At 39.7% G+C, this 72089-nt stretch overlaps 3 protein-coding genes and 1 pseudogene across 3 annotated transcripts; 3 read left to right on the forward strand and 1 right to left on the reverse strand.

The window, feature by feature from the left end:
• The first annotated feature begins 6472 nt into the window (after nucleotides 1-6472).
• On the forward strand, nucleotides 6473-8568 carry LOC111748950 (olfactory receptor 56A4-like; annotated as a pseudogene).
• A 13997-nt stretch (nucleotides 8569-22565) lies between these two features.
• LOC100660537 (olfactory receptor 56A4) lies at nucleotides 22566-25811 on the forward strand. Its single transcript, XM_023542051.2, has one exon. The coding sequence runs from the start codon at nucleotides 23554-23556 to the stop codon at nucleotides 24691-24693; it is 1140 nt and encodes a 379-aa protein (XP_023397819.2). The 5' UTR covers nucleotides 22566-23553; the 3' UTR covers nucleotides 24694-25811.
• A 3701-nt stretch (nucleotides 25812-29512) lies between these two features.
• Nucleotides 29513-35483, forward strand: LOC135231705 (olfactory receptor 56A4-like). The gene is made up of 2 exons (XM_064288533.1): nucleotides 29513-32681; nucleotides 33465-35483. The coding sequence occupies exons 1-2, from the start codon at nucleotides 32433-32435 to the stop codon at nucleotides 34149-34151; spliced, it is 936 nt and encodes a 311-aa protein (XP_064144603.1). The 5' UTR covers nucleotides 29513-32432; the 3' UTR covers nucleotides 34152-35483.
• A 28941-nt stretch (nucleotides 35484-64424) lies between these two features.
• Nucleotides 64425-67324, reverse strand: LOC100654847 (olfactory receptor 56A3-like). The gene has a single exon (XM_023542055.2). It carries the CDS (start codon nucleotides 67221-67223, stop codon nucleotides 66279-66281), a length of 945 nt encoding a protein of 314 aa, XP_023397823.2. The 5' UTR covers nucleotides 67224-67324; the 3' UTR covers nucleotides 64425-66278.
• Between the last annotated feature and the right edge of the window lie 4765 nt (nucleotides 67325-72089).

The following is a 72089-nucleotide window of genomic DNA, read 5'->3' on the forward strand; positions in this document are numbered from 1 at the left end:
GTGCGCAGTGGAATTGGACTGTTGTGATCCATGGGTTTTCAGTGGCTGAATTTTCAGAAGTAGATTGCCAGGCCTTTCTTCTTAGCCTATAAGCTCTGCTGAAACCTATCCAGCATCACAGCAACACGCAAGCCTCCACTGACACAGGAGGTGCCTTGGCTGGATCTTCTGCATGGAAGGAGAGAATTCTACCACTGAACCACCACTGCCCCCTGAGTAATAGTAAGGCCAAAAAAACAAAAAACAAAAAACCCAGACCAGTTGCTGTTGAGTTGATTCCAACTCGTAGCCAACCTATAGGACAGAGTAGAATTGCCCCATAGGGTTTTCAAGGAGCGGGATAACTCAAAAAGTCAGAGCTAGAATGACAGACACAACCCTGCTGAAAAGTTCCCATAGTGTGAAAAACATCCTCTCAGTAGAAATCCTTCAACACTATCTTGGTTGGGTAAAATGAAGTAGCATAAATTAAAGACATTTTAAGTTGGTGAGGTAGAGATGTTTTGTCTGTTAATTTTGACTGAGAAAATCTGTAAACAGTGACTTTGCAAATAGAATCTGACTATGCTTTGTACTGAGAGAGGGTGTATTAAGAACAGGAGGAGGTGGAGAGAAGTGTCTTACCTACAGACACTCACTTCACCCTATGATTTTCAGGTTAGTTACATTTGTATGAGGAATTTGCACGCAGAACCATTTGAGAAGAAAACCTGATGCCATTGAATATAGCTATTCAGGACCAGAGCCAGCTTAAATCAAGACCCAATGCCTAAAAGAGCAACAGGTTCCCTGGAATGAAATTATTTGGAGGAAAAAGAGCATCTATGTTGGTGGCCAATGCTCAAAACAAAGACCTGAGTATTGCTGAGGGAACAATACCACATTTTCAAAGTACAAAGTGGGGTTTCATAAACCTCATAGTACATAGCCTTCCTGATACTCTGTTGTACTTTGGGGCATATTCCGAGCATATGGGTGTTAACAATGAGAGCTGTAACCTCAGGTACCCAGTGTGGGACATCAAGGCTGCACAGCTGAGAAACCTGAACAGCAAAGGCATTATTGCAGAGAGCCTAAGAAAACTCTTCATCACTGCCCAGCCAACATTGTCTCCTTGTGGCAATCAGCAGGAATAGCATTACTGGAGTGAATTCTTAATTCTCAACCTCTGCTTGATGTGTGAAAGAAAGAGGGCCCACAAATCTATATTCAGAAAACTGGAGATCTTGAACACTCAAGGGGAAGTGTAATGGGTAGTTTCTTAACAAAAAAACTTTTAAGAAGCCAAGCTCATGTTTATTTGGCAATAAATCCCCTCAAAAACCTGACAGGCTTCTGATCTATTTGTCTCTTAATATTTTCATGTGCTCATAATCAGGCCTTAAGAATCTTCTTAGGTACAATTTCAAATTTTTCTTTCTTTTCTTTGTTCTCTGTACACTCTGTTTACTCAGCCAATCAATACCAACGAGAGCATTTCTCTGTTTCTTTTTCCTGTTGTGGGGTCAATACTGTTTGGTGCCACCAACTTCACTTTCTTCTTGCACTCAACTTTTCCTTAGTTAAAATGGATTGCACAGCTCACCAAGATAATAAACATGCTGTAATGATCACCATGTGTCATTCTTCCTAGTCTCCAGAGAGTGGTGGATTGATCAAGGGATTGAGACTAAATGTACGAAAATGCTCTTGAGAAGAAGCTTTCTGACATTCACTTTTAGCATAAAGAGTCCTAGATTTTAAGTTTGGAAGTTAAGTTTAATACCCTGGCTGTGCTATCTTTAGCTATATGAATTGGGGAAAGAATTTGAACTCTCCAAATTTCAGTTTCATAACCTCACAAATCACAAATAAGGATAAGGGCATTTCTTTTATAATTTTATTTTTTTTATTCAATTATATCTATAAAAACATCAACTATAGTTAAGAGAAAGTTCCTAGTGGCAAAAACAGCTTGTGCTCCACTGCTAACCTAAAGATTGGTGGTTCAAACCCATCCAGTGGTACCGCAGAAGAAAAGACTAGGCAATCTGTGTCCATTAAGATTACAGCCAAGGAAACCCTATGGAGCAGTCCTGCTCTGTAACACATGGAGTTGCCAGGAGTTGGAATCGACTCAATGCAACTAACAACAACAACACAGTTAAGAGAGCTGAGTTATCCTGAGCCGGTTTGGGAAGCAGACTGACTCTGGAGCATCGTCTGGAGTCAAACCACATGGATTAAAGTCCTTTTCTACCTTGGACAAGTAATTTAATAACTCTATTATTTTGATTCTTCATCAGTGAATTGTGAATTATCATCTGATATTCTCAGGAATATGTACCTCACTAGATTGTTATGAGGGTTAAGTGCAAAACAGGTTTTAATCAGTGATAATAAGACACATTAAGAACTCAATGAAGATCATTATTATTATTACTAGTATAATGCTTTGTGATTATATGTTAAATTTTGATCTATCTAGGATGGCAGAAACCATTCTTTGATGTACTATATTCCTAACATGTAGCATAGTGCCTTGTACATAACAGGGTGCAAATTAATGCTTGTTAAATGAAAAAGTAAAAATAATTCTCTCCTTGTAACAATCCTGTGTTGGACAGTTCTTTATTTCCATGTTACAGACAAAAAAATTACAGTTCTGAGAGTTTATGTAAATTGGCCAATTAAAAGCAGTCAGGAAATGGCAGAGCAAGGGTTCAAACTCAAGCCTCCAATTTACTCTTTTGAAATATCCCCACGATCTGAGGGTGGATAGAGGTTATTCATTTATAAGAAGGTCTGAGAGGAAGAATATTTTGCCCAGAGTAAACTTTGTGATCTTAACAACACAGATTTTACTGAGCAATGATTCACTCACGAAATAGTTTTCTTCATTTAGCATATTTATCAGCTCTATTTGATGATGCCAACGTCCTTGCAGCTTCACCCACGACCTCTAAGTAGCAAGGTGGAGGTAAGGGGAGAAGAGTAGTCTGTGCATGAAGGGAATGGTATTACATTCAGCCCACATTTTTACCCATATGTTTCATTTTCCAGTGATTGTAGGTAGCAAAGTATGAGACTTAGAACCAGATTCTACTTTCTGTACTATCCTTAAGCTTCCTGTGCCCAAAGCCCAGATGATCCTACATTTAGCCTGAGTATTCCTAAACTAGAAGTCCTGATGGCACAGTGTTTAACTACTCAGCCATTAACCCAAAGGCTGCCAGTTCCAACCCACCGGCCACTCTGTGGAAGAAAGGTGGTAGTCTGTTTCTGCAAAGATTTATAGACTTAGAAACCCTACGGGGCCGTTCTACTTTGACCTATATGGTTACTATGAGTCAGAATCAACTTGACATCAATAGGTTTGGATTATTCCTAACCTAAGGTCCCTGGGTGGTGCAAATGGTTTGCACTCAGCTACTGATAGAAAGGTTGGCAGTTCAAACCCACCCAGTGGCATTATGGAAGAAAATCCTGTTGATCTGCTTCCATAAAGTTTGCAGCCAAGAAAACCCTAGAGAGCTTAGTTCTGCTCTATAACACATGGGATTGCCATGACTTGGAATAGACTTGGCAGCAATGGGTTTAGTTTTTTTTGGTTTTATTCCTAACCTAACCTAAGAAGCATTTGGAGACTGCAAAGAGTATTTCCTAGGTCCTTTTTTTCCTATTGTATATCAATTCAAGATGGTGACTTTACTTAGGAAACAGAGTTTATACAAAGAACAGCCATGAAGGCAAAATCCTGGACATGAGAATGTGTGGGTCAATCAGAGTCATCTCCAGGGATTTGCTTGGGTCCAGACAACAGATGTTTTCACCTGAATGAGAAGGGCTCATAGAGAAATGCTTCTTTGTCCCCTCATTTACCCATAGTCCATGCTCCTTTGATTGCTGGAAATGTTCCTCTGTCACCTCCCTGCACAAAGTTATAGTGCTGAGGATGGTATTATTCAATTCCTTTCCAAAAATTGTATCCAAAGAAAGTTTTCCTGAGAGGTCTGCCTCCACTCAGCTTCCTTACCTTTTCCCCATAGTTTCTTTTCCTTTATTTAGACTCCCCAAGTGCCTTAGAGCTCTCCCACCCTCACTCCACTCTCAATGCTGAATTTAGCCTTTTATACTATACCCTCCTAGGAAATGGACCATAGGGTTCCAGGCTCCAGGTGGTTAATAAGGGCACTAGCTCCCATGAGCTGTGGGAAGAGAAGGAGTAGAGCGGACCCAGAACACATAAAATCAGCCTCCAGTGCCCTGGAAGGGCTCAATTTAAAGGTTTGGCATTCAACAGTCAGAAACAGTAGCAGTGCAGCCTTTGGAAGCTGGTGAGTCTTGAGTTGGGGCCAGGAAAAATACGGGGACAGAGAGAATGAGGAAGGGAGGAGTCCATGATCTTGGTGTGAAAAGAAGATGAAACTCTTTCAACATGGTCTGGTGTTGTAGATGCTAACCCTGCCAAGCGACATAGACCCTGGTATATAATCAGTAGTAGCCAGTGACCTAAGATTTCATCCAGAAATGAGGCTGAGTCATTCTGTGGCCACACAAGGCTTGCGGCCTCAAAACTTCCATAGGCTCAAAGGTCCCCACTCATATCGTGGCTAGGAGGCCTAGTACAAAGTCATCTATGAACCAAGTTGAGTTCTCCTTCTTTTAGGCAATTATAGCTGGGTTTGGACCTTACATTGTAATTTTGATTAGTTTAAGATCTATCTGGTGTTTCCAGAGTACCCATGTCTCATGGTCAGAAACCATGTTTTGTTCATTATCACCCAGAACAAGGAAGTTCCATGACCACCCCTCAGTGAATATTCACTGATGGAGTTGAAATATTGGAGATCAAAGTAATGCCCCAGTGGCTAACCATTCCTCATTTCCCAAATCAGAAGTCTTCAGTTTCACATGTTTGGGGGATGGCATAAGGTAGAAAAACAATTATTTTGGACCATTGTTCAAAGGGAACAGGAAAAATGAATCTGCAGGGTACTATCAGCAAGATTGATCCCTGTTTTGAGGCAAAACAAAAGGGGAAAATGTTTAGCTGTCTAAGAAGTAAACTATCTGGAAAGTAATCATCTTAGTTTCCTAGTGCTGTTGTAACACAAATACCACAAGTGAGTGACTTTAAAGGACATTTATTTTCTCACAGTTCTGGAAGCTAAAAGTCCAAATCGGGGTCTAGGCCATGTCAATTGTTTCCCCTGTAAGGTAATCTTGGGCAGTCTTTGGTCCTCTGGCTTGTAAACGATCCTGGCATAGCACTTGTCTTCTCCCTCATGTACGTGTGTGTGTGTGTAATCAGCCGTTATTATAACTCATAAGTGATTAGATTTAGAACCCACCTTATTCAAGTATGATCTAATGAATATTACAAAGAAAATCCTGCTTCCAAACAAGATTGCATCCACAGGTATAGGGGTTACGATTCTAAAACATATTTGGGGGGGCACAATTCAGCCCATAATTGTAACTGTGCTTTGTACAAACAGAACAGAAAGAACTATCCTCTCACCTCCAAAAGTGTCCATGAACACAGATATTTTTCTCCTACCTCAGAGGAAAAGGCATTTTTCCTCTGGGCAACTGGGCACTTGCTCTTGCCTGGCAATTTGACTAAGATATGCAGCCTGGGGCCCAGCGTGGTTATTATTTATTTACTTATTTTTTTGTTGGGAGATCCACCTTCAATTTTTTCTTCTTCAATTTTGTCCCATTACCAAAGTACCTAACGCAGGAGTCACAGTTTTTGCCATGTAGACAGTACTCACCCCTGGTTTCCAAATATGTAAGTTTTATGTGTGTATGTATGTGCATGAATAGAATAGTGGAGTAAGGAAGATACTTTGTTCATGTCCCCATTTTACCCAAAAGTCCTCACTAATAAAATTGAATTAATCCTCTACTACCTCCCCAGAACCTTATTCCATCAAATATTACTTTTTCCTCTGCAATATTCAACTGACTTTGTTCAATTCTATGGCGTAGAAGGTTGGGCTTTTCCTGATCTTCCTCCAAGGAGTTGGCTAACCTCCTGAAGGAAGGGCTTGGTTAAGTAATTGCCCTTGTCAAGGCTAAATAATGTCAGGCTGAGAGCATGGACTCTAGAGTCAGGCTCCATGGTAAACAGTCCTGGTTTCACCACTTATTGACTGTCTAAGAAACCATGGTGGCGTAGTGGTTAAAAGCTATGGCTGCTAACCAAAAGGTCAGCAGTTCAAATCCTCCAGGAGCTCCTTAGAAACTCTATGGGGACAGATCTACTCTGTCCTATAGGGTCACTATGAGTCGGAATTGACTTGACAACAATGGTTTTTTTTTTCTTTTTAATATTGATCAAACTACTTTGTTTTCCTTTGCCTCTCTTTCATAATTTGTATAATTAGGATAACAATATTAATTACACCCCTGGACGCACAATGGTTAAGTGCTCAGCTGCTAACCAAAAGGTTTTCAGTTCAAACCAATCAGCAACTCTTTGGGAGAAACGACCTGGTAATATGTTCCCATAAAGATTACAACCCAAGAAACTCTATAAGGCAGTTCTACTCTGTCATACAAGATGGCTATGAATGGGAATCAGCTCAACAGCAAAAACAAGTGTTTTTTAAAAGGATGAAGCAATATAAATGAATAGTGAATATAAAGCATTCAGTATAGTGCCTGGCACATGACAGATAGGTACTGAATTTAATGTCAGTGGTGATGATGATACTGATGATTTTAAAACTTCATTGGGACAAGCTAAATATACCAGTGGACCCCAAGTTCCAGTGTATATTTCGCACGTATTTTCTATGCTGATATACTTCTGTCCTACATTTAAAGGTTCCCTGGATTCCCAACTTGATCAAGATACTTTGCATGGCATCACCCAGCAACTCCTCCATTGCTTTAGTCTCTGAATTGCTCCTCATTTGCTTTCCTAACTACCAAAGTTGGCAGCACTGGCTGTCCCTGCCCCTTAGCCTCCTCTTCCTCCTGTTTATGGGGGCCAATGCCACCCTTCTGATCACCGTCTGGCTGGAGGCCTCCCTGCATGAGCCCATGTACTACCTGCTCAACCTCCTCTCCTTGCTAGATATTGTGCTCTGCCTCACTGTCATCCCAAAGGTCCCGGCCATCTTCTGGTTTGACCTCAAGTGTATCAGCTTTTCTGTCTGTTTCCTCCAGATCTTCATCATGAACAGTTTCTTGACCATGGAGTCCTGCACATTCATGGTCATGGCCTATGACTGCTATGTGGTCATCTGCCACCCCCTGCAGTACCCATCCATCATCACTGACCAATTTGTGTCTAGGGCTGCGATCTTTGTTGTGGCCAGGAATGCTGTCTTTTCTCTTCCTGTTCCCATCCTTTCTGCCAGACTGAGATGAGAATATCATCAAAAGCTGCATTTGCACTAACCTGTCTGTGTTCAAACTCTCTTGTGATGACATCACATTTAATCTACTTTATCAATTTTTTTTTTTTTTTTGTGGCAGGCTGGACCCTGCTGGGCTCTGACCTTATCCTTGTTATTCTCTCCTACCTTTTCATCCTGAAAGCTGTGTTAAGGATCAAGGCTGAGGGAGCTGCGGCCACGGCCCTGAGCACCTGTGGTTCCCACTTCATCCTCATGCTCTTCTTCATCACAGTCCTGGTGGTTCTGGTCATCATTAACCTGGCCAGACAGAGAGTTCCCTCAGATGTCCCCACCCGGCTCTATATCCTGCACTATCTCATACCCCCAGCTCTGAAATTAACCAAAGAGATAAAGCAAGGAATCCAGAAGGTGCTGAGGAAGTTGTAAAAGGTAAAAAGGATCAGACTCACCTTTGGAATCATTAATAAAAACAGGGAATTGTTTTTATGTTGTAAAGGAAATGTGAATTTTTAATCCTAGAATGAGTTCTGATTCTGCTTTTTCCTCAGACCTCTGGCAGTAATGAAGACATTCACTTATTGATTTTGTTTTTTATTGCTTCAAAGAAAACCTCTCCTGGATTCTGTGGTTACCTGGAAATTTTTCTTGACTTAATTCCTAATGGAGGGCCTTGACAAGCCTTAGTCAAATGGAGCTAGATTAGAGGGGGAGTGTTTGCCCATTAAAGCAACAATCTTCATATGATGCCATTAAATAGATCTGCCTGCCTCCTCTTTTGCAAAGGACATAGATGCCTCTTTTGTCTCCTGGTTCAGGCTAGCAGAGTTCTGCCTGGTTTTGTGCTATGAGGGGATTGCTTGGGCTGAAATAAGTGCAGACATTGATTCCAAAACTTTGGCTGCTGGGGCTGAATGTTTGCCCTGAGCACTCCCAACCCTCTTCTTTGGAATCCTTGGCAGGTGTGCCATCTACTGGCTCCATAGGTCCTACCCCCCTAAAGACCCCAAAACCTGTTGCTTACGAGTCAGTTCTGACTCATACTGACCTTATGGGACAGAGTAGATCTGCCTCATAGAGTTTCCGTAGAGTGGTTGGTGGATTGAAACCGCCGACCATTTGGTTAGCAGCAGAGCTCTTAACCACTGTGTCAAATCCTGTTAAAAATTTCCATCTGTGTCACCTCTCTGGATGTGCCTTTCCTATTATTTCCTTCTATTAAAGTTTTCTTTCTTAATTATTTATTTTTAAAGGAGAGCGGGTGTTTGTTTAGAGAGGTTGCCTTTTTAAACGCTATATGTTCCTTTTTTCATCATCTTTATCTTCATGGCTTTATAATCTTCACTTTGTCTTATTTTACCTGACTATAGGAGTCCCTGTTGGTGCAAACAGTTAATTCACTTGACTGCTAATGAAAAGTCGGGAATTCACGTCTACCCAGCGGTGCCTTGGAGGAAATGCCTGGTGATCTACTTCCGAAAAATTTAGCAATCGAGAACCCTATGAAGCACAGTTCTATTCTGTCACACATGGGGTCATCATGCATCAGAATTGACCTGACTGCAAGTGGTAAGTGACTCTATGGAAGCTAAAATTTTCAATCAAATGTCAGGCCCCATCCCTATCCCACCCTGACCTGCCCATCCTTAGGATAAATTAACTGTCCTGTTCATTCCCTCTATTGCCCTATTTGTCCCAGCCCCAATCCTGAGCTGTGGCTGGTAAAGCTTTCCACAGTTTTCCAGGCATGGAAGCTCTAGGGTTAGGTTTTGACAGATAAGTGTGCTTTATTATTTTTCAGTCTCCTTCCTAACCATGCTACATATTAATCCATTATCTCCAAGGAATATTTCACAGCAGCAATCTTTCTCTTTTGGGGAAGAATATTAAGACCTTCAAGTTCATAATTTTCTCAAGCATCATTTGAACAATTTTCTCAATTAAACTCTTCTACTTTCCTCTGTATTAAAGCCTATCTTTCCCAAATGACTTGTATTAAGTTTAATTTTTCTACAGTATTTAAAAAAAATTTTGGGGGTGGGGCCAATGGCTAACTAGTCAGAAGCTTCTCCTGAACCCTCTTGCAAAAAAGACCTGAAAAAACAAGTGAATTGATAACATATATAACAATCTATGAACCCTGAGCATCAAACACAGAATTAAGGAATCGATTTGAGTGATTTTGAGAGACGGTGGAGAAGCAGCGAGTTGCCGAGCCTGTGCAGCACCTCAGCTCCAATTTCTTGGTGCCATTCTTTGGTGTGAATGTGGCGGAGCTGATGGTAGAGTCCCTAGACACGGCAGCTTCAGCAAAAGCAGGCAAGCAAAGTGGCACTCCCCTGACCCTGTGGAGTGTCTACAGCAGGGCTGGCTGCAGCACTTATGAAGCGATTGCTTCAGCGAAAAAAGGCAAACCTAGTGCTGACATTCCAACCCTCTGGCGTGATGGCTGCAGGTCTGGCTGTGGAGTTTAGGGCAAAGCTGCTTCAGTGAAAGAAGGCAAGCATAGGACATAGCCCTAACCCCCTGGGACAATCTCAGTGGGGACCCAGCCAGTGCACACAGGCTACACATGCCTCTGGAATCTAAGATAAAATAGCACTCTTGACATACTGTGTGGACGTAATAGCTCCTTCTTCTGAAAGTGCTCTATCCTCTCTGTCTGATCCCTCCCCCCTCTGCCCCAGCCAGCTTCATTAACAGTTTATTTCCCTGGGCCTGAGATAGAACCTCCTGCACCCTCTTTGAGCCATTCTCCTGGCCTGGGAAAAGGAGCAAATGAACAAACGGGGGAAAAATACTTTCTTGACTCCCCTAATCTGGAAACTCAGAGTAGAAGCAGCTCCAGTCCAGGCATAAGCAATCCACAGATTTTGACTTTCACCCCTACATGGATCCAGGTGGCTCTTATAATGCAAGGGCAAATCTGTTAGAGATCTGACTGTAATTGTTTCAGTTGTGCAGTGGAGAGGCAGGTTTTGGAGGTCTGATACCACTCTGCCTATTAAACAGAGCCCTCACCTACCCACAACAGAGACCTGAGCGCTGGAGGTTCCATTCACACCAACTAGCCACCCATGAAAGTGGTCTGAGGATAGTGGTGCCTACCAGTCTTTACAGGTATAAGCATTGGATACCTAAGGTATGGCTGCATAGCACACCCACCATAGCATTCTAGAGAACAGAGACACTCCTTTCTCACTGACACTTGGAGGAAGACTGTCAGCACCCTGCCCTCCTCAGAGTGTGACCACCTACTGCTACCAGACACCAGTGCGTACAACCATCACTACTACTCCTCTAAGTTAGTAGGTGAGAGCCTACACCACACAGTAGGAGACTGACTATCAGGACACCTGAGCTGAATCTATACCAGAATAGTGAATGGACTCCGAGGCTCAAATACTTGGTAACAGTTCTAGCCATCTGGTAACAGGACATTAGTTCTTCGAAGGCTCTAATAATCAAGTTAGTACACTCTAGTAGCCTATCTGGGTATTTGGAAACAAAAGAAAGCAAGAAGCTAGGACACAGTGAGCAAACATAAAATAAATTATTACAATAACTGATAGGTAGCTCAGAGACAGCAGTTGATATCAAATCACATAAAGAAGCAGGCCACAACTGCTTCAACAAACTCCCCAAATAGAGAATCAAGGATTCTCCCAGATGAAGATTTATTCCTGGAACTGCCAGATCTAGAATGCAAGACATCCAGAATGACATCAGGAACAAGATCAGGCAATACACAAAAAAAGCCAAGGAACACACAGATAAAGCAGTTGAAGAAATTAAAATCAGGAACATAATGAAAAATTTAATAAGCTGCAAGAATCCATAGAGAGACAGCATTCAGAAATTCAAAAGATTAACCATAAAATTGCAGAATTAGAAAACTCAGCAGGAAGTCAGAGGAGCAGAATTGAAGAATTGGAATGCAGAATTGGGGAGATGGAGGATAAGGTGTTTAGCACCAATGTATTTGAAGAAAAATCAGATAAAAGAATTTAAAAAAATGAAGAAACCCTAAGAATCATGTAGGACTCCATCAAGAAGAATAACTTGTGAGATTGGAATTCCAGAACAGGGAGGAATAACAGAAAATACAGAGAGGATTGTTGATTTGTTGGCAGAGAAATTCCCTGACATCTTGAAAGTTGAAAGGATATCTATCTGAGATGCTCATTGAACCACATACAAGGTAGATCCCAGAAGAAAGTCACTAAGATGTATTATCATCAAACTTCCCAAAACAAAAGATAAAGAGAAAATTTTATGAGCAGCCAAGGATAAGTGAAAAGTCACCTACAAAGGAGAATCAATAAGAATAAGATTGGTCTACTTGGCAGAAACCATGCAGGCAAGAAGGCAATAGGATGACATATACAGAGCATTGAAGGAGAAAATTGCCAGCCAAGAATCATATATCCAGCAAAACTGCCTCTCAAATATGAAGGTGAAATTAAGAGATTTACAGATAAATGAAAGGTTAGAGAATTTGCAAAAACCAAACTGAAACTACAAGAAATACTATAGGGAATTCTCTGGCTAGAAAATCAATAATATCAGATATCAACACAACACTAGAACACAGAACAGAACATCCAGATATCAACTCAGGTAGGGAAAAAAAAAAAAAAAAAACACTCAAAACAGGGAATCAGTCACGCCATTACTCAAAAGATGACAATAATCAATAAAGAGTGACTAAATAAAGTAGGCATAGATCTTCCACATGGACAGGAAATCAAGGCAATATAGGGAGATACAAGTTAGGTTTATACTTAGAAAAATAGGGGTAAATATTAAGGTAACCACAAAGAAGACTAACAATCCGACACTTCAAAATAAAAACCAAGATAAACATAAATACTCAGCAAAAACAAATTCAATTATAAAGAAAAAGAGGAGCACACAATTTACAAAGAAAAACTCTCAGCACAAAAAAGTAAGTGGAAAAATGAAACTATCAACAACACACAAAAAAAGGCATCAAAATGACAGGACTAAACTCATACCTATCTATAACCATGCTGAAAGTAATAGACTAAATGGACAAAATAAAGAGACAGAGAGTTGCAGAATAGATTAAAAAAAAATCCAGCTATATGCTGCCTAGAAGACACACACCTTAGACTTAGAGACACAAACAAACTAAAATTCAAAGGGTGAAAAAATGTGTCAAGCAAACAACAATCAAAAGTGAGCAGGAGTGGCAATATTAATTTTTGACAAAATAGACTTTGAAGTTAAATCCGCCACAAAGGATAAGGAAGGACATTATATAATGATTCAAGGGACAATATACCAGGAGGATATAACCATATTAAATATTTATGCACCCAGTTACAGGGCTGCAAGATACATAAAACAAACTCTAACAACATTGAAATGTGAGACAGACAGCACCACATTTATAGTAGAAGACTTCAACACACCACTTTTGGTGAAGGACGGGACACCCAAAAAGAAACTCAATAAATACATGGAAGATCTAAATGCCACAATCAACCAACTTGACCTCATAGACATATACAGAACACTCCACCAAACAGCTGCAAAGTATATTTTCTTTTCTAGTGCAGATGGAACATTCTCTGGAGAGTCCACGTATTAGGTCAAAAAGCAAGCCTTTGCAAAATCCAAAACATTGAAATATGACAAAGCATCTTCACTGACCATAAGACCATAAAAGGAGAAATCAGTAACAGAAAAAGCAGGGAAAAGAAATCAAACACTTGGAAACTGAACAATACCCTGCCCCAAAAAGACAGGGTTATAGAAGACATTAAGGATGGAATAAAGAAATTCGCAGAATCTAATGAGAATGAAAACACTTCCTATCAGAACCTTTGGGACACAGCGAAAGCAGTGCTCAGAGGTCAAGTTATATCAATAAACACACACGTCCAAAAAGAAGAAAGGGCCAAAATCAAAGAATTATCCCTACAACTTGAACAAATAGAAAGAGAGTGACAAAAGAACCCTCAGGCACCAGAAGAAAGCAAATAATAAAAATTAGAGCAGAAATAAATGAATTAGATAACAGAAAAATAATTGAAAGTTAACAAGACTGAAAGATGGTTCTTTGAAAAAATTAACAAAATTAATAAACCTTTTGCCAGACTGACAAAAGAAAAACAGGATGGGGAGCAAATAATACCAATAAGAAATCAGGTGGGTGATATCACAACAGACTTAACTGAAATTAAAAGAATTATATCAGATTACTATGAAAAATTGTACTGTAACAAATTTGAAAACCTAAAAGAAATGGATGAATTTCTAGAAACACACTGCCTACCTAAACTAACACAAACAGAGGTAGAACAACTAAATACACCTGTAACAAGAGATTGAAAAGGTGATCAAAATAATTCCCAACAAAAAAAAAAAGCTCTGACCCTGATGGCTTCATTGTAGAGTTCCACCAAACATTCAGAAAAGAGTTAGCACCACTGCTACTAAAGGTATTTCAGAGCCTAGAAAAGGATGGAATACTCCCAAGCTCATTCCATGAAGCCAGCATATCCGGGATACCAAAACCAGGTAAAAACACCACACACAAAAAAAAGAGAATTACAGACCTATATCCCTCATGAATTTAGAAGCAAAAATCCTCAACAAAATTCTAGCCAATAGAATTCAACAACATATCACAAAAAAATAATTCACCATGACCAAGTGGGATTCATACCAGGTATGCAGGGATGGTTCAACATTAGAAAAACAATTAATGTAATCCACCAGATAAATAAAACAAAAGATAAGAATCACATGACTTTATCAATTGATGCAGAAAAGGCATTTGACAAAGTTCAATACCCATTCATGATAAAAACTCTCAGCAAAATAAGAATAGAAGGAAAATTCCTCAACATAATAAAGGTCATTTATACAAAACCAACAGCCAACATCACCCTAAATGGAGAGATTCTGAAAGCATACTCCTTGAGATCGGGAACCAGACAAGGATGCCCCTTATCAGCACTCTTATTCAACTTTGTGCTGGATGTCCTAGCCAGAGCAATTAGGCTAGATAAAGAAATAAAGAGCATCCAAATTGGTAAGGAAGAAGTAAAATATCTCTATTTGCAGATGACATGATCTTATACACAGAAAACCATAAAGAATCCTCAAGAAAACTACTGAAACTAATAGAAGAGTTCAACGGAGTATCAGGATATAAGATAAACATACAAAAATCAGTTGCACTCCTCTACAACAACAAAAAGAACATCAAAGAGGAAATCGCCAAATCAATACTATCTACAGTAGCCCCAAGAAGATAAAATACTTAGGAATAAATCTTACGAGAGGTGTAAAAGACCTGTACAAAGAAAACTACAAGACACTATTGCAAGAAACCAAAAGAGACCTACGTAAGTGCAAAAACATACCTTGCTCACGGATAGGAAGTCTTAACATTGTAAACATGTCTATTCTACCAAAAGTCATCTATAGATACAATGCAATTCCTATCCAAATTCCAATGACATTTTTTAATGCGACAGAGAAACAAATCACCAACTTCATATGCAAGGGAAAGAGGTCCCAGATAAGTAAAACATCACTGAAAAAGAACAGAGTGGGAGGCCTCACTCTACATGATTTTAGAACCTATTATACCACGACAGTAGTCAAAAAAGTCTGGTACTGGTACAACAACAGATACATAGACCAATGGAACAGAATGAGAATCCAGACATAAATTCATCCACATACGAGCAGCTGATATTTAACAAAGGACCAAAGTCAGTTAATTGGGGAAAAGACAGTCTTTTTAACAGATGGTGCTGGCGTAACTGGATATCCATCTGCAAAAAAATGAAACAAGACCCATATCTCACACCATGCACAAATACTAACTCAATATGGATCAAAGACCTAAATATAAAATCTAAAACAATGAGGATCAAGGAAGAAAAAACAGGGACACGGCTAGAAGCCCTAATGCATGGCATAAACAGTGCACAAAACATTACAGTAAATGCAGAAGAGAAACCAGATAACTGGTAGCTCCTAAAAATCAAACACCTGTGCTCATCCAAAGACTTCACCAAAAGAGTAAAAAGATTACCTACAGACTCGGAAAAAGTTTTTAGCTATGACATTTCCGATCAGCACCTGATCTCTAAAAACTACATGTTACTGCAAAAACTCAACTACAAAAAGATGAATAACCCAATTAAAAAATGGGCAAAAGATATGAACAGACACTTCACTAAAGAAGACATTCAGGTAGCTAAGAGATACATGAGGAAATGCTCACAATCATTAGCCATTAGAGAAATGCAAATCAAAACTACAATGAGATTCCATCTCACTCCAACATTAATCCAAAAAACACAAAATAATAAATGCTGGAGAGGTTGTGGAGAGACTGGAATACTTCTACACTGCTGGTGGGAATGTAAAATGGTACAACAACTTTGGAAATTGACTTCGCACTTCTTTAAAAAACTAGAAATAGAACTACGATACGATCCAGCAATCCCTCTCCTTGGAATCTAGCCTAGAGAAATAAGAGCCTTTATGTGAACAGATACATGTACGTCTATGTTCATTGCAGCACTGTTTACAATAGCAAAAAGATGGAAGCAACCAAAGAGCCCATCAACAGATGAATGGATAAATAAATTATGGTAGATTCACAGGATGGAACACTACCCATCGATAAATAACAATGATGAATCCATGAAACATTCCCTAACACATAGGAATCTGGAAGACATTATGCTGAGTGAAATTAGTCAGTTGCAAGAGGACAAATATTGTATTAGACCCTCATTATAAAAACTGGAGAAATAGTTTAAAAAGAGAAGAAAATATTCTTTGAAGGTTACGAGGGGGTTAGAGAGAGAGGGAGGGAGAGGTTTTCACTATTTAGATAGTAGATAAGTTTTATTTTAGGTGAAGGGAAAGACAACACGCAATACAGGAGAGGTCAACACTACTGGACTAAACCAAAAGCAAATAAAGTTTCCTGAATAAACTGAACACTTCGAAGGCCAGCGTAGCACGGGTGGGAGTTTGGGGACCACGGTTTCAGGAGACATCTAAGTCAATTGGCATAATAAAATCTATTAAGTAAATGTTCTGCATCCTACTTTGGAGAGTGGCGTCTGGGGTCTTAAACGTTGGCAAGCAGCTATCTAAGATGCATCAATTGGTCTCAATCTACCTGGAGCAAGGAAGAATGAAGAACACCAAAGATGCAAGGTAATTATAAGCCCAAGAGACAGAAAGGACCACATAAACCAGAGACTCCATCAGCCTGAGACCAGAAGAACCAGATGGTGCCCGGCCACAACCGATGACTACCCTCACAGGGAACACAACAGAGAACCCCTGAGGGAGCAGGAGAGCAGTGGGATGCAGACCCCAAATTCTCATAAAAAGACCAGACTTAATAGTCTGACTGAGACTAGAAGGACCCCGGAGGTCATGGTCCCCAGACCTTCTGTTAGGCCAGGACAGGAACCGTTACCAAAGCCAACTCTTCAGACAGGGATTAGACTGGTCAATGGGATGGAGAGGGATGCTGGTGAGGAGTAATGTTCTTGGATCAGGTGGACACTTGAAACTATGTTGGCATCTCCTGTCTGGAAGGGAGATGAGAGGGCAGAGGGGGCCAGAAGGTGGCAGAATGGACAGGAGGAGAGAGAATGGAGGGAAGGAGCATGCTATCTCATTAGGGGAGAGCAACTGGGAGTTTTGTAGCAAGGTGTACATAAGTTTTTGTGTGAGAGACTGACTTGATTTGTAAACTTTCACTTAAAGCTTAATAAAAATTAATTGAAAAAAATTTTATGTGTTACAGCATTGATCCTCTTCTCTTCTATTACAGACTTTTTATGCTCTGGCCCTAACGTCCTTTTAGACTCATCTCGCACTCTCTGTTTTCACTGCCACTGTAGGAAAACTTGATGGCGAAGTGGGTAAGTGCTACGGCTGCTAGCCAAAAGTTTAAATCCATCAGGTGCTCCTTTGAAACTCTGTGGGGCGGTTTTGCTCTGTCCTATAGTGTTGCTGTAAGTCAGAATTAGCTTGATGGCAACGGGTGTGTTTTTTTGGGGGGGTAGCCAAAATTAGGAGTTCCTGGGTGGGGCAAAAGTTTAAGTACCTGATCACTAACTAAAAGATCGACAGTTCAAACCCATGCAAAAGAACCTCAGAAGAAAAGTCTGGCAAGCTGCTTACAAAAGATCACAGCTATTAAAAACCCTATGGAGAGCAGATTTATTCTGCAACACATGGGGTTCTCATGAGATGAAATTGACCGGGTTGTAACTGTTTTTTGTTTGTTTGTTTTGGTTTGGTAGCCAAAATTGACTGCTCACTATTTCCTGAATATTCCTAGACATGCTTTGCTGTGTGTCTTTAATCATTTGATCCTTCCTACATCAAGCTCCTTTTATGAGTATCGTCATTTGCCAAATCCCATCTTTCCTCTGAGGCTTAATTCAAAATGCCACCTTCTACAAGAGGCCTTTCTTTCCTGATTCTCTCAAATGAAATTACTTTTGCACCTGGAGTAGCTATTTTATTTTGGAGAGTGTTTTATTCATCTTTTTAAATTTAGCATGGTTTCCCTTTACAGACACATTTAAAATAAAAATGTGTTGAACAAGATGGAATATTTTATCAGTGAATGTATCGTCTCTGTCTTCCTTTGAAAACTACTTGGTAACAATGATAAAATCTTATACTATTCTGTGTTCTTATAGTACCTAACACAGAGTCTTTTTTCAGCCAGAAATAAATGACATTTTATATGGTTTGAGACCAGTGGGATTGGATTAAGAATCTGGGTAACTAGAATTTCAATCTCAGATAAACACATTTGGCTAGATTTGGCTACTCGGATTTTGTAGACTTTGGCTGGACTCTTGGAGCCTTGGTTTCCTAATCTTTAAAATGATGATAATGATTCTTATTATTATGCTGAAAAGTGAATAAACTAATCATGAAGAGGTCTTTGTACACTTTCTTATATGTGCTAAATATGTGTTAAATTAGAGCTATTATTGCTACATTTATTATTATTATTTTCTAAGCACACTGCTTTTTCTTCTGCCCTCTGAGTAGGACATGGATCATTATCCCTTACTCTGTATTCCTTTGGGTGGAAGGTATCTATGCCACTTGAACCCTCCTCAGTTTCTACATTCCTTTTTTTTTTTTTCTTTACTGTTGAAAAAAAAATAGATAATACAACATTTGTTAATTCAACATTTTTCAAGTGCAGCAATTACATCAATCATGTTGTGCACCCACCAATATCTGCTGCCAAAATTTCCATCACTATAAACTCTTCTTGAAAAATTCTCTTGCTCATTTTGGAACTCAAACCTATTGGATGCCCCATAAAAATTTCAATTGAATATATTCTACTTCTGCATACAGTTCTTTCTGGGTGTGCTATCACCCCTTGTGGAGCTCCAAAGGAGAGCCATTGGTGATTTCTGTCTACAAGACCAGCCCTGTGCTCACATCTGTTGAGCTATGGACTTCCAATATCCTTTCCTCAAAACATTCTCTCCACATTCCCATCTGGTGTAGTTGAGGGAACAAAGCAGGCTCTGACACACTAGGGAGAAGCAGCAATTTGCTTTCATCAAAACCAGACAGCTGTCTTAGTATTGTCTTGATTCGTAGTCCCAATGTACAGATGCTTGGCTGCTTTGCAACCTTAGTCCTGGCAGTTCAAAGTAATATCACTAAAAAAACATGTTTTACCTGTAAAAAAGCCAAAATAATAAACAGAGACCAAAATCAATCTATATTCCTCCCCTTTTTTTTTGGCCAGGTTATCAAGTGGATTCCTTACTTCAGTATGATTTTCCTTCTTGGGGTAGAGGAAGCTCTACAACTTCTTTCAGAATCAACTGTGACTGGGCACATTATCTGAGAGAAGCTGCTAAGCTATTATTCTCTTGTTCTGAGTTGTTCTCAATAGAAAAGGAATGATAATATTTTTCCTTGATGTCAACACCTTTGTTTACCTCTCTCCTTTCTATTACAATTTCTCCTTTCTCTCATCGAGTGCCCTTCCTAATTTAGAGTCTTCCTGAGTTATAAACATGCCTTAGTTTAGACATACTAAAAAAAAAAAAATTACAGTTGTTGAGTCAATTCTGACTCATAACAATCCTGTATGATAGAGAAGAACAGCCCCACAGGGTTTCCAAGGAGTGCCTGGTGGATTCAAACTGCTGACCATTTGTTAGCAGCGAAACTCTTAACCACTACTCCACCAGGGTTTCCAACGCATATTGACAACACATAAATCTGGCAGTATAGAAAGCCTCGCTGGAGCCTTCCTTTTTGTCCATCCCCAGGAAGAGGTGACAGTGGTGGAAGGTAAAGGATGATAGGACTATATCTGTAGGCAGGGCCATTACTTACGAGTCAGTCCTAGCTTAGCCCCATGAGGTGAGGTTGATCAAGATTCCCTTAGGAATACACAGAAACAAATTTGAAGAAATAGAGATAGTATTTTACACAGCGATAAGCTCATCATTTTCAATACACAATTGCAATCTCAGGCCTGGGCACTCAGGTCTTGTGAGGGGGGGAAAGAGAGGGGGCTGTGTCTTAGCATCCTTTCCATCTCCTTTATTCCCATTGTTGGTAGCCAGGAGCTTTCTAAGGCATTTCTCCTTTACTAAGGCACATATGAGAGGCAGCTCATACTCACCCAATGAATGAATCAAATTTTCAAGCTCTTATCATGACCTACGTGGCTGGGTGCTGCAAATTGTTAAGCACTTGACAAAAGATTGGAGGTTTGGATCCATCCAGAGGTGCCTCAGAAGACAGGGATGGAGATCTGTTTCTGAAAGTTCTCAGCCTTGAAAACCCTATGGAACACAGTTCTACTCTGCACACATGGGATTGCCATGAGTTGAAATCAATGCAATAGCAGCTACCAACAACAACATCATGACCTATCTTTAATGATAAATGGTTCCCCAACCCATTCTAATTTTCTATTAAGCTGTTTTGCTGTGGCTAATAAAGAATATGATAAGTCCATACCATGTTACGTTTCATAGGCCATTTTCATACACTCACCCTCACCATGATGAAATGACCCTAATTTGTGAATAACACTAAAATCTTCACTTTAAACATAATTTTTCCCAGGAGTACACCTAATATATGAGAGGAAGCTCTTTCTTAAGTATGGAACTATATTTAAAAAATTGTATGTGCTCTTTACTTAGATTCCCCAAGTCCCTCTGATTTCAACTGTCCACCTGTTCACCACCACTTCTGTACTGAATTTTTCCTTCTGTGTATCCCTCCTCCTGAGGAATGAGCCTTAGGTCCCAGGTCCAGATGCCTAAAATGGCCTTAGCACCTTTTGGCTGTGGGGCGGGAAGGGACATAGTGGAGCTGAGGGTCATAAAAACATCCTCTGGAGGCTCAGAGGGGCTGGGCCAGATGGTACAACAAGCAGTCATAAATAGAAGTATTCCTAGTTGCCTTGATTACTTTAGCCTGGGCTTCTTGTCTCATCCTGTCTTAGCTATCATTGTCTTTTCCTGCTTCTCTGACTAGGGCAGAGTACATTTTTCTATTGCTTGAGTGACTATGCTCCCTAGAAGACTCTAGACTAGATGTAGAGTCAATTCTTTATCTTTGGTTCATTGATCCAGGAAAAAAAAAAAAGCTACAAAACACAGCAATCAACTGGAAACAAAGCAGATGACTTTGCAAAAATAGATCTTGTTAATGTAGCTGGAATCTGGCCACAGGTAAGTTTTTATGGTCTGACTAATAGGGTAAATAGGTTTTTATCTGAATTTATTTCTGAAGCTTAGCTTAGAGTTATTTAATTGTGATTCCACCTTTTGAAGCTTAGCACTTTTGCTACCTTTGGTAACAGCACCCAGTTCCAGTTTCCAATACTTTTATGTGAAAGAATGGCGTTCCTATGCCACATTTGGGCATATCTGGAAATTTTGGTGCTTTTTACTGAAGAGTGAAATTGTTTCTAAAAACAAATCAACAGCAACAAATCTTCACTGGTTTAAGGTAAGAACAGAAGGAAGCAGGATATCTACTGAGTCAAGGAGGAGGGTTTCCTGGAAAATATAGGTCTCTGGTTAAGGTTTGGGTTGACTTATGCTGAGAGCTCTAGATGTGTTGTTTCCCTCTGCTTTAATGGGGTATTCCCATATTGGAGTCAGAAAGATCAATTTACTAAGCAATCCCTGCAGGAACATTCATGAAAGAGTGTTGAAACAGAGACTAAAACCTATAATATTGAGTTCACCCAGAAAGGGAACCAAGTGAAAGAAGTTCCCATATACAACCCAAGAGCTGTCAGACGTCATGTGGCCAACACCAAGAATAAACTCATATATTAAACAAAATAAAAGGAGAAATGTTTAGTTCCTCCAAGCAACAGGCCTGTGCTGTCCAACAGAGTAGCCACCAGCCAACATGGCTATTGAGAACTTGAATTGTGAATGGTCTGAATTGCCCTGTGCTATAGGTATAAAACACACAGCTGATTTTGGAGACTTAATAGAAAAAAAAAATGTCATTAGCTCTTTAATAATGTTTAAATAAAAAGTAATAATGTTTAAATATTTACCTGTTAAAATAAGAGTATTTTGGATATATTGACTTAAAAAATATAAATTCTTTAAAATTAGTCACCTCTTTTTATTTTTTTAAATATGGCAGTTAGAAATTTAAAATTTTACATGGTCTCACTTTATACTTCTATTGAACAGTGCTGCTATAGGCTATGTGGATGGAATGTGACATATCAGGCAAAACAGGAGGGAAAATGTATTTCTTCCAACCTTCAAACATTCACGTTTACCTCTCACCATTGAGAAGTAAGCTTTTGCTCTCCCAGAATAGAGAGCGAAGCAGACTCCAGGGACATCAAACACTCATTAGATCTACCTCCATTGCTGATAAAAACTGGCTGAGCTTGAACTTCCTCAAACAAATAGGGTCTCTGGGAATGCACTCCTGTGTACCACCATCCTGATCATCATTGGGGGAACTTTCTGTGCGTGAACCCATGTGCTACCTGCTTGGCCTCCTTTCCCTGCTGGACGTGATGTCTGACTTACTGTTATACCTAATATCAACCAATGTTCTGAAATAAGTCTTAGTGTGGCAACAACAGGACAGGTTATTTCACAAGTGCCTTAAATTTATTTGTTACTAGTTTTGGTGTAGTGGGTCAGGAATGCGTGAGCACCTGTTTAGTCTGGGTTTGTGACTGGCATAGAGTTCAGGTGCAGTGAGATGAAGATGGCAGTTGCTACTATCCTTCACTCTTGGAATACTGCTGTTGAGCCAAAATTACTGACACCTGAAACTTCTTGGTCTCATCTCAACCTTCCATCTTATACAACAGAATCTTTTTTCATATTTTTTCTAAATCTCAAAGTCTGTACCTTTTTCATCTCTAAGTTCCTGTCAAGGAGCCCTGGTGGTGTAGTGGTTAAGTGCTTGGCTGCTAATCCAAAAATCGACAGTTCGAACTCACCAGCTACTCACCAGAAAGATGTGGCAGTCTGCTTCTGTAAAGATGTACAGCCTAGGGAACCCTACGGGGTGGTTGGTTCTACTCTGTCCTATAGGGTCACTATGAGTTGGAATTTACTTGATGGCAATGGGTGTGTGTGTGTGTGTAAGTTCCTATTTTGTGCATAAATGACAGTCATAACTCTAATAATGTCTTCAAATATTCTCTTGTGGCCCACTTAGGACTGATGTCTCCTTTGCCTGGGATGTCTTCTCTTGTAGGAAGGACAGACAGCTTCATCTCATACATGAGGTGAACTCATTCTCATCCTCTTCTACAGAGCAGTTCTGCTGGTTTTGGTAGAGTCTATGGTGATCTCCCTAATAGGAGGACTTGCATATGTATTTTTGTAGAAGCAGAAAAATGTAGTAGCTGAGGGCTTCAGCTATGGTTTCAGAATTCATGGTTTCAGATTATGGCTTCACTACTGTGATTTTAGTAAAACATCTTTACTTACCTTTGGATTTGTTTCCTCATCTGTATAATTTGAAATGACAATGATTATTCTCTCATAGGGAAGGTGATCTTGTAAAATATCAGCCGAATTTAGAAATTATAAAGAGTAATAAAAGGGACATAAAAAGGAAATTTTCCAAACAAATCAGTAAACAGGTCATTCTACTGGGTTTTAACAGAATGAATGGGTTTGTAACTATAAAACACTTAGAATACTGCCAGGCACTCAACTGTTATTTTTCAATGTTTTTTAGAAATAAGTTATTTCCCCATGGGTATTCATCTTGTCTGGATGGGTTTATTTCTGTTTTATCTTCCAAGGTTTCAGAAGTGGCTGCTCTGAAACGTCTGATCAGGATTCAGCACATGGCATCACCTAGCAACTTCTCCACGGTTCCAGTCTCTGAATTTATCCTCATCTGCTTCCCTAACTTCCAGAGTTGGCAGCACTGGCTATCTCTGCCCCTCAGCTTCCTCTTCCTTCTGGCCATGGGGGCCAATGCCACACTCCTGATCACCATCCAGCTCGAGGCCTCCCTGCATGAGCCCATGTACTACCTGCTCAGCTTCCTCTCCCTGCTAGACATTGTGCTCTGCCTCACTGTCATCCCCAAGGTCCTGGCCATCTTCTGGTTTGACCTCAGGTCTATCAGCTTCTCTGCCTGTTTCCTCCAGATGTTTATCATGAACAGTTTCTTGACCATGGAGTCCTGCACATTCATGGTCATGGCCTATGACCGCTACATAGCCATCTGCCATCCGCTGCAGTACCCATCCATTATCACTGATCAATTTGTGGCTAGGGCTGCCATCTTTGTTGTGGCCCGGAATGGTCTTCTTACTATGCCTATTCCCATACTTTCTTCCCAACTCAGATACTGTTCAAGAAACATCATCAAGAACTGCATCTGTACTAACATGTCTGTGTCCAAACTCTCTTGTGATGACATCACCTTCAATCAACTTTACCAGTTTGTGATAGGTTGGACCCTGCTGGGCTCTGACCTCATCCTTATTGTTCTCTCTTACTCTTTTATCTTGAAAGCTGTGCTTAGAATCAAGGCTGAGGGAGCTGCGGCTAAAGCTCTAGGCACCTGTGGTTCCCACTTCATCCTCATCCTCTTCTTCAGCACAGTCCTGCTGGTTCTGGTCATCACTAACCTTGCTAGAAAGAGAATTCCTCCAGATGTGCCCATCCTGCTCAACATCCTGCACCACCTCATACCTCCAGCTCTGAACCCCATCGTTTATGGTATGAGAACCAAGGAGATCAAGCAGGGAATCCAGAAATTGCTGAGAAGGTTGTTAGAAATGAAATGAATGAGACCTTGCCATGGGAACAGAAATTGATAATATACAATAATTCTCATGGTACATAGGAAATTTACATAGGTGCTGTACAAATAAATTTGGATTTATGTTTCCCCAATGTTTCAGTTGATTGTGGAGACAGCCATATCTTGGCTGTTGTTTGAAGAAAATTCTATTGCATTTTTTATATTCTGGAGTTACCTGCGAGTTTATCCAGAGACTTGTCTAGCCATAATTGCAGAATATTAATTAGAGTGTAATGGTTAATGAATTAAAGAACAAATGTTATTCCAATCTTTTCAAATGCCTCTCAATTTCCCGAATGGCTTAATACACAGATGTGTATTAGCTCTCTTGATTCAGCCTGATACAGCTCAACCTGGTTTTGTGCCGTGAATGGGTCTCTTGTGGAGATACAGAATTAATTCCAGAGTTTTGATTCTTATAGGTGAGTGAGTGACACATGCCATCCACTGCCTCCTCTAGTCTTGCCAGATCTTGCTAATATTTTTAGCTAACGTCACTTCTTAGAAGATGAATTACTTATAGTTCTTTCCTTCTTTCTAAAGAGTATTTTCTATTTTAAGAAGAATTATTTTTGAGTGTGTTTTAAGTGAAAGAGTGTGTCCTTTTCTTCAGATGTGCAATAGATTATCCAAGTTCTGGCTTCATCATTAGATTTCAGGCACCATCTGCATCCCTACCCTCTCCTGCCTATCTTGGGTATGCACCTAAATTGACTTTTTCATCCTACTTTCAGTCCTGTTGTGTCAGTCCTGTTATCCCGTGTTGGAACCAGCATAGCTTCCCATAGCAATCAGGCATCCAAATTAGCAGGTTTGCTGAATAAGGATGAGTGTTTTACTGCTTTTAAGTTCCCTTCCTGATCATGCCTTGAATATGGTGGGGCTTATGTATTGGTCAATATTTCCTGGGATTAATTTACATTGATAACCAGGCCTCTTTTTGGATAGTATTTGAGAGCTTCATATATGTATTACTTTATAAGCATTATTCAAGAATGTCTCTGAATATGGCTGATCAATGATAAAGCTAACCATTTTTGGGGTCTTTCAAAATAATTTTTTTATATTACTGTTTTTCTTCAAAATAATAGCTTTGATCTCCTCTCTCTTCTCTGTTTTATAACTTTAAAGAGTTATTCTAACCAAAATACAAGACATCTCAAATATTCTCCTTTTCACCCAATATTCCAGTCAGCTACAGCTCATTATTTTCAGATTATGACTTCTCTATTTTTTTTTGTTAAAGTCTCCTCTTCCATGTAGAAATGCTGACGTATCCTCTTTTACTTGGAAAGCCTAAAATCAGTGTCTTCATTTGGCAAACATACCCATGTTATAAATCTCAGTTTAAAGTCCATCTACTCCACAATGCCTTCCTTTTCTCTTCTCAGTGGAATTAGTCTGATCATCTTGAGCCCTGTGTATATCTTCCCCAATAGTAGACTACAAACTATTCTGAGTCTCGGAAAGTGTTTCATTCATCGTTTCAATTTTTTTCTTTTATAACTGATAATACAATGCTTTACGTATTTTGGTTGTTTCATTAGTATAAAACTGAATAATTCCCATACACATGTTTTGCTTCTTATTTTTATTGAAATCTTTTTAGGGCAAGAATCAGGTTGTTAATATAGTACATTCTCCAAAGTACCTAACAAAGAGCATCATATGACTCATAGTTCAATATAATTTTATATGTCATAAAGCTTAAGACTGTTGATCTTGGAATGAGACTGACTTTTATTTAAATCTCAGATACAATGTTTAACCACTAATAAGCTGTTTGACTTTGTTTCATCAGTTTGAGCCCTAGTTTTCTAATTTAAAAAGAATGATGATTGCTGATAAGCTGCTTGACTTTTGGTTTATCAATTTTAGCCCTAGTTTTCTAACTTAAAAAGAATAATTACCCCCTTACACGATTATTACGAGATTTAGATGACTTAATCCATGAGAAGCTTTTCTCGTAGAGTCTGAAACATGGAAATAACTGATACTGAGAGCTCATTTTATTATTTTACCTATGTACACTGCTTCTTCTAATGTCTGCAAGAAGGATGCTCTTTGTTATTTTATGTACTTTGGAGAGGTAATGACCCTGTCATATATGTCCCCTTCAGTCCCCAGTAGAATTTCTAAGATTATTGTGCACTGTTTTATAAAATCCTTTCCATATTCCAAGCTCAAAGTGATAAGCTGTGGCACCCTTAGTCCTTGTCCTCAGTCATCTCTTAAATTCTCCGTCCTGCTGCCTCCTTTCAGATGTTGGCACTTGGCTCACAGTCTGGCTGGATTTGTTCAGGTAGATTCACTGCTCTTCACAATGAAAGATTGTTAGATTACCCCTGAACATAGACTAGAAAGAAAAGAAAAGATCTCAAATTAGCTATTGAGAGCTGTGTGCTTATAGATTGGCTACACATATGTACACAATTTATCATTCCAATATTACTATTCCTTTTTTTTTTTAATTGGAAAGTTTCAAATTCTCTGTAATTTACCTCTTGAAACACACTGTCATGGACTGAATTGTGTTCCTCCAAAATATGTGTCAGCTTGGCTAGGCCATGATTCCCAGTATTGTGTGGTTGTCCTCCATTTTGTGATGATAAAAAAAAAATGTATTGTAAATCTTAACCTCTATATGTTAATGAGGCAGGATCAGTGTTGGGTATATCTTGAATCACAGCCTTACAAGAGAATGTGATTCAAGTCACACCGTTACTCAAGTCACACCGTTACTTAAGTCACACCCTTGTTTGAGTCACACCTTTTATCTTAAAAAAGATAAAAGGAGAGAGATATGAGCAGAGAAGAGAGGAACCTCATTACCCCTGTCATGGATTGAAGTGTGTCCCCCCAAAATATCTGTCAACTTAGCTGGGCTACGAGTCCCACTATTGTGTAATTGTCTACCATTTTATGTGATTTCCCTATGTGTTGTAAATCCTATCACTATGATGTAATAAGATGGATTAGCAGTAGTTATATTGATGAGAACCACAGGATTGGATAGTGTCTTAAATCAATCTCTTCTGAGATATAAAAGACAGAAGTGAGTAGAGAGCCATGGGGACCTCATACCACCAAGAAAGCAGTGCCAGGAACTGAGGTTCCTGAGCTGAGATGCTCCCAGACCAAGGGAAGACTGATGACAAGGACCTTCCTCCAGAGCTCACAGAGAGATAAAGCCTTTCCCTGGATTTAATGCCCTGAATTAGGACTTCTGGCCTACTGGCCTGTGAGAGAATGAACCTGTCTTTGTTAAAGCCATCCACTTGTGTTATTTCTGTTATAGCAGCGCTAGATGACTAAGACAACCACCAAGAAAGAAGATCCAGGAGTGAAACATGTCCTTTGGACCTGGAGTCCCTGCTCTGAGAACATCTTACACACGGGGGAATATTGAGACAGGGATCATTCACCAGAGTTTACAGAGAAAGAAAGCCTTCCCCTAAAACTGGTACCCTGAATTCAGACTTCTAGCCTACTACACTGTGAGAAAATAAACTTCTGTTTGTTGAAGCCACCCATTTTTGGTATTTTTCTTATAGCAACATTAGATAACTAAAACATGAAAAACAGTTGGTAGATTTTCCATATTGGTTGTCATGTTTCTGATTTCTGGGCACCTAGAATTTCATATGTATGGGATGTGTAAAGTCATAAAATCTAGAATCCTCTTTTAATTCCCTCTAAAGAATCTTTACTAAACATCCATGCAAGATTTGCTCAATTTCCTTTAATGATAAGAAACTACTTGGCACATGAACAAGGAAACCTCTGTTTCTGTTGTGATTTTTATAAAGGTCCTCCTGACTTATCTGCAATTTTTCTTTTTGATGCCATGTGGAATACTTTATGTTGAATTAAAATTTCAGTGCTAGCCTCACTAATTTTAACAGCATTTGAATTGTGAGCCTATAGGCTTGATAGTTCTAAAACAAGCTTAAAACTTACGAACATTAAGAATCTTGCTCATTCCCCTTTCCAGAAGGATTCCATTCCCCCATGGTTTGCCTTCTCCTTAATCTCAAAAATTCTATTAGGTCAGGATTTATTTCACTCATTTTTGTACTTCCTACTGGATAACACAGGGTAACAAACATATATAACATGTTTAGCAAATACTAATGGAATAAATTAATAAAATGTGGACTACAATAGGTTGGAAGGATGAAATGATACGTGGAATGAAGTAGATTGTATAATGGAATGTTGGAGAAGTATATATATAATGGAATATGGTCATATCAGATATGTCTTTGCAGGGTAAACATTTCAGTGCATGGGGTTTTGAGAATCTCAGAAGTGGTATAAGCCCCTAATTTCTTTTTCTGTTTAAATATAGGTATTATATGTTTTTTTACAGACATTGTAATGATTCAACCTTTCTGTCCCATGTTGAAAAGAAGTGGTGATAGTGGACATGCTTGAATTAAATTTAGGAGTAAAATCTTTAGTACTTAACCATTGATTACAGTGTTTGCTATAGGTCTTTTGGAAATATACTTTATCAGAGCAAGGAAATTCCCCTCTATTATATTTTGCTGTTTTTAGGTGAGTGTTTACATTTGTCAAATGCTTTTTTTTTTTTTTTGCTGCTCTTGAGATGATCACGTGCCTTCACTTGTTATTCTGTAAATGTGGCAAATCACATTAATCAATTTCAAATATTGTTACACATGTTCATAATAAATGATCATTTTCACATATCACTGGATTTGAATCAGTATTTTATGAGCTTTTGTATATGTATTCATGAGGTTGATTGATTATTTTCCTTTTTGTCATGATATGTCTTTCCCATCCTTTTAATCTATTCATATTTTTGTATTTGAAGTTGGTTTCTTGTGGGCAGCAGACAATTGGGTCTCTTTTATTCATATTTAAAATTTTTGCATTTTAATTGGCTTGTTTGCATTTAACGTTATCATTGATATGGATTGTGATTATCCTAACAATTAAAACTTGTCTCCTTAACTTACTACTGTCTAATTACCATTATATGCTTTGAATGTGTGTTTGGGATTCTGTACAATTGCTTTAAGTGACTTATTTTTGCTCTGTGAAGATATTTCTAAAACAATACAAATTAATGATAAGATAAATCATAAAGTACTCGTTTTAGGAATATTTTTTTAAAGAATGACACTAATATGAAAAATGAAGCCAGCTTTATTAATAACATTTGTCTTCTTAAAGGGTCTCTTATATATATCCTCCATATCCCTAACTAATTTTACTTTCCGTAACAAATAATAAGTCTCAGTTCATGTAACTCTGACACCTCAGGAGAGAGCACTGCTGTTTCACTTCATTTAAATTCAAATGCAGAAATCTTTCTTTTCACCCTGGAAGTGTGTGTGCATCTGCAGGGAGACAGGATCCCAAGGGAAACAGATTCCTAAGCGAATTCTTCATCTTTCCAGGCACAGGAGAGGAGCTATAATGGAGATACCATGTTCATAAAGTCTTCCAGGGGGTTCCAGCCACAAACAGAGGGCAGTGAGAAGTTGAAGAGCCACACACTGCTTGAAAGTAGCTGGCTGGTCAAGATCGCTTTTTGGGACAGACTTTCTCTGTAGGTATGTTTGGGAACAGAACACTGGAAAACCAAACATAAGTGACAATTGACTTCATGCACTGTTTATTTCAGAGAAGGTCATTGCACCCTATAGACGCTGAAGTGTGAGGATCCTGAAGATCACTGATGTCAGAAGAATATGTGTGTCAGCTGAGCTCCTGGAAGGCTAGCTTAGATCTGTCTCTGGCAGTGAGGTTGACTGAAGAGGAGATTTTGTCTTTGAATATTAGAAGCATGCTGTAAGTGTCAGGCTTTCTCTCTAAGAAGAGAAAACATAATGGAGGCCTTGTCCTTGACCTTATGGAGGCGTTTTGATCATCTGAGGAGACGTGACTTGTGAAGAATTAGAGCTCCAAGCAGAGAGATACAAGCATAAAAAGGAACTGAAAGTTATTTCCTAGAGAGTCCACAAGAGGAAGATGGCTTTCAAATTGGGAGGCTGGTGGTTGGGCAGAATTATGTTTAAATAAATATGTTTAAACTGAAGATAGTTATAGAACCAGCCAATCTGACACCTGAAGCTGAGCAGAGCTGTGACTTTGGCTGGCTGAGTTGAGGCAGCAGTCTGGGATTAGGGTTAGTCTGAATCAACGGTTAGGTCAATATCACAACTGAGGGTAGGTCCATCATTCTCAAAGTGCTGTTCCTGGAATTGCAGCATCAGCATTACCTGGAAACTTGCTATAAAGGTAAATTCTCAGGGCCCACCCTAGACCTATGAAATTGAGAACCCTGGGGGTAGAGCCCAACAATCTGCATTTTAACAAGCTCCACAGGTGATTCTGATGCATACTTACTTTTGAGAGCCATGGGACTAAATGAAAGACAAGCCTGATGAGACACCCACGGTATACATTTGAAAAAAAAAAAAATCTAACCTTGGTAGGGAGATTTTTTTTTTCTGTGCCCTAGTTCCTAGAAGTGCCCCAACAGCAAGCCCAAATATCCATCTGTAAGAGATGTTTCTTGTCTTTTTGAGGGGAGCACAGCAGAATCTGGCAACTTCTTTACCAGCGATGGTTAAGAGGATACTTAAAGAGAATTGAAGCTCCTCATATCTTAGGGCATGTTTATGTATTCCTTGAGTTCTTCCTTTGTCTTGGAAAACTCATTCCCTCATCTTTTCTCTTTTTACCAGGAAATGAAGAGTATTTAGTTAGCAGTTACTTACCAAACACACACATACACACTCAAAAGATACTACAGAGGTATTTTTGTATTCATTTTTTCTCACCACTAACTTGTTCTATACATATTTTTTCACCACCAAATTGTTATTTTTTTCCTTGATGCTTTTTTCTTTCCAGGCTTTTGCTTAGTGTTGAGCAAGAGCACCAATGGTTTATGGTAGAACAAGGGATGGAGATGCTAAATAATAAAGGAAAAGAATCAAAATCATTACGATGCTTTTAATAATCTTTCGTTCTTACCTATCTGAACTGTGCGTATTGAGTGTTTATTATGTTGTGAGGTCCCTGGTGTTTTTCTCTGTTCTGTAATAAAAAAAGACAAGTCTCCATCATTGGCCAGAGGGAGCGTGTTCTTTATGAAAGAAAAGTAGGAAACACCAATGAGTATAAAAATACTCATTGAGTAGAGAGAAGTTTTATTAACACTTTATTATCAGTATACTCAGGATATTTAAGGAGCAATGGGAAGGAAAGGTATCCACCTATGCACAAAAATGGAATAATTGGAGAAAATATATCCAAGAGAAAATGTTCACTTGGGACAAATAGAATGTGACAAGTAGAAGTTAGAAATTTGAGGGCAAGATGGGATTCTCTGAGAAGACCACGACACATAAAAATGCAAAGGTGAGACAAAGCAAAGCACATTTTACAGGTGTAGCTGGGTCTGTGTGTGTGAAGGAATTTGGGAATCTGTCTGGAGTTGGATCATACTCATATTAAGGGAGTTATTTTTAATCCATAAAGTTATGAATGTAAAGGAAATGCTTTTAACAGGGAAGCGATATGCCTCAATTTGAACATTACATTATTATGTCAGTACAATGGTGGAGAAGCTTGAAAGCCTAGAATGGAGGCAGATCTGTTAAAGGCCATTAATGACACAGTCAAATCCTGAATTAGTGTCTGTTTTCTTTCAGCCAATTCCAGGTCCATCTACCAATCATGGTATTGTTTCCCAACAACACAGTGACCCAGGTGACAGAATTCCTAATGATCTGCTTTCCAGGGATGCAGGACACACAGCACTGGCTGTCTATACCTCTAGCTCCTCTCCTGGTTTTGGCCCTTGGGGCCAACTTTGTGTTATTACTTGCCATCCGACAGGAGGCCTGTCTGCACCAGCCCATGTACTACCTGCTTGCCATTCTCTCCATGCTGGATGTCATCCTCTGCCTCACAGTCATTCCCAAGGTCAGACACCCCTTGAGCTCTCTTTCAGGCACTCACTCATATTTCTCTAAACAGCACTTGGTTTGCTATTATAATTCCCCCTGCCCCTTCAAAGGAAAATCCTCAGTGAATCACCCATACTATCATACCAAGTTCATCACAGCTCCAGATAGGCCCCTCTCATTCTTACTGCCCATTCCTTTCTAAGGATTCATTAATTCTTACTTGCCAGGCCCTCACTTAGTGTATGAGTCAATGATATTCTCAAAGTCCAGTTCTCTTCTTACTTCTAGGGAGATCCGCCTTCCTCCTGAATGACCTCCACCCCTACAAAGAAGGGCTCTAGAATTGCCTTTCTCTAATGTAACTGGATGTGTGTTTATGTCATACATGAGCTAGAAAACATAATTTGAAGATATTTCTTATGTGTATGGAGGGGTTGGTGAGTGTCCACATAAATATTGTTCTTACTGACTTTGATGTTTCTCTGCTACATTTTATGGGTAGATCTTTCTAGCTAGAATTTGAGTAAGAGCTCAGGGAGGACAGAACTAGAAATAAATAGATAAAATTAACAAAGGGTGTGGCCTATGGATGGAAAGAAGAGACCATAGCTTGAGTCAGGCCCTGGAGATCAGGATGCACATAGAAGGTATTTGCAATGAGGATGCTGTCCTGGATGGGGTTATGGAGTTAGGGTTTGGAGAGATGAATGTTTGAAGCCATTTGAGGGTTTTCCCAAGGATTAGGTCCTCTAGGGTGAGAATGGATGTACAGCGTTTTTGAGAACAATGATTCTGGCAGGTCCTGCTCATCTTCTGGTTCAACATGAAGCCCATCAGCTTTGCGGGCTGCTTCCTGCAGATGTTCATCATGAATACCTTCCTTCCCATGGAGTCCTCCACCTTCCTGGTCATGGCCTATGATCGCTATGTGGCCATTTGCCACCCACTTCGCTACCCATCCATCATCACTGAACAATTTGTCATTAATGCAGCCATCTTTATTGTCTTCCGCAATCTTTTGGCCACACTGCCCACCCCAGTTCTGGCTTCCAGGCTTACCTACTGTGCCAGCAATGTGGTGGAGAACTGTATCTGTGCCAATATATCTGTAGCAAGGCTCTCTTGTGAGGATATTCACCTAAGTAAGCTCTATCAATTTGTGAGTGTCTGGTGCCTATTAGGGTCTGATCTGGTGCTCATTTTGCTATCCTACTGCTTCATCCTGAGGGCTGTGATGCATCTGAACTCAGGGGGTGCAGCCACCAAAGCCTTGAGTACTTGTAGTTCTCATCTCATCCTTATACTTTTCTTCTACACATTGCTTCTTGTCTTCATCTTCACAAACAAAGCAGGAAAGGAAGTGCCCTCAGAAGTGCCCATTCTTCTCAATGTCCTGCACCACGTCATCCCACCAGCTCTCAACCCCATAGTTTATGGGGTACGAACCCAGGAAATCAAGCGGGGGATTGTCAAGCTACTAAAGTAACAGCGCTGAGCCTGTGAGTCAGAACTCAGGGAGTATAGACGTTTGAGATGTTTTAGTGACTGTTTAGATAAACAAGTAACACATCCGCGCTGCGACCTTCATCTTGAAATCAAACCTTCCTCAACTTATATCACATTATTTACTCTCACTACCACCTCTGCAAATCCTTGTTGAACCATTTATGTATCCATTTTCTTCTTCATATGGATCTCTTGTTCTTACCGATTCGCCAATTACTCATTAATTAAAGAAGTATTCAACATCTTCCATGTAATTTTCAGTCTTTTTATTCTGAGTGCTTATTATTCTTAGTTCATACAGCAAGGGATATGCCAGAGTGATAAGGGTAGAGTCAGGGAAACCAGTGAGGATTTTATTTCAATAGTCCAGGTGAGAAATGATAATGGCCTGTGCTGAGGTGGTGAGTGAGACTTAAAGTGTAGGTCACAATATTGGCAGAGGTTCCATATTTAGGGGATAAAAGATGGAGAGAAGTAAAGGACAAGACCAAGGATTTAGCCAGAGCAATTGGAAAAAATACATTTGTTATTAAATGAGGAGGTAGCTTGGCATGGAATATTAAAAGTTCAGCTTTGGACACTTAATTCCATTTCCACAGAAGACTCTTCTCCTCAACTGTACTTTTTAAATTACTAATAAATACCCAAATGATGAAGTAAAAATAAGCAATTGGAGATACAGTACTTGTCAGGGGCGAGGTTTAAACTAGAGACAGAAATTTGAGTCATAAGAATATAGATGGTATTTAAAACTTTAAATCTTAATCTAAATGACAGTATTGTTTACTAATAAAATTTCATATGTTGGTTTTATCAAATACATGAAAAATTATGCAATTTTTTATAAGAACAAACATTCATTAACATAATTCAGCAGAGCAATGGAATTCCTATATTCAAAATGGAAGATAGAAATTTAATGCAAGGTTTAAGGACATTCATAGCAAGATGTGATCAAATACTTAATCGATGGAAAGAAAGATGAAACCATTCACTAACAGAGTTGAATATCTAACCCCCCCACTCCCCAGTTCCTGGAATCCCTAGTAAAGTGTCTGGGGATAGTTTGTTTCTCCCTACATCTGGAGTTTATGGCTCTACCCCCAGTCAGATTCAATCATCTTCTACCATATGGCTCAGCTCTGCCCCCAGTAGTGTCCAGTATGGGACTGATGGAGGATGAATCCCTGTAACCAATCAGCATTTGAGGCAGATGCTTTAGTATTGAGCCACCATTCCTATTAAACTTAACCAATACATAACATCTCTGTGTGGTAGCACTTGCTTTCTAGAGCTATTATGACAATAGAAACCTGGCCTTTAAACTCCAATCTTTTCTCTTGTATATCTCTGGTTTGTAGGATTGGGCCTCTACTTTGGTTCTGAGCAGAGTTGCTATTTAAATATCCTGCACTGACTGCCATACTTCTGGTAGGCCTGCTCCCTGACAGTCACCTTTTCATAGCCAGGCCTCCGTTGTCTTGAAACCAGAGGTCCTTCTACCTGCAGTGACATCTCCTGAGTGGCTACCACCCTGGATTTCTGCCTCCGCCACCCCATGTCTGTATCCCACCCCCCTGCTGGCACACCCACTACTTCTTGGACTTGTGCCTGTTCTAGGCTTAGTCCACTGTGCTTACTGTTCCATATGAGTGGAACAGCCTCATGCTGTGTGTTCAAATTATTGACTTCTCAACATTTATAACCTCAGTTTAAAAACCACTTCCATAGAGAGTACCAAACCAAAAAACCAAACCTGTTTCCACAGGGTCAATTCTGACTCATAACAACCCTATAGAACAGAATAAAACTGCCCCAAAGGGTTTCCAAGACTGTAAATCTTTACAGAAGGAAACTGCTATATCTTTCTCCCAAGAAGCGGATTAATACAAACACCCAACCTTTTGGATAGCAGCTGAGCATTTAACTACCGTGCCACCAGGGTTCCTTCCATAGACAGTAGTACCTCCTTAATAATCACATTCAAAGTGGCCTCCTCTCCCACTTCAGGAGACAGTAATACATTATACTGTCTTTTATTCTTTATAGCATTTATAATTTTGGGGAATGATTTATTTATTAATTTAAGTATCTAATGTCTTGAATTTTTCTCCAGAATATACGTAGACTTTTGCTTTTTTGCTATCCTTAGCATCTAGGATGTCTGGTGCATATTAAGTGCTAAACATAGATGAAACGTCCAAAATTTTTCCTGTATGGCCACTGGGATGCCTGGTAGGACACTACAATATTCTACTGGATAAATTTCCATTGTTAGTTGAAATGCCCTCTCAGGTATCTGACTGATAAGCCTAGTTGTGATAGAAGAGTCTCTAATACCAGGCAATATTAGGTTACAAAAAAATTCATTTTAATATTATCTAAATGGTTGCTCTGTGGTTCAGAGGGCCAGATTTCCATTCATATTTTTACTGAATGTTAAAATATAAAGCATTCTGTATATCTTATTTCTTCTCTGAATTTTTTAAAATTAAAAAACCATGGCACAAAATCAGCTAATTTCAAGTATTTATGCATAAAACTGTGAAAATCTGTTTAAGTAAGATTTAAACTTTAGATTAAAAAGTGTGATGTAATCGTTTCCTTTACAATAAACTCTTAACTTTAATAACCATTCTTTTCTAATGCTAATATTCCTTGTTAGTCACTAATAAACATTAATTAAACATTACTGTCTTCCCCCTTTAGACTTACATAGGTACATTCCTAGGCTTAAACCTGATTCGTCTTCAATTTTGTCACTGCAGGGTTTTGGGTTCGTTAGACATGCTTTTATACGCCACTCTCAGTATTTTAGCAGGAAGAAGTCACCATTCATCCTCAAACTCCCTGGCTTCTTTTTCTCCTTTCTGCAGAGCAGGAAAAGAGAAAAGAGAGAAAGAGAAATCAGAGCTTAGCAGTATAAATTTTATTGTGGCCAAGTTTTTACCGAGCAAACTATTTTATCCAATTAACTTGCTTCCCTATCTGTTTCCCTGAGGTTTTAAGACAGTATCTGGAATAAAAGCCTAATTCATATCATGTGCTTCGAGTGGGATACAGCCACTGAGCTTCTCTATTTGCTGTTTTTCATGTGGAAATCTGGCATAACATTTTTAAAAAATAAGTTTAAAATTTTTTAAATTTCAAGTAGACAAAAAAAAAAGCAGAGTTTTCAATAATACAAATCAATTTCAAAACTCTATTTTAGTAGAAATAGTTTAGAAATTTCTTAGTTCTGGGATCCATTTCAATTGAAGGTTTTTTCTGTCAGTTAATGGAAAAGTGGGGATTTGCTCTGAAATAAATTAGTCTGAATCACAGTCAGATCCATTATTTTTGGACCACTGATGGAAAGATGTTGGACAGATATCATTTAGAAGTTACAAGCAATTATCTGCTTCATAACAGTGGTGGTGGTTTAGACTTGCTTTAGAAGTAGATTCAATTTTTGTTTTCAGAAATATCCTCATTGGCATTTAATAATAATCATGTTGGATTAAGACCTTGTGAATACCATTGTTTTTAAGAGTGTGATTTTACTTATAATGGTCTGTATAATAGTTTATCTACTGTGTGAACAGAATTTAAACCTAATTTTGCCTGTAACTATTGCTTATTATTAGAGAGATATAAATGCATTTTCATTGTCAAGCAGATAGTAATAAGAGTCCAGCAGCAGTGAGACCAAAGACTATGAGGAAAAGTTCAAGATTAAAATTCTTTTCATTACTAGATGTAGGATTAAAGAAATTGACAAAGCATAGAAGACTACACCTTTCATCAAATATTTTATTTAAAGCTAAATTATCCAGACTTTGGGAATCACACTAAGAGTGGACTTTGAGGCATTTTCTTTTTGGGGTTAGAAGGCAGGAACCCATAATTTTGAGTGTGAGTAAAACTTTCCCTGGATGGAATTGCTATTTCCCCTGTAAATCATCTTGGATCATGCCAATCCTGGGGACAGGCAGAAGAATAAAATAGCATGACTCAGCTCATTTCAGAGGGAAACGCTTTGTCTGGTGGGGGCATCATAGCTATTGCCAAAAAGTAAATACATGTGGAGTCCTGTGATCAGGGGAGACAATAAGCTTGCAATAAGGGTGCAGTCTGGAACCTGTAAATGTTGTGGTGGAAGAGATATTTCAGGCAGGCTTGGACTTTGACCTGTGAAGAAAATCACAAACTGTAGTATTTGGTTGTTACCCCTGATACAAAGTTCCCATTTAGTTTCACTTGTCCTCTTGAGGGAGTAGGGGTTAATCTCCCTGACAATGCTTAAAAAGAAAAAATAAAAGAAAGACTCAACTGTGGGAATGATGCCTGTCTTAAGGCAGGAGATGGTTTCATAAACTCTTAGAACTAGAAACATGTTTTTTAAATAAGTAATTCACTGCTTTCATGTAACAGATGTGGAATCTGAGACTCAGTGAGTTTACTGTTATTTTTTCAGTCATACATCTTGTTTGTGGTTGTGCAATGCCTAGAACACTGAACTTCTAACTCCATCTCAGGCTTTCTGTCTTTATCAAGTCATTTACTGCACTTAAATTGTACCTCATTCCTTCTCAATTCCTTTTATTTAGAAGAAAACCCACCTAGGATCCATACTGATTTATGTTTTACATAACTTCAATCAGAGTTCTTCAGTGATATCAAATTTGATACCTCTCTGTACCACTGAGGGCTAATAAAGTTCCTGGACCAGAGCAATTGTTTATAAAACCTTTGTCCAATTAACAAACGAATCGAGTGTTGAAATGAGTCCTAACATATTTCAGTGTCATTACAGGAATATCTTCTGAGTCCACAAGAGCAGAGTCACATACCAGAGCACACACTGTACTATTGTGAATCCAGAAGAAGCTACAAGCACTGCGTTGGTGTGAAGACACTGAGGGAAGACTTTATATAATAATTACTTCTCTTAAACCCAGTAAAAGCGATTGTGCCATATGTGAGCAATTCTCGCAAGGACCCTACCCTTTAGAGGGCTAATGCTGTCGACAATACACAGGCTTTGCCTAACGGAGTGTCATGAATTGAATTGTGTCCCCAAAAAGTATGTGTCAAATTAGTTAGGCCATGATTCCCAGTATTGTGTGGTTGTCCTCTATTTAGTGATTGTAATTTTATATTAAAGAGGATTAGGGTGGAATTGTAACATCCTTAACCAGGTCGCATCCCTGATCCCATGTAAAGAGAGTTTCCCTGGGGTGTGGGCTGCACTACCTTTTATTTCGGAAGAGTTAAAAAGAAAGGGAAGCAAGCAGAGAGGGGGGACCTCATACCACCAAGAAGGCAGAGCTGGGAGCACAGCAGACTTGGGAGTCTGTCTTAGGCTGGGTTCTCTAGATAAGCAAACCAGTAATGCGCAAAAATATATATGTTGTTGTTGCTGTTAGGTGCTGTCGAGTAGGTTCCTAATTATACTGGCCCTATGCACAACAGAACAAAACACTGCCCAGTTCTGAGCTATCCTTACAATTGTTCTTATCCTTGAGCTCATTGTTGCAGCCACTGTGTCAATCCACCTAGTTGAGGGTCTTCCTCTTTTCCGCTGACCCTGTACTCTGCCAAGCATGATGCCCTTCTCCAGGGACTGATCCCTCCTGACAACATGTCCAAAGTATGTAAGATGCAGTCTCTCAATCCTTGCTTCTAAGGAGCATTCTGGTTGTACTTCCTTGCAAGACAGATTTGTTCGTTCTTTTGGCAGTCCATGGTTTATTCCATATTCTTCGCCAACACCACAATACGAAGGTGTCAATTCTTCTTCAGTCTTCCTTATTCATTGTCCAGCTTTCACATGCATATGATGCGATTGAAAATACCATGGCTTGGGTCAGGTGCACCTTAGTCTTCAAGGTGACATCTTTGCTCTTCAACACTTTAAAGAGGTCCTTTGCAGCAGATTTACCCAATGCAAGGCATCTTTTGATTTCTTGACTGCTGCTTCCATGGCTGTTGATTGTGGACCCAAGTAAAATGAAATCCTTGGCAATTTCAATCTTTTCTCCATTTATCCTGATGTTGCTCACTGGTCCAGTTGTGAGGATTTTTGTTTTCTTTATGTTGAGGTGCAATCCATACTGAAGGCTGTGGTCTTTGATCTTCATTAGTAAGTGCTTCAAGTCCTCTTCACTTTCAGCAAGCAAGGTTGTGTCATTTGCATAACACAGGTTGTTAATGAGTCTTCCTCCAATCTTGAAGCCCCATTCTTCTTCATATAGCCCAGCTTCTTGTATTATTTGCTCAGCATACAGATTGAATAGGTATGGTGAAAGAATACAACCCTGATGCACATCTTTCCTGACTTTAAACCAATCAGTATCCCCTTGTTCCGAACAACTGACTCTTGATCTCTGTAAAGGTTCCTCATGAGCACAATTAAGTGTTCTGGAATTCCCATTCTTCACAATGTTATCCATAATTTGTTGTGATCCACACAGTTGAACGCTTTTGCATAATCAATAAAACACAGGTAAACATCCTTCTGGTATTCTCCGCTTTCAGCCAGGATCCATCTGACATCAGCATTGATATCCCTGGTTCCATGTCCTCTTCTGAAACTGCCTGAATTTATGGCAGTTCCCTGTTGATATACTGCTACAGTCATTTTTGAATGATCTTCAACAAAATTTTGCTTGCAGGTGAATAAATACATACAGAGAGATTTATATTAAGGAAACAGCTCATGCAGGTGTAGGGGTTGGAAAGTCCCAAGTCTTTGGATCAGGATAGAGTCCTTTCCCAATTCACGGAGCTTCAGAAGCTTGTGAACCGAAGATGAGCAGGTTGGAGAGCAGGGATCCTGCTCACAGGCTGTGACAGTCAAGAAATCTTTAAGGTTGGCAAGCAAGAGAGCAAGATTTCTCCTGAGTCAGCTGCAGGAGCTGGCGATCCCAAGATAGGTAGGTCAGGGAGCAGGACTCTTGCTCACAGGCCATGAAGATTGGCACATCCAAGATGGACAGGTAAGCTGCTAGCTCAAGTCGTAAGAACCAGAGGTCAGACAAGAGACAGCTGCTGGGTCCAGAACAAGCCAACAACCTTTGCAAGTCAAGCAGGAAAAGGAAGTAGATGGTGGAAGGCAGAGAGATGAAGCCTGAGGCGGTGGTGAGCTGCCACAGGACCCACCCCTGCCAGTACCACTTAGCAGATTTCATCATGGGGGTCATCACGTACAAATTTAAACAGAAAAGTAACCACAGTGTTATACAGCTGCCAAAACACTAAGAATCATGGCCCATTCAAGTTGACACAAAATCTTAACCATCACAGTCCATGCCTTTTCAACTTGGCATCTGTACACATCTCCCCAAACCATACACAATCTCTGAATAAACACAATTACAAAGTTATACTTGTGTCTAACATGATATAACTAACATACGTAAACCGAAAATATGCTAGCCCCGTTTGCATCTTATATATATATATATATTTTAAAATAATTTTTATTGAGCTTTAAGTGAACGTTTACAAATTGTCAGTCTGTCACATATAAACTTATATACACCTTACTCCATACTCGCACTCACTCTCCCCCTAATGAGTCAGCCCGCTCCCTCTTTCCAGTCTCTCCTTTCATGACAATTTTGCCAGTTTCTAACCCTCTCTACCCTCCTATCTCCCCTCCAGACAGGAGATGCCAACACAGTCTTAAGTGTCCACCTGATACAAGTAGCTCACTCTTCATCAGCATCTCTCTCCAACCCATTGTCCAGTCCCTTCCATGTCTGTTGAGTTGTCTTCGGGAATGGTTCCTGTCCTGGGTCAACAGAAGGTTTGGGGACCATGACCGCCGGGATTCCTCTAGTCTCAGTCAGACCATTAAGTCTGGTCTTTTTATGAGAATTTGGGGTCTGCATCCCACTGATCTTCTGCTCCCTCAGGGGTTCTCTGTTGTGCTCCCTGTCAGGGCAGTCATCAGTTGTGGCCGGGCGCCAACTAGTTCTTCTGGTCTCAGGATGATGTAGGTCTCTGGTTCATGTGGCCCTTTCTGTCTCTTGGGCTCTTAGTTGTCGTGTGACCTTGGTGTTCTTCATTCTCCTTTGATCCAGGTGGGTTGAGACCAACTGATGCATCTTAGATGGCCGCTTGTTAGCATTTAAGACCCCAGACGCCACATTTCAAAGTGGGATGCAGAATGTTTTCATAATAGAATTATTTTGCCAATTGACTTAGAAGTTCCCTTAAGCCATAGTCCCCAAACCCCCGCCCTTGCTCCACTGACCTTTGAAGCATTCAGTTTATCCCGGAAACTTCTTCGCTTTTGGTCCAGTCCAGTTGAGCTGACCTTCCGTGTATTGAGTATTGTTCTTCCTTTTACCTAAAGTAGTTCTTATCTACTAACTAATCAGTAAATAACCCTCTCCCACCCTCCCTCCCCGCCCCCTCGTAACCACAAAAGTATGTGTTCTTCTCAGTTTCTACTATTTCTTAAGATCTTATAATAGTGATCTTATACAATATTTGTCCTTTTGCCTCTGACTAATTTCGCTCAGCATAATGCCTTCCAGGTTCCTCCATGTTATGAAATGTTTCACAGATTCGTCACTGTTCTTTATTGATGCGTAGTATTCCATTGTGTGAATATACCACAATTTATTTAACCATTCATCCGTTGATGGACACCTTGGCTGCTTCCAGCTTTTTGCTATTGTAAACAGAACTGCAATAAACATGGGTGTGCATATATCTGCTTGTGTGAAGGCTCTTATTTCTCTAGGGTATATTCCGAGGAGTGGGATTTCTGGGTTGTATGGTAGTTCTATTTCTAACTGTTTAAGATAATGCCAGATAGATTTCCAAAGTGGTTGTACCATTTTACATTCCCACCAGCAGTGTATAAGAGTTCCAATCTCTCCGCAGCCTCTCCAACATTTATTATTTTGTTTTTCGGATTAATGCCAGCCTTGTTGGAGTGAGATGGAATCTCATCATAGTTTTAATTTGCATTTCTCTAATGGCTAATGATCGAGAGCATTTTCTTATGTATCTGTTAGCTGCCTGAATATCTTCTTTAGTGAAGTGCGTGTTCATATCCTTTGCCCACTTCTCGATAGGGTTGTTTGTCTTTTTGTGGTTGAGTTTTAACAGAATCAAATAGATTTTAGAGATCAGGCGCTGGTCGGAGATGTCATAGCTGAAAATTCTTTCCCAATCTGTAGGTGGTCTTTTTACTCTTTTGGTGAAGTCTTCAGATGAGCATAGGTGTTTGATTTTTAGGAGCTCCCAGTTATCTGGTTTCTCTTCGTCATTTCTGGTAATGTTTTGTATTCTGTCTATGACTTGTATTAGGGCTCCTAACGTTGTCCCTATTTTTTCTTCCATGATCTTTATCGTTTTAGTCTTTATGTTTAGGTCTTTGATCCACTTGGAGTTAGTTTTTGTGCATGGTGTGAGGTATGGGTCCTGTTTCATTTTTTTGCAGATGGATATCCAGTTATGCCAGCATCATTTGTTAAAAAGACTATCTTTTCCCCAATTAACTGACACTGGGCCTTTGTCAAATATCAGCTGCTCATAAGTGGATGGATTTATATCTGGGTTCTCAATTCTGTTCCACTGGTCTATGTGCCTGTTGTTGTACCAGTACCAGGCTGTTTTGACTACTGTGGCTGTATAATAGGTTCTAAAATCAGGTAGAGTGAGGCCTCCCACTTTCTTCTTCTTTTTCAGTAATGCTTTACTTATCTGAGGCTTCTTTCCCTTCCATATGAAGTTGGTGATTTGTTTCTCCATCACATTAAAAAATGTCGTTGGAATTTGGATCGGAAGTGCATTGTATGTATGGATGGCTTTTGGTAGAATAGACATTTTTACTATGTTAAGTCTTCCTATCCATGAGCAAGGTATGTGATTCCACTTATGTAAGTCCTTTTTAGTTTCTTGCAGTAGTACTTTGTAGTTTTCTTTGTATAGGTCTTTTACATCTTTGGTAAGATTTATTCCTAAGTATTTTATCTTCTTGGGGCCTACTGTGAATGGTATTGATTTGGTGATTTCCTCTTCGATGTTCTTTTTGTTGATGTAGAGGAATCCAAGTGATTTTTGTATGTTTATCTCATAACCTGAGACTCTGCCAAACTCTTCTATTAGTTTCAGTAGTTTTCTGAGGGATTCCTTAGGGTTTTCTGTGTATAAGATCATGTCATCTGCAAACAGAGATAATTTTACTTCCTCCTTGCCAATCCGGATGCCCTTTATTTCTTTGTCTAGCCTAATTGCTGTGGCTAGGACCTCTAGCACAATGTTGAATAAGAGCAGTGATAAAGGACATCCTTATCTGGTTCCTGTTCTGAAGGGAAATTCTCTCAGGCTCTCTCCATTTAGAGTGATGTTGGCTGTTGGCTTTGTATAGATGCCCTTTATTATGCTGAGGAATTTTCCTTCGATTCCTATTTTGGTGAGAGTTTTTATCACAAACGGGTATTAGACTTTGTCAAATGCCTTTTCTGCATCAATTGATAAGATCATGTGGTTTTTGTCTTTTGTTTTATTTATATGGTGGATTACATTAATGGTTTTTCTAATATTAAACCAGCCTTGCATACCTGGTATAAATCCCACTTGGTCATGGTGGATTATATTTTTGATATGTTGTTGAATTCTACTGGCTAGGATTTTGTTGAGGATTTTTGCATCTATGTTCATGAAGGATCTAGGTCTGTAATTTTCTTTTTTTGTGATATCTTTAGCTGGTTTTGGTATCAGGGAGATGGTGGCTTCATAGAATGAGTTAGGTAGTATTTCGTCATTTTCTATGCTTTGAAATACCTTTAGTAGTAGTGGTGTTAACTCTTCTCTGAAAGTTTGGTAGAACTCTGCAGTAAAGCCGTCCGGGCCAGGCCTTTTTTTTGTTGGGAGTTTTTTGATTACCGTATCAACCTCTTTTTTTGTTATAGGTCTATTTATTTGTTCTACTTCTGATTGTGTTAGTTTAGGTAGGTAGTGTTTTTCTAGGAATTCATCCATATCTTCTCGGTTTGCAAATTTGTTAGAGTACAATTTTTCGTAATAATCTGATATGATTCTTTTAATTTCAGTTGGGTGTGTGGTTTTGTGGCCCATCTCGTTTCTTATGTGAGTTATTTGTTTCCTTTCCTGTTTCTTTAGTCCGTGTGGCCAATGGTTTGTCAATTTTGTTAATTTTTTCAAAGAACCAGCTTTTGGCTTTGTTAATTCTTTCAATTGTTTTTCTGTTCTCTAATTCATTTAGTTCAGCTCTAATTTTTATTATTTGTTTTCTTCCGGTGCCTGATGGATTCTTTTGTTGCTCACTTTCTATTTGTTCAAGTTGTAGGGACAGTTCTCTGATTTTGGCTCTTTCTTCTTTATGTATGTGTGCATTTATCGATATAAATTGGCCTCTGAGCACTGCTTTTGCTGTGTCCCAGAGGTTTTGATAGGAAGTATTTTCATTCTCGTTGCATTCTATGAATTTCTTTATTCCCTCCTTAATGTCTTCTATAACCCAGTCTTTTTTCAGGAGGGTATTGTTCAGTTTCCAAGTATTTGATTTCTTTTCCCTAATTTTTCTGTTATTGATTTCCAGTTTCATGGCTGTGTGGTCTAAGATGCTTTGTAATATTTTGATGTTTTGGATTCTGCAAAGGTTTGTTTTATGACCTAATATGTGGTCTATTCTGGAGAATGTTCCATGTGCACTAGAAAAAAAAGTATACTTTGCAGCTGTTTGGTGGAGTGTTCTGTATAAGTCAATGAGGCCAAGTTGGTTGATTGTAGCAATTAGGTCTTCCGTGTCTCTATTGAGCTTCTTACTGGAAGTCCTGTCCTTCTCCGAAAGTGGTGTGTTAAAGTCTCCTACTATAATTGTGGACGTGTCTATCTCATTTTTCAGTTCTGATAAAGTTTGTTTTATGTATTTTGCAGCCCTTTCATTGGATGCATAAATATTTAATATGGTTATATCTTCCTGGGCAATTGTCCCTTTTATCATTATGTTGTGTCCTTCTTTATCCTTTGTGGTGGATTTAAGTTTAAAGTCTATTTTGTCACAAATTGATATTGCTACTCCTGCTCTTTTTTTGCTTGTTGTTTGCTTGATATATATTTTTCCATCCTTTGAGTTTTAGTTTGTTTGTGTCTCTAAGTTGTGTCCCTTGTAGGCAGCATATAGACAGATTGTGTTTCTTTATCCAGTCTGAGACTCTCTGTCTCTTTATTGGTGCATTTAGTCCATTTACATTTGACGTAATTATATATAAGTATGTGTTTACTGCTGTCATTTTGATGCCTTTTTATGTGTATTGTTGACAATTTCATTTTTCCACTTACTTTTTTGTGCTGAGACTTTTTCTTTGTAAATTGTGTGTTCCTCATTTTCGTAGTGTTTGACTTTATGTTTGCTGAGTTGTTATGTTTTTCTTGGTTTTTATTTTCAGTTATGGACTTGGTATACCTCTTTGTGGTTACCTTAATATTTACCTCTATTTTTCTAAGTAAATATTAACTTGTATTGTCCTAAATGGCCTTGTATCCCTCTCCATATAGCAGTTCTATGCCACCTGTATTTAGTCCCTCTTTTTGATTATTGTGATCTTTTACATATTGACTTCAATGATTCCCTGTTTGGAGTGTTTTTTTCTTTTCAAAATTAATCTTAATTTGTTTTTGTGATTTCCCTATTTGAGTTGGTATCAGGATGTTCTATTCTGTGACCTTGTGTTGCACTGGTATCTGATATTATTGATTTTCTGACCAAACAATTTCCTTTATTATTTCTTGTAGGTTTGGTTTGGTTTTTGCAAATTCTCTAAGCTTGTGTTTATCTGTAAATGTTTTAATTTGGCCTTCATATTTGAGAGAGAGTTTTGCTGGATGTATGATCCTTGGCTGGCAGTTTTTCTCCTTCAGTGCTCTGTATATGTCATCCCGTTGCCTTCTTGACTGCATGGTTTCTGCTGAGTAGTCTGAACTTATTCTTATTGATTCTCCTTTGTAGGAGACCTTTCTTTTCTCCCTGGCTGCTTTTAAAATTTTCTCTTTATCTTTGGTTTTGGCAAGTTTGATGATAATATGTCTTGGTGATTTTCTTTTTTGGTCAATCTTAAATGGGGTTCCATGAGCATCTTGGATAGATATCCTTTTGTCTTTCATGATGTCAGGGAAGTTTCTGCCAAAAGATCTTCAACGATTCTCTCTGTACTTTCTGTTATCCCTCCCTGTTCTAGGACTCCAATCACTTGCAAGTTATTCTTCTTGATAGAGTCCCACATGATTCTTAGGGTTTCTTCATTTTTTTAAATTCTTTTATCTGATTTTTTTTCAGCTATGTTGGTGTCAATTTCCTGGTCCTCCAGATCCCCCACCCTGCATTCCAATTGCTCGAGTCTGCTCCTCTGACTTCCTATTGAGTTGTCTAATTCTGTAATTTTACTGTTAATCTTTTGGATTTCTGAATGCTGTCTCTCTATGGATTCTTGCAGCTTATTAATTTTTCCACTATGTTCTTGACTAATCTTTTCGAGTTCTTCAACTGCTTTATCAGTGCATTCCTTGGCTTTTTCTGTTGATTGCCTTATTTCATTTCTGAGGTCATCCCTGATGTCTTGAAGCATTCTGTAAATTAGTTTTTTATATTCTGCATCTGGCAATTCCAGGATTGTATCTTCATTTGGGAAAGATTTTGATTCTTTAGTTTGGGGAGTTGTAGAAGCAATCATGGTCTGCTTCTTTATGTGTTTTGATATCGACTGCTGTCTCCAAGCCATCTCTAAGATATTGTAGTGTTTTATTTTATATTTGCTCACTGAGTCTTATCTTGTTTTGTTTTCTTTCAATATACGTAGATGCGCTACTAGATTGCACTGTCTTGATTGTTGTAGCCCTTGAATCACTTATGTCCTATTACCAGCTGGTTTGGGCTGTTACCAGATATGTAAGCCTAAGAGTCCATTCACTATTCTTGAGTAGAATCTGATTTTGGGTCATCAAGTGTGTGGTGCAGACTGTCACCTATCCACCTAGAGAAGTAGTGGTGATAGTTGTGTTCACCAGATTCTAGTAGCAGAAGGGGTTCACACTCTAGGGGCGGGCAGGATGCTGACAGGCTTCCCCCAAGTGCCAGTGAGGTAGGTGTCTCTCTATTCCTAAAGCACCTTAGTGGGAGGGCTCTGCAGCTGTACCTTAGGCCCCCAATGCAAGCACCTGTACAGATTGGTAGGTTTCACCCTCCTTATACCCCTAAGGCAGGAGGCTAGGTGGTCTGGGGGAACTTCAGCCCTCAGTTCCCTGTCGTGTGTCAGTGAGGTCTCTGTTGAATACGCAGAGATATCAGGCCTGGGAAAATTGTCTTTCCAGTAATCCGCTGAAACAATTACAGTCAGATCCCTATCAGAAATGCCTTTGCATTATAAAAGCCACCTTGTTCCCTGTAGGGATGAAAGCCCAAGACTGTGAATCACATATGCTTGGCTGGAGCTGGTTCTGTGTTTTTAGTCCAATTAGGGAAAGATTTTTGGTCCCTAGGTTTTTTGTAGCTGCTTGTCTCAGGCCAGGAGAACGGGTTAGGAAAAGATAAAAAAAAAAAAAAAAAATAGGAAAGAAAAACTGCAGCGCACTTCTCTCTCTGGCTCAGGAAATTCAAATGTTAATGAAGCCACCTGGGAAGGGAAGGGGAGGATTCAGATAAATAGGAGTGAGTAAGTAGCACCCCGGAATGTAGACAAAGTTACTTACCTTGCTTGGGGTGACTGTTTTATCTGAGATTCTCGAGGGGCGCATCGACTGTGTGTGCTGGCTGGGTAGAGATTGCCCCGAGGGTCAGGCCTGCATCCCCTGCTTGCGCTGTCTCAGAAGCCGTGATCAGTTCCTCCACACCCAGTCCAAAGCCCAGCGCCAAGGTTCCCCGGCTGGGACGCTGCACTCCAGGCTCCAAAACCAGTTGATGCCTCCTGGTGACTTCTCCTGTCAGCCGCGTTGCTGCACTGCCTGTGTGCACTGGCTGGGCTTCCCCCGAGGTCACTTCTGGGGGCTAGGGCTGCATCCCGTGTTTGCGCCGTCTCAGGATGCGGTGCTTAGCTCTCCTGTGCCCAGTCCAAAGCCCGGTGCCAGGGTTTCCTGACTGGGATGCTGGCTCCAGGCTCCGAAAACAGTCGCTGCTTTCCCGTGGTTGTTCGTTCTCAGTCTCTGGCACTCAGGTCAAGTCTTTAGATCTGTGTTTGATGGTCAGGGTTCGTAGATTGTCATGTATGTGATCGATTCACTTGTTTTTCTGAGTCTTTGTTGCAAGAGGGATCCGAGGTAGCTTCTACCTAGTCAGCCATCTTGGCCCCCATCTGCATCTTATATTTTATAAGTGAAAAAAACAAAAATATCTGATGCACAGATACAAAGCAGAAATACTCATAACAATTACAATCCTTGTTTCTGCAACTGGTCACGTGGCTGTAACTTGTATTTAGAACTACCTTTTTTCTTTCACCACCCATTCTATATTCCCTTTGCCCTCAGCAAACACCTCAGCTGGTTGGGGTTCTTTGCCTGGTGAGGAAACCCAAACCTTCATTCCTGAACAGTCTGTGCCATTAGTAATCATGTGGGAATTGGGTTGGTGTAGTTTTCCATTGACTTTAATCACAGGACATGGTAGTACTAAGAGATGCCTTAAAGGATCTCCTGCATTCCAGACATACTCTTCTTTACCTGTATTATGTAATATCAATCTGATTTCCTCTTGGTAGTCTGGATCAATCACACCAGCCAGTGTGGTAACTCCCTTCTTTGGCCATTGATCTAGAGGCATAAGGAGCCCAAAGTGGCCAGGCGGCTTTCTTAGCTTCCAGTTCAATGGAACCAGTGATGTGTCTCCAGCTGGGAGCATTCCTCCCTTTGGAACTAAAACCACTAGGCCTGCAGAGCATAAGGTCACGGTGACAAGAAGCAAAAATCTTGTAATTGGGTCTCTAGGGGTAATAGCAAGTGGCGCCACTCCCATTTCTACCTCTTGATTCCTGGACAAATGAATCCTTGCTATGGGAGAAATAGCACCGTATATTGGATGCTGGTTTAGAGCATATCAAGCCTCCTGGAGAACATTGCCCCAACCCAGCAAGTTATTGCTGCCTGGCCGGCACCTTAACTCTGTCTTTAGGAGACTGTTCCATTGTTCTATCAAGCCAGCTGCTTCAGGATGATGGGAAATATGGTAAGACCAGTGAATTCCATGCACAAGGGCCCACTGCTGCTCTTCGTTTGCTGTGAAGTGAGTCCCTTGATCAGAGGCAATGCTGTGTGTGATACCATGACGGTGGATAAGGCATTCTGTACATCCATGGATGATAGTTTTGGCAGAAGCATGGCGTGCTGGGAAGGCAAATCCACATCCAGTGTAAGTGTCTTATTATTAATAGTAGTAGCAGTAGTAGTAACCAGTGGCATAGTGCAGTTAGGAAAAGGCCACACTATTTTAAATGTCAGCCCTAAATGATGGGCAGTGCCTAGAGTTCATAAGTAAATCTTCTTAATTACCTTCAGCCAGGCCATTTTCTTCTCCTTTTCCTTCTCATTTACTCTGTGTCTTAGTTATCTAGTGTTGCTGTAACAGAAATACCACAAGTGGATGGCTTTAACAAAGAGAAATTTATTTCTTTGCAGTAAAGTGCTAAAAGTCCAAATTCAAGGTGTCAGCTCCAGGGGAGGGCTTTCTCTCTCTGTCTGCCTTCTCTTCAATCTTTCCCTGGACTAGGAGCTTCTCCATGCAGGGACCCTGTGATGGTTAAGGTTGTATGTCTACTTGGCTGGGCCATGATTCTCAGTGTTTTGGCAGTTGTATAATGCTGTGATCACTTTCCTATTGAAAATTTGATATGTGGTCACTCCCATGATGAAATCTGCTGAGTGGTACTGGCAGGGATGGGGCCTGTGGCAGTTCACTGCCCCCTCAGCCTTCATCTCTCCACCTTCCACCATCTACTTCCTTCTCCTGCTTGACTTGCAAAGGTTATTGGCTTGTTCTGGATCCAGCAGCTATCTCCTGTCTGACTTCCGGTTCTTGGGAGTTGAGTTAGCAGCTTACCTGTCCATCTTGGGATTTGCGGATCGTCAAGGCCTGTGAGCAAGAGTCCTGCTCCCTGACCTGCCTATCTTGGGTTAGCCAGGCCCTGTAGCTGACTCAGGAGAAAACTTGCGGTCTTGCCTGCTGACCTTGGGGATTGCTTGACTGTTACAACCTGTGAGCTGGATCCCTACTCTGCAACCTGCTCATCTTGGGTTCACCAGCTTCTGTGGCTCCATGAATTGCGAAAGGGCTCTATCATGATCCAAGGACTTGGGACGTTCCAGCCCTTACAATTGTGTGAGCTGTTTCCTTAATATAAATCTGTCTCTCTATATTTAAGGAAGCCTTAGTGGCTTAGTGGTTAAGTGGTACAGCTGCTAACCAAAGGGTCAGCAGTTCGAATCTGCCAGGGGCTCCTTGGAAACTCTATGGGGCAGTTCTACTCTGTCCTACATGGTCGCTATGAGTCATAATCTACTTGATGGCACTGGGTTTGGTTTTTTTTTTTTTAATATATATTTATACTCATTACTGTTTTGTTTCCCTAGAGAACCCAGCCTAAGAAAATTGGTACCGAGACAGTGGCATGTGCTGCTCTAACAGATACCTAAAATGTGGAAGCAGTTTTTAAACTGTGAATAGATAGAGTTGTGACAGCGGCAGAGGACCAGCACAGCAGAGAACCTGCAGTGGCAGAGAAGCGGCAACAGCAGAGAACCAGAAGCAGAAGAACCAGGAGGCCAGAGTGCAATGGTGCTTGAGCTGAACCACAGAGTGAGGGAGCTGAGAGCTTGTGTGCAGGAGGCTTCCTGGTGGAGTGGGTTGCCTCTGGGCACTTATCAATGGAGCTACTGAGCTTTGGAACACTTGCCCTGGAAGGACAGATGTGGGCATGAGGCCTGAAGAGCTGAGAGGCCAAGAAACCATGAAGCAGAAGCTGAAGAGACAAGAACACAAGAAGCTGAGCTGCCTCAGTCTCAAAAGGTATGGTCATGACCTCAGGGGCTTCGAAGGGTGGAGCCATGGTCTCTGGTGTTTCTAAGGGTGGAGTTGCCACTCAGATAGTTGAGCAGAATGGCGCGCCTAAAGCCGAGGAAGCAGAGTTGTTGTCCCAATGGGCCTGGAAGGCAGAGTTGAAGCCTAGGACCAAGGGGCCTCCCCTCAAAATCCGGAGAGTGTGGCCAATACCTAGAATCTGGAGGAGAGCTGTTGTATAAACTGTCTCAGAGAACAGAGAATTATTTTCAAATCTTTGAGGAATAATGTAATGTGTTCTGCTGACTTTCTTGGTGCCTGTTCTGCCTTCTTTCCCTTCAGTTTCCCCCATTTGTAACAGAAATGTCTAGCTTGTGCCTGTTCTGCCATTTTACCCTTGGAAGCAGATACTTGTATTCTAGATTTCATAGATGAAGAAGAATTTTTGGAATTTGAACTTGGAATTAAGACCTTTGGTATGATATGATGGGATGAATATGTTTTGTATGTTGCAAGGATGTGGTTTTTTGGGGAACAAAGGGTGGAATGTCATGGATTAAAGTATGTCCCCCCCAAAATGTGAGTATCAACTTGGTTAGGACATGTGTGCTTGTCCTCCATTTTGTGATTGTAATTTTATGTTAAGATGATTAGGGTGGGATTGTAACAGGACCCTTACTCAGGTCACCTCCCTGAGCCAAGGTAAAGGGCTTTTCCCTGGGGTGTGGCCTATACCACCTTTTATCTCTCAAGAGCTAAAAGGAAAGGGAAGCAAGCAGAGAGTTGGGGACCTCATACCACCAAGAATTCTGGCAGCACCAGGAGCAGAGTTCATCCTTTGGGCACGGAGTTCCTGCACCTGAGAAGCAACTCAACCAGGAGGAGATTGAAGACAAGGACCTTCCTCCAGAGCCAACAGAGAGAGAAAGCATTCCTCTGGAGCCAACGCCCTGAATTTGGACTTGTAACCCACTCGACTGTGAGAAAATAAATTTCTTTTTGTTAAAGCCACCCACTTGGGGTATTTCTGTTATGGGACATTAGATGACTAAGTCACTACTACTGCTACTACCATTAATAACTTACTCACAATGAAGGCCGATATATCCCTTTGTGGTCGTGTTGATTCTGACTCATAGTGACCCTGTAGGACAGAGTAGAGCTGTCCCATTGGGTTTCCAAGGAGTGGCTGGTGGATTCAAAATGCTGACGTTTTGGTTAGCAGCCATAGCACTTAACCACTACACCACCATGGTTTCCACAGGTGAGGATTAAGTTCCCTCAAATGAAAGTAAAGTGTTCCCAGTCTCTTCCCTTCCTATTGAATTTTAAAGGCAAGTGCAAACAAAGCTAAGAAAAATGAGTTGCCTCTGGCAGTGAGAGAGGCCTGCTGAATATCTGGGGTCAGGCTTTCTGGAGTCTTTCACATTATGCTCCGTATGGTCCCTAGAACGTCCTGCTTAAGTTATTCAGTGAGTGGAATTTACGCTCTTTCATTGGCATTTAGCTTTTTTTCACATCCATTTAGCTAGCTGATAAGATATAAAAACACAGTGTATTGAATCTCAATACTTACTAGGCACTCTGCTAAAATATAATGTGATCAACTGTTAAAACAAGCAAAACATTTGTGTGACTTGCTTTATTGCAATTGTCTGGAACCAAACTCGCAATATCTCTCAGGTATGCCTGTAGATCTCCAGGCCTCTCTTCCCAGATACCTCTGGGTAAACTCAAACCTCCATTCTTTGAGTTAGTGGCCCAGCCTGTTTGCACCACCCAGGGCTCCATCCCTATTGTACCCACTCCTATTATCTTTTGTTGCATCCACTCAAAGCAAATGCAAATTTCAGGCTGACAGATTCTGACACTACTTCCTTCTCTCAGGTCTTGACCTTTGCACTTTATCAGCACTTTCTTTGCCCACACATTAAAGAGCTCTAAGAAAATAACCCTCACCTTTATTAAGCAAGTTACACAAATGCTTTTGTTTCCCAGTTCATATACAAGCTGTATTTACAGTATGTCCAGGTTTGCATCTGTCTTGAAAGTTTTATTGCTTTCATGACTTTGGGATTTACTAAAACTTCCTTCCTCTAGGAATGGACTTGCTGGCAACAGGTTTGGCATTCTTCATTTCATTTTGTTCATTTATGAAGGACTTACATATACCCCCCTTCATTCTCACCCATATGTGCTGGTATACTCTCAGCCTTCTCCAAAAATGCAATAAGTTTACTCACAAATTCTTGTGGGCTTCAAGAGTATGCTCAGTGGAGGATAAGTATTGTCTATCCATGCTGTTGAATGGACAGATGATGACTTGTCATGACTGTAACCATGACATTATAGTGATAAAAATGAAACGAAACAAAATAAAACACAAACACTTACTTATTGAGATATAAAATGTTTTTTTTCTTTCTACAGAGGATATTCATATACCGGTTCTTTTGCTCCAATGAAAGATTACAGAATGTGATTTGATTTGAAGTTGATAGTTGTTATGGGAAATGGTTTGTTCTTTTATTTATTCATTTTTCTTTTCCGAGAGTTGAGGTACTCACACTCCTGGTATCATGGTACACTAATATCACGACCTCTCTTTAACTTTATGCTAATATTTTTATTTATTAATATTAATAATGAAATATTATTATTCTTTTACTACTATCCCTCAGTCTCAATTCCTATCTCCTCGTTCTCCAAAAGGTGCGTTTAATACTGATCTTTTCTAGTTTGCCTTTAATTATTCATCTATAGCTGTATACATAATAAAGAGTTTTTGCCAATGTGGGTGAGTGTTTAGTTTTTAGAGATGGTATATATTGTTATTATCATTTCGTTTTTAATCTTTTACTTAACAGTCTCTTTAAAAATAAATCTATCCAAGATACTACGTATATGCAAATCTAGCTCATTTTCTTTAACTCCGAGTGTGTTACATTGTCTGTACATTTTTTTTTGCTTATGTAGGCAACATTTGGGTTGAGACCATGCTGTTAATAAAAGATATTCTGAGGAACATTCTCATCTACCATTTTTTTCTGGACCTGTGAAAAAAAATTTATTGTGTATATATATTTTTGTTATTGAATCAATTTAATCCTACCACAGTCTGAAGGTAGGACCATTCTTATGAGGCAATTTCAGCCCAGAGAGGAAGACTGGCTTGTCCAGCATCACACTGTACGGGGTGGAGAGGCAGGGCCTAGGGTCCAGGTTCCAGGATCTCAGAAGTCCACACCTGCCTCCCATGGTGTATCTCTACAGAAAGGTAATAGTGCCCTCCTACACTCGGTCAAGGCTAAGACCCAACCAGCCGTTACAAACATGTGTCACTTGGTAAGAAAGAAGAACAAACCACACTTGGTGGGGTGACAAAGGCCAGGGGACACATAACATTTTAACCCCACAGACACTTCAGGTGCAAATATTTTTGTCAGACCTGCAGCAGCAGTTAAACCTTTAACAATCCTTCCCACATTTATTTTCCGTTTTTACCATATTCCTTTTAGTCGGAATCATTTCTGTTCTATAGGAGTACACAGGAGTGGAGTTGTTGAAACACAGGGTGCAAACATACTTTCACTAGGGTGTCTCTAGGATATCTATGTATTCTAATCAGAATTTCATGAAGTTGGTTAATTTTTTATATCCTCAGCTGCACAAACTATTATTGTGATGGATTGAATTACGTCCCCCCCAAATATGTGTGTATCAATTTGGCTGGGCCATTCGTCCAGTATTGTGTGGTTGTCCTCCATTTTATGATTGTAATTTTATGTTAAAGAGGACTTGGGTGGGATTGGAGCACCCTTACTAAGGTCACATTCCTGATCCAATGTAAAGGGGGTTTCCCTGGAGTGTGGCCTTCACCGCCTTTTATCTTACAAGAGTTAAAAGAAAAGGAAGCAAGCAGAGAATTGGGGACCTCATACCACCAAGAAAGCACTGCTGGGAGCACAGCAAGACATTTTGGACATGGGGTCCCTGCACAGAGAAGCTCCTAGTCAGAGGGAAGATTGATGAGATGGGCGACAGAGAGAGAAAGACTTCCCCTGGAGCTGACACCCTGAATTTGGACTTGTAGCCTACTAGACTGAGAGAGAATAAATTTCTCTTTGTTAAAGCCATACACTTGTGGTATTTCTGTTATAGCCACACTAGACGACCAAGACAGTTATCAAATATTTTTACGGATAAGATGGTTGAAAATAGTTCGCATTGTTTTAATTTAATTTTTCTGATTGCTGAATACTTTTTTTTTAAATAAATTTTTTAGTCATTCTGGTTTTTCTTTCTGTGAATTATTTGTTTACGTTCTTTCCCATTCCTGCTCTTCTTTTATTTTTATGGCTTATAGCAGCTCCTTGTATATTCTAAAATTTAAATTTTTGAACTTTTTTATTTCCATTTTAGACATTGCTGATATCATATTTCAATCCATTACACGTTTGCCTATTTTTTTAATATGATGTCTTCTGTTAAATAGAGATCTTCATTTTGATATAGGCAAGCCTATCTAGATCTCCCCTAAGAGTTTCTGCTATTGGCGTAATATTTAGGAACTCTTTCCCCATCCCAAAGTCATAGTTATTATTCATTTTATGTTTTCTATATTTGGTTAAGCTTTTGGCTGCTAACCAAAAGATCGGCAGTTTGAATCTATCAGTAGCTCCTTGAAAACCCTATGGGGCTGTTCCACTCTGCCCAATAGGGTCACTACGAGTCAGAATAGATTAAAGTGCAATGGATTAGGGCCGCTAGCATTTTTTCTTCCACGATCTTTATAGTTTTTGGTTCCATATGTAGGTCTTTGATCCATTTTGAATTAGTTTTTGTGTGTGGCTTAAGGTATGGAGCTTGTTCCATTTTTTTACTGATGGAATCCAGTTTTACCAGTACCATTTGTTAAGAAAGACTCTCTTTTCCCCATTTAATGGACTTTGGGCCTTTGTTAAAGGTCAGGTGATGGTAGGTGGATGGGTTTATATCTGGGTTCTCAATTCTGTTCCATTGGCCAATGTGTCTGTCATTGTACCAGTACCAGTCTGTTTTGACTACTGTAGCTGTATAGTAGGTTCTGAGGTTAGGTAGTGTGAACCATCCTACTTTGTTCTTCTTCTTCGATAATGCTTATCTAGAGCCCCTTTCCTTTCCATATAAAGTTAATGATTAGTTTTTCCATCTCATTAAAGAATGCTGTTGGTATCTGGATCAGGATTGCATTGTATTTGTAGATTGCTTTGGGTAGAGTTGACATTTTCACAATGTTGAGTCTTCCCATCCATGAATACATGAAAAAGGTATATTTTTCCTTTTATGTAGGTCTTTTTTGGTTTCTTGTGGTAATGTTTTGTAGTTTTCTTTGTATAAGTCTTTGACATCCCTGGTTAGATTTATTCCTAAGTTTTTTTTTTTTTTTTTTAAATCTTTTTAGGGGCCATTAGAAATGGTAATTGCTTTCTTGATTTTCTTTTCATAGTTCTCTTTATTGGTGTACAGGAATCAGACTGGTTTTTGTACATTTATCTTGTATTCTGCTGAATCTTTCTATTAGTTTCAGTAGTTCTCTTGCTTAGTCTTTTGTGCTCTTTATGTATAGTATCATATCTTCCTCTAATAGGGATAGTTTTATTTCTTCCTTACCAATTTGGATGACCTTTATTCATTTTCTTGCCTTGTTACTGTAGTTAGGACTTCCAGCACGGTGTTAAATAGGAGTGGTGATAAAGGGTATCCTTGTCTTGTTCCTGTCCTCAGGGGGAGTATTTTCAGCCTCTCTCTGTTGAGAATGATGATGGCTATCGGTTTTGTATAAAACGAAAAACCTAACCCTTTGCTGTTGAGCTGATTTCGGCTCTTGGTGACCCTATTGAACAGAGTAGAACTGTTCCATAGGGTTTCCAAGGAGTGGCTGGTAGATTCGAACTGTCAACCTTTTGGTTAGCAGTCAAATGCTTAATGATTATGCCACCAGGGCTCCTAATTTTGTATCCCAGTGCTGTCTGCTCTTTATTATGTTGAGGAATTTCTCTTCTATTCCTATTATATGGAGAATTTTTATCAGGAATGGGTGTTGGACTTTATCAAATGCCTTTTCTGCATCTACCGAGATAATTACGTGATTATTTTATTCATGTGATGGATTACTTTGATTGATTTTCTAGTGTTGAACCATCCTTGCACACCTCATATGAATCCCACTTGGTTATGGTGAGTTTTTTTTTTTTTTTAATATGATACTGAATTCTATTGGCTAGAATTTTGTTGAGAATTTTTGCATCTATATTCATGAGAAATATTGGTCTACAATTTTCTTTGCCTAGTTTTGGTATCAGGGTTATGTTGGCTTCATACAATGAATTTGGGATTGTCCCTTCCTTTTCTATGTTCTGAAATAGTTTGAGCAGTACTGTTGTAAGCTCTTCTCTAAATGTTTGGTAGAATTTCTAAAAACCAACTTCTGATTTTATTGATTCTCTGTATTGCTTTTCTGTTTTTGATTTTATTTACTTCTGCTCTGCTCTTTGTTATTTCCTTTCTTCTGGTAGATTTAGGCTTAGTTTGCTCTTCTCTTTTTAGTCCTGGAGTTGTCACGTTAGGCTACTGATATGAGCTCTTTCTTCTTTTTTCTATAGGCATTATTGCTATAATTTTCCCTCTGAGTTCTGCCTTTGCTGCATCCCATTAGTTTTGATATGTTGAGATTTCATTTGACTCTAAGAAATTTGTGATTTCTTTTTTGATTTTTTTCCCTTTACCCAGTGATAATTTAATAGTGTGTTTGTTTAATTTCCATGTATTTGTGTATTTTCTATTTTTTTTTTTTCTGTTATTAATTTCTAGCTTCATTCCATTGTGGTCAGAGAAAACATTTTGTATGATTTCAACCTTTTTGAATTTATTAAGACACTTTTTGTGACCTAACATATGTTATATCGTAGAAAATGATTCGTGTGCACTGGAGTAGAATGCATATTGTGCTGTTTTTGGGTAGAGTGTTCTACATATGTCTGTTAAGTCTAGATGGTTTATAGTGTCATTCTGGTCCTCTGTTTCCTTGTTGATCCTTCCAGATGTTCCATCCAATATTGAAAGTGGTGTATGAAGTCTCCAACTATTATTGTTGTGCTATCTATTTCTCCCTTTAATTCTATCAGTATTTGCTTTATATATTTCAGTGCTCAGGTGTTGGGCACATATATATTTATGATTGCTAAATCTCCTTGATTAGTTGATCATTTTATCACTATATAACATTCATCTTTATCTCTTCTAAAAGACTTTGTCTTCAACTCTACTTTGTCTGACATTAATATTGCTACCTCAGCTCTCTTTTAGTTATTATTTGCACGGGATATTTTTTTCTATCCATTCACTTTAAACCTATTTGTGTCCTTGGGTGTAAGATAGGTCTCTTGTCAACAGCATATAGTTGAACCATTTTTCTCATCCATTCTGCCACTCTCTGCCTTTTGATTTACATTCACTGTAATTTCCAATAGGAAGTGGCTTACTTCTGCCATTTTGTTGTTTTTGTGTGTCTTTAACCTTCTTTGTCCTTTATTACTGCTTGTCTTTGTGTTTTGTTGGTTTAGTTTAGTGAGCCATTTTGATTCCCTTCTTCTTTCCTTTTGTGTGTGTTTTTTAGATATTTTCTTAGTGGTTACCGTGAATATTCCATTTAACAGCTTGTAAATATAGTATTCTAGGGTAAGTTGGTGCCAACTTAATTTCAGTAACATACAAGAAGTTGTATAGCTATGCCATTCCTTCCACCCTTTTGTTGTTGTTATCACTAATTATGTCTTTATATTTCATGTGCCCTGTAATATAAATTTATTCCTGCTTTTTATGTATCTGTTATTAAGAAACATGCCTTCATGTTAGAATTATCAAGCATGAATACCTTATTACTAGCTCTTACACTTGTCCACTCATTTCCTTTTATTAGGGATCTTTCTTTTTATGTATAGCTTTGAATTACTTTTTATTGTCTTTTCCCTTTCATCTACAGAACTCCCGTTAGTATTTTTTGTAAGGCCATGGTGCAGATGAACTCTCTCAGCTTCTGTTTATCCGAGAAAGTTTTAATTTCACCTTCATTCTTGAAGGATAGTTTTACTGAGCATGGTATTCTTGGTTGTAGTTTTTTCCTTTCAACACTTTAAATACACCTACTCCTCACTTATTGACTATCTTGTTATCTGACATTTCACATTTACGATAGTAAAATATCTACTATTCAACTATTTCACAGATCAATGGTGTACATCTGGCATTAACCTTTTCATGACCAGTGGGACAAATAGCACCCTCTGATGTTTTCTATGTCTTGGGTCCAGAGGGACATATGTGTCCCACATAACGTTTTTGGTCTGATGTGGTCAACCTCCACTTGCACACAATGCCAATTTTCACATAACAACCTGGCTTTTGGAACTTAAACATGTTGATAAGTAAGGAGTGGGTGTACTGTTTATCATTCCATTGCCTTCTGGTCTCCAATGTTTCTGAGAATAACTTGGCATTTGATCTTATTAGGGATTCTTTGTATGTGACTGTTTGCTTCTCTCTCACTGCTTCCAGGATTCTCTTTTCATCTTCAATTTTTGAGAGCATAATTATGATGTGTCTTGGGGTAGATCTCTTTGGGTTTGTCCTGCTTGGGGTTCTTTGAACTTCTTGGATTTGTACATTCATGTACTTCATTAAAGTGGGGAAATTTTCTGTCATTAATTCTTCAAATATTCTTTCTCCTGTTTCATGCTCTTCTTCTTTTGGATTTCTCATGATGCGTATATTAGGTCTCATGTTGTCCCATACTTCCATTAAACTGTGCTCAGCCTTCCTGAGTCTTAGATCTTGTTACTTTTCAGTCTCTGTAATTTTAACTACCTTATCCTCTAGTTCACTGATTCTTTCTTCTGCCTGATTAAATCTTTTGGTTAGTACTTATATTGTGTTTCTCATTTCAACTATTCCTTTCAGTTGCAATATCTCTTTTTTTGATCCTCATTTTGTTCTTGCATTGTTTTTCCTTATTTTTTTAACTGTTTGTCTATGTTTTCCCTTAAGTCTTTGTGTTTAGTACAGTATCGTATTATATTTTGCCACTTTTTCCCATATTTGGTCTTCTCTAGATGCACTTTCAGGAGCCCTGGTGGCACAGTGGAGCCTGGTGATGCAGTGGTTAAGTACTTGGCTGCTAACCAGAAGGTTGGCAGTTTGAATCCACCAACTTCTCCTTGAAAAATGTATGGGGCAGTTCCACTATGTCCTATAGGGTTGCTATGAGATGGAATCAACTTGACAGCAAAGGTATTTTTCTAGATGTACTTTTGTTCCCTTTGTCATGTTCATTTGGATGGGTCATTGTTTCTCTGTTCCTTGTGTGTCTTGTGATTTTTTGTTGGGGCACTGGAATTTTTGAGGGTGTTAATTTTCTCGGTTCTCCCCAGTATTTTGGGGTTTTGCCCACATTACTTTCTGCAATAAACTCCTAGACAGGCAGAGCCTTCAGCCTTTGCTTACTTTTTCCTTTCTCTGTGATAGCTCCCTTTCACTCCCTGGTTTAATTATGATTTGAAAGTCCCAGATCTCAGTTTTCAACTTTTGTTCTCCTCCAAAACACCAGAAAGAATGCTGTGATCAATCTGTCCACTAGCTGGCACCATCACTCAGGTAAGATATTGTGTACTAATCAATCTGTCCACCTAGGGGGAGGGGGGAGCTAGTCCCCTCTCTCTGGTTATTACTCCCTCCCATTCTGTGTTTCTGTGACTATGTTTTCAGGCAAAGAACCCACACCCAGTGACCTCCCTTCAGGGCTGGGTGTTGTCCTCCAGTTTTGCCAGGGGCTTCTTTCCCTGCTCTGTTTCAGGAGGAGGAGGTGCTGACATTCCCCAGAAGAACCTCCAGAGATCTGTCTTGTTGGTTTCAGAGCCCTACTAGTCCTGTGGTGGTTGGGGAGGTAGTCTCCTCTTAGGACACCCTCCCCCTGGCTCCACAGTAGAGGACCTTCTGTAAGAGTTCATATCAGTGCAGCAGCTGACATTACTAGGTGAGGAAGGGATTGTCATGCTAGGAATGAATCCCCAGGGAGGTCTGCTTTGTTGCTGCCAGAGCCCTCCCCATAGAATGTTAGGTGTGGGTGTAGCCTCCACTCAAGAAGCCTGCTTCCTAGCATATAGCAGCCTTATTCATAAGTCTTCAGCACCAATCAGAAGGGGAAGTAGACAGACACAAGTTGATCCCCAGGGAGATCTGTCCTGTTGGTTTCAGATACCTGAGGTATGGGGTGCACAGGGAGACAAGTAGAGTGCTGACTGCCTAGAGGGCAGACTCCACTGCAATGGCCTTCTGTATCAGTTTGCAACAGTCTGGCAACCAACAGTTACCAGGTTAGGAGGGAGTGCCATGTGTTGGGCAGATCCCCATGGAGGTCTGCCATGTTGCTATTAGTCCTCTGGTAGGTTGTTGGCTATGAATGTAGCTACCACTCAAGATGCCTGCTTCTTAACACACAATGGTCTCAGACAATCCTCAGTGCCAACTGGAAGAGGGGGCAGACTAACCCAAATTGACTCCCAGGGAGGTTTGTCCTCTTGGTTTCAGAGACCTGAACTATGGGATGCCCAGAAAGGCTGACTATGGGCTTGAACTCCACTCCAGGAGTCTTCTGTAGCAATTCACTACAGGCTTGCAGGTGATAGTGTTCAGTGGGAGGAGGGATTGTCACACTCCAGATGGACTCCCCGGGAGGTCTGTCTTGTTGCTATCAGAGCTCCCACTGTAGTATGTTGGCTGTGGGTGTAACCTCCACTTAAGTTGCCTGCTTCCTAGTACACAGCAGTCTCAGTCAGCAGTCTTCAGTGCTGACTGGAAGGGGGAGAAGGCAGACCCAAACTGACTCCCCAGAAGGTCTGTCCTGTTGATTTCAAAGGCCTGAGCTATGTGGTGCACAAGGAGGGAGGTAGAGTGTTGACTATGAGATCAGAATACACAGCCTTGTTGATTGTAGAGCAGAATCTTGGGGTTCTGTCTCTTTGCACAGGCAGGGGGTATGGGGTTTAAAGAAACAGGCTCTTCTTCTGGGGCCATTTCTCCAGTTTACAGAAGCCGTGGCCTGTGTGGATGGGGGAAGAGGTAGGGAAAATGAGAAAAGCAGTTTTTATAATGAGTGCAACTCATTGTTGATTCATTGACTCTTGCCTGTCTGCAGTTCCCCTCTGCTTTCCTCTGATGCCCAATTCAGAAGCCCTTAAAGCTGAGTGCCATTTTCTTGTAGTGTTTCTTATTGTATTTGTGGGGGAAAGTAGGAATGATTATCTGTTTTTGCTATCATCTTCCCAGAATTCCAACATATATGCTTTTAATTTTTTTTAATTATGTGAATGCATAATTACTTTTCAAACAGTAGCTCACAGGATATTGTCTTAGTTATCTAGTGCTGCTATAACCACAGGTGAATGGTTTAACAAAGAGAAATTTATTTTCTCACGGCCTTGTAGGCTACAAGTCCAAATTCAGGGTGAAAGCTCCAGGGAAAGGCTTTGTCTTTCTTTTGGCTCTGGAGGATGGTCTTTGTCATCAATCTTTCCTTGGTCTAGGAGCTTTTCTGCACAGGAATCTTGGGTCCAAAGGATGTGCTTTGCTCCCAGCATTGGGCATTGCTTTCTTAGAGATATGAGGTCTCCTCACTCTGTGCTCACTTTCCTTTCTTTTTATCTCTTGTAAGATAAAAGCTGGTGCAAGCCATACCCCAGGGAAACTCCCTTTACATTGCATCAGGGATGTGACCTGAGCAAGGTGTTTCATCTCACTCTAATCTTCTTTAACATAATCTAATCTTGCCTTGTTAACCACAGGCAGAGATTAGGATCTATAACACCTAGGAAAATTATATCAATCACAAACTGGAGGACAAGCACACAATACTGGGAATTATGGCTTAAGCAAGTTGACATATATTTTTGGGGGACACAATTCAACCCATGGCAGATATTCAGGAAGAGAGAAATGGAATTTCAATTAACTGCTCTTCACTGTGAGATGAAGATGAAAAATAAATGGACAGAAATTGGAAAAATGCAAGCTTAAGTAGGGTAGGGGTACAATCTTGGTGTTTTCTCCTAAGACTGAAATATCCAGACTCTTGGGACAGTATTGATATTGGACTATTGAGAAATTCTCCTTTACGGTCCAAATAAAGGAGCCCATGCTTATAAGTTGTCATTGAGGGACAAAAGCATATCTAGAATGAATATTTTAAGACAAATTGTTCACTACTCTCAGGTAATAGATGAGCAACTGAAACAGTGAGAACAACTGATTTGTTCCCAGGCATCCAATTTGTGTGTGTGTATGTGTGTGTGTGTTTGAGAAAGGCCTACAATCCAGATTCTGTAACTCTGTTACAGGGCAATGTTTCCCATCTTGGGACTAAGCCCTGTCTAAGTTCTTGCCTTCTTCTGACCAAGAATGACCAGAAGAGGCTCAGAGGTTCCACACAAACAAAGGTTTATTAAGGACAGAAAGAAAGTAAAAGGCTCATGAGGGAGAGGGGTTTCCACCTATGTTAGCCTCCAGTCTCTCACTGGACAAAAGACCTCTTAGGGCTTATAAAAGTTTTTAGGCAGGAAAAAGGCAACATCTTTATTCATTAGATGGGTGGAGATTTCCAGGAGAAGGGGAGGGGTTATGAAAATCAAATGCGTGTGCAGTTAGAATTCAAGATGGACTTCCTCACAGAGGTTGCTGAAACTAAGATGGAGTCTGTCACAAAGGCTGCAAGGATATTGAACAGGATTTATTCTGGGGTGTTGTGCATGTGTGATGTCCCTGGATCTTGGTTCGAGCCCCGGCAAGGGGTGTCTGCTAGGCCACGTTGATCTTTACTGCTCATGCTGGTGAGGGCTTGAAAAACAACTCAGAAGGATTATCAGTAATTTATAGCTGGTCAAGCACACAGGACCTTGAAATGTAGTCCTTATTTAATTCAGCCAGCCCAGTCTCTTCCCTGTCTCAACTCTTCATCCAGTGCCAAGCATCTTATTGACCATACGTCAACCTTATTCCATTTCTCACCCCTTTCTCGTTAAGAAGAATATATTCCTAAAACTCAGGGAGTTTTTGGATTCCACTTTGAATTTCTCAAAGCAACAACAATGTTCTTTTCATTTTTGTGTACTCAATGGCTCATGGATTCCCAGGATATAGTATGTGCTCAGAAAATGTCCAATTAATAAGAAAATAATGGTAAGCCAGGTTATTTTACATTCCAGTATCATTACTGGATCTTATATCACAATCATTTCAACCCTTTGTCTTACTGACAAAGCTACGTCCACATATCATAAACTATGACCCCCTCAATCTAAAAGACTAATGTCCAAAGTACAGACACATTGGGGAAAAGGATTTAGGAGTCATTTAAATTCAATAAAGCTCATTGCTTATTGTTACACACATGAGCAATCCTGGCAAAAACCATGCAGTTTTGCAATGAACATGGCAAAAGACCCCTTGTCTGATAAAGGAGAGACAGACAGAGAAAGAAAGAGAGAAAAGAGAGAGAAAGAGACAGAGAGAAAGAGATAAAGACCTAACTACAGACTAATGATAACTTATCATCATTCAGGACTGAAATTTTAATTCCTGTAACTTATTCTTCACTATATTCCTTTCTGTAGAAATTTGAGTAACAATACAAAAAACAACATGCAAAATATCTATAGTTATATATTTAGGAACATAAATTTCATGATAAATTAAGAGTTGCATTTTCAGGAATATTAAATTATTATTTTAGAACCTGCCCAAAGAATCTCAGTTTCTGAATAGTAGGATTACAAGCATAGAAATTAAGGAGAAAGGGTCAAAGTGATTCCCAATGGAGGAGTGAGAAAAAGGGAAACTTAAAATACAAAACAAAGCAAAAGCAATGTGAAGGTTCAGAAGCCACAATACCTAGTTTACTTAGCTTGAGATTATAATTAATAAATTTGACCATCGGTACATTCATTCATTACTGATTCCTAAAACATCATTATTTAACAGGAATGCAGAGATCCAGTTCTCTTGTCCTTATCACTACCCTTTCTTCAGTAATCTCTGGATTCCTTGCTTGATCTCCTGGGTTCGCACTCCATAAACAATGGGATTGAGGGCTGCAGGAATGATGTGGTGGAGGACATTGAGCAAGACTGGCACATCAGGGGAGACCTTCTTCTTAGCCACATGAGTAAGGACGAAGACCAGGAGGATGGTGCTAAAAAAGAAGATAAGGATGAAGTGGGAGCCACATGTGCTTAGGGCCTTGGCCACAGCACCCTCTGCCTTGAGTCTCAGCACAGCTCGCAGTATGAGGGTGTAGGAGAGAAAGATGAGGATGAGGTCAGATCCTAGCAGAGTCCAGCCTACAGCAAATTGGTAGAGGCGATTGATGGTGACATCATCACAGGAGAGCCTTGAGACAGACATATTGGCACAGATGCAGTTCTCAATGACATTTCTCCCACAGTAATGGAGTCGAGCAGAGAGAATGGCAATGGTTAGGGTAAAAATAGCATTTCTGGCCAAAATGAAAATGACAGCCTTGGCTACAAATTGGTCAGTGATAATGGATGTGTACTGCAGTGGGTGGCAGACGGCCACATAGCGGTCATAGGCCATGACCATGAATGTGCAGGACTCCATAGCAAAGAAGTAATTCATGATGAACATCTGGAAGAAGCAGGAAAAGAAGCTGATGGGTCTGAGGTCGAACCAGAAGATGGCCAGTACCTTGGGAATGACAGTGAGACAAATCACCACGTCCTGCAGGGAAAGGAGGCTGAGGAGATAGTACATAGGCTTGTGCAGGGAGGCCTCCAGCCAGATGGTGATGAGGACAATAGCATTAGACCCCATGGCCAGGAGGAAGAGGAGGCTGAGTGGCAGGGACAGCCATAGCTGCCAGCTGGGGTACCTGACAAAACAATTTAAGAGGAAGTCTGAAATCCCAGTGGAGATGGAGCCATTTCTGTAAGGTGTCATCTTGTGGATTTTATTTCTACAGCTTTCCTTTGGTGATCTGGAAAGTTAGGATCAAAATTTGCTTCTGACTTTATACTAACAGAGGTAGAAAAATTCCACTTTTTTGAACGGAACTTATGGCTTCTAGCCTGTTATTTTGCACTAACTGGAGATTTTGGTATGTTACGTATGGAAAATAAATCCATTACAATCTTTTGAAAATCTTGTTTCTTCACATTTCTTAATTCTGGAAGAAACCATCTTATCAAGTTCAATGAGTAATTTTAATAAGCTGTGAGGCAGTGACCCTTGCCATTGAGGACTGCGATAAATTAGGCCCACTGATTTCAACAGTGTGGAGGTGGTGAAGTTGATCTTCAGTGACTCATCTCTGAATCCCTTTTCCCAGTTGCAGATAATGTCCCCCCAACACACACCAGGTACACTGCAGTGTTGTCAGTCCTCTCTTCTTATTTACCCTTTAATACTGGGCACTATGCCAGGTGCTGGGGAGACAAAGATTAGCAAGTTCTGTCCTTGCTCTCAAGGCAATGACAATTCTCTATAGGGATGGGGACGGAGAAGTATAAGACAAGGTGATAAGAGCAATGATAGAGTCATATGCAAAGTATTTTGAGAATGTAGTTGAGAACTAATTCCCTCAAATGAAATTAAATTGTTCCCAGGACTATCCTCCTGATGAATTTTAAAGTTTAGTTCAAAAAGGCTAAGAAAAATGAGTTGCCTGTGGCAGTGAGAGATGCCTGTTTAATATCCGGGGTCGGCCTTTCTGAAATCTTTCAAATCATGCTGTGTATGGTCCCTAGATCTGTCCACATTGTTCTGGCAAGTGTCATCCAATGAGTGGAATTTACTTTCTTTCATCATTATTTAGACTCCACTTTTCATATCCATTTAGCTAGCTGGTAAAATAAAAATAGTTCACAGTGTATTGAACTCTCAATACTTACCAGGCACTGTGCTGAATAAAATACAGCAGTATTATTATTTCACTTAATTATTAAAACAATCTTGTGAAATAGGTCTTATTTTTGTGACTTTATAAATAAAGGAAATCAGATGAAGAAGGTTGAGAAAAGTCTAAGGTCACATGTACAGTAAAACTTTCAACCTAAGTGCAAACCTCTCTTTGCTTTGAGACCCAGTTCTTAGTCATTGATGCTGTACTACATCTAAGCAGCTAAGGAGCATGGGTTGGATGGCCTCTTAGGATTCCTCTGAGCCCTTCAATGCTTGGATACTGGATTTGGTTCCTCAGTCCCTTAATGAAGAACAAATCTCTCACCTTAGTGTAATTAACCTACTGCTGTCTAGTCAATTCCAACTCAGCAGAGCCCTGGTGATGCAGTAGAGCTTGAATGCTATCCAAAAGGTCAGCAGTTGGAATCCACCAGCTGCTGTTCGGGAACACTATGGGGCAGTTCTATTCTGTCCTACAGGGTTGCTATGAGTTGAAATCTAGCTGTTAATATTACACATTTTTTCTTTCTATATGTGCCCTTGGCCCCATACTTCCAGTCCTGTGCACTTTGTTTTCTCAATCTTCTTACTAAAATGACCTGAGAATTATCTATCTCCTCCTTACTTCTCTCTTCATTCTTTTTGATGTTCCGGTTTAAAAACAAGGGATTCCGACTAATTAGTGTCTGCCAAGAGTTTTCCCTCCTTTTGGAGGCAAAAGTAGTTTGAAGATATACAGAAGGAGTTTACATTATCTCCCAATTCTTTTCCAGGCATTAATAATAGAACATGTTAATAATGCCTTTGGTGCATTTCTAAGCAGTTTTTAAAGGTTTCTCATTTGTGCCAACGAGACACAGTACACAAAACAGGGTTCCGGTTATACCAATTAATTTTGTCACCTAACTAAATTGTGTTTCAACTGTATTAAGTATCTTTTCCATGAGTTTACAGTTGGAGATGGGAGAGCTTTGTAGCTAAAACTGAAGAATTGTCTCCAGGCCAGTACCCATAGAAAGTCCCTACATGCACAGTAAGCACAGTGGTCTGGAGTTTAGTATGTTATTCGGTATTTCACTTTAAGTGTCGTTATTTTATTCATTTATTTTTTTATCATAATCCTTCTTATAACAATATGCCCGACTGGAACCTCTCTTTTCCCTTACATTTGCACTTCTGACTCCTACCTATTTCCCTGGTTCATTTGATCCTATCTTTCCTTAATATTCTTCTATGTTTTTCCACCTTGTTGTTTTCCTGTATTTTCTCCCTCTCAGACCCAAAAAGTGATTGGAAAGCTATATCTGTGACGATGTCTATATCTATTTCATCTGTCTCCTCTGACAAACTTTCTTGCTTCATACCTCCACTGCATGCCCCATCTACACATTTTTTATCTCTTCTACTTGCTGATTCTGAGCGTTGACTTGGGGCAATGGGTTTCAATAGTGGGAGTACTGAAGGTGGTAGATATCTTAAGGTAATAATCTCTGGAAAATAGCTTCCAGATCTGAGATGGTGACCAAAGAAACTTCTTCATGTACTTGACATTATAACATTTGGTTGGTTCTACTTCTCCTGATTTTTTTTTTTTCCATTCATATTCCAGAGTTTGAATAGTTATCTTCCTGATCCAATGCTATCCCCACTGTAACCACCTTCTTTATCTTTGGCTGCACCCAAGCACAGCAAATGCAAATTTCAGGCTGTCAGATCCTGACACTACTTCCTTCTATCACCTCGTGCTGTTTGCACTTTATCAGCTCTTTCTCAGCTCACACTTTGTTTAACATTATTTAGAGCTCCACTCTTGGAAAGCACAGCCTCAATTCTCACCCTTGCCAAGCCAGATTAAGGATCTCCACCTGATTGCTGGAGAGCTCAGCCACATGGAAACACCTTTGCTGCAAGTAAGAGGATCTACAAGGAAACTTAGAAGAAGCAGAATATTCTTTCATTTCCTGGGTGGCTTGGAACGATTATTTCCAGCAGTGGAATAGAATTTCTGGAGAACACATAGGGAGAATTTTCCATTCTTTTATCTTTCTCTTTTTGCCTTTTGTTTTTTTCTTCAACGATTTATTCAACAAACATAGAGCGCCTACTCAGTTCTAGGGCTAATTTTACTGAATATGCATTTATCTTTCCTCTTCCTCTTCATTCTTCATCTGCAATCAGAGCCAGCCCCCACAGTAGTAGGATTGAGCCCCTGCAGCTAATTATGTCTTGCCTGCATCAGAGTCAGGGTGAGAAAGCCGAAGAGTTGAGGCCAGAACCAATGCAAGGAACGAAGCCAAGCCCTGCTCCCAGGCTGCAGGATACAACTATGTCACAGCACCCCAGAAGCACAGACTTTGAGATTTGAAGGGGATATTAAGGATTTTAGTCCCATGGTATTCATATAAACTTGTAAAGTATTTCTATCAGTTTACCCTTCAAACTTCAATTGACTGGTTGCAAATACAGAAAGGAAATTGCCTTTTTTTTTTTTTTTGTGGCTTGTCTTTCTAGTTTTAGCATTTCAGCTTTTAAAAAATTCTTTAGATGTTGTTCCCCTTTCCTCACTCTCGTATGCATCTTTACTTTCTGGTTTGTTACTTTATATAATGAGATCACTTCTTCCCCCAACAGATCAATACACAAATTTTGTCTTGTAGGGCTTCTAGATTTCCAGGTACCCAAGTCTTGCAACTATGTCCTGCTTTTTAGCTATCACAGTACTTTAGTTTGCCATGGACAAGCTCCAGTTTATCTACTTACTTCGTACATCAAGCCCCCAGAGGAGGCCAAGGCAGTTAAGGGTCCTCTATTACCTCTGCTCAGGTTACTCAAGCATCCCTGACACACATCCAGGCTGAAGAAATGGGGCTCCTCTGCCTTCTGCCTAATCTTGGTGCCCATGCTCCTTAGATCTCTCTCCAGGTTTCCCTTCTAGGACTTACTTTCAGAAGGTGCAGTAGCATGACTCCACTGATGCTGGCACTTTGACCAGATACTAATAGAGCTGAGACGGTTCCAACCTCAGTGACCTCAGGACCCTCCCATGAGGGAACATGTCTATTCCTGTTCCCTTGGGAGAGAGGTGGAAATCAGCAATAGCAAGTCCACAAGGTCTTGCTAAAACACATTTTATTTCTCAATAACTAAGTTTTTGTTGTTTCATTTCACTTTTATCATTATAATGTCATGGTTAAAGTCATGATAACTCATCATCTCTCCATTCAACAGCATGGATGGACAATACCTGTCCTCCACTGAGCATGTTCTCGAAGCCCACGAGAACTTGTGAGTAAACTTATTGTATTCTTATGCGGGGCTGAGAGTATACCTGCACATATGTGTGAGAATGTATGGGGGGGGGTATATGTAAGTCCTCGATGTTCAGGGAAAGTACTCACTGCCTGCAATTCACACAAACAGTGCAGTATCTCCTAGGGCTGGGGCCTAGAGGCTCTTTGTCTCAGGTAGAGATACAACCAATCTCTTTCCTATTTTAATTTTTCTGATTTGTCGTGTGTGTGTGTGTTTAATAATATTTTTAGTTACTCTGGTTTTTCTTTCTGTGAGTTATTTATTTATATTTTTCCCCATTCCTCCTCTTCTTTTATTTTGATGGCTCATAGAAGCTCCTTGGATATGCCAAAATTTAAGTTTTAGAACATTTTTATTGTATGTTATTCGTTGCTGTTATCATTTTCCAATCCATTACACGTTTGGACTTGATAACATTTGTCTGTTTTTTAATATGATGTTTTCTGTTAAACAGAAGTCAACAATTTTGATACAGGAAAATCTATCTAGACCTTCCTTAATAGTTTCTCCTATCGGCATATTGTTTAGGAACTCTTATCCCATCCAAAGTCAAGGAGTTATTTTTTATGATTTCTATAAGCTTTTGAGTCTCAT

Source organism: Loxodonta africana, chromosome 7 (genome assembly GCF_030014295.1).
Source record: "Loxodonta africana isolate mLoxAfr1 chromosome 7, mLoxAfr1.hap2, whole genome shotgun sequence".
Classification (NCBI taxonomy): domain Eukaryota; kingdom Metazoa; phylum Chordata; class Mammalia; order Proboscidea; family Elephantidae; genus Loxodonta; species Loxodonta africana.

Bases quoted from the DNA above. Each gene is read 5' to 3' on its own strand.
- LOC100660537 (XM_023542051.2), top strand. From the start codon at position 23,554: ATGAATGGGTTTGTAACTATAAAACACTTAGAATACTGCCAGGCACTC.
- LOC135231705 (XM_064288533.1), top strand. From the start codon at position 32,433: ATGGTATTGTTTCCCAACAACACAGTGACCCAGGTGACAGAATTCCTA. The intron at 32,682-33,464 runs GTCAGACACCCC...TGATTCTGGCAG, and splicing joins GCCTCACAGTCATTCCCAAG to GTCCTGCTCATCTTCTGGTT.
- LOC100654847 (XM_023542055.2), bottom strand. From the start codon at position 67,223: ATGACACCTTACAGAAATGGCTCCATCTCCACTGGGATTTCAGACTTC.